Source organism: Camelina sativa, chromosome 15 (genome assembly GCF_030686135.1).
Source record: "Camelina sativa cultivar CO46 ecotype springtype chromosome 15, ASM3068613v1".
Taxonomy (NCBI): Eukaryota; Viridiplantae; Streptophyta; class Magnoliopsida; order Brassicales; family Brassicaceae; genus Camelina; species Camelina sativa.
This window is the reverse complement of record NC_141894.1, coordinates 13,972,687-14,044,775: the sequence shown is the minus strand read 5'-3', so window position 1 is coordinate 14,044,775 and position 72,089 is coordinate 13,972,687. Positions and strand designations below refer to the sequence as shown.

At 37.5% G+C, this 72,089-nt stretch overlaps 2 protein-coding genes, 4 long non-coding RNA genes, 1 other non-coding gene and 3 pseudogenes across 7 annotated transcripts; 8 read left to right on the top strand and 2 right to left on the bottom strand.

The window, feature by feature from the left end:
- Positions 1 to 19,229: 19,229 nt before the first annotated feature.
- Positions 19,230 to 21,671, top strand: LOC104748467 (uncharacterized; annotated as a pseudogene).
- Positions 21,672 to 25,793: 4,122 nt separating this feature from the next.
- Positions 25,794 to 26,565, top strand: LOC104746800 (uncharacterized protein At4g14450, chloroplastic). Its single transcript, XR_015582547.1, has one exon. It is a non-coding gene; the product is annotated as an uncharacterized protein At4g14450, chloroplastic (transcript).
- Positions 26,566 to 30,847: 4,282 nt separating this feature from the next.
- LOC147926620 (uncharacterized) lies at positions 30,848 to 31,486 on the bottom strand (the record flags this gene model as incomplete). The annotated part of the gene is made up of 1 exon (XM_087487120.1): positions 30,848 to 31,486. A coding segment is annotated over exon 1 (639 nt), but the record flags the coding sequence as incomplete, so codon positions are not given.
- A 1,505-nt stretch (positions 31,487 to 32,991) lies between these two features.
- LOC147926619 (uncharacterized) lies at positions 32,992 to 33,552 on the top strand. Its single transcript, XR_015581557.1, has 2 exons — positions 32,992 to 33,128; positions 33,328 to 33,552. It is a non-coding gene; the product is annotated as an uncharacterized LOC147926619 (long non-coding RNA).
- Positions 33,553 to 34,516: 964 nt separating this feature from the next.
- Positions 34,517 to 47,388, top strand: LOC147926618 (putative defensin-like protein 186 pseudogene; annotated as a pseudogene).
- Positions 47,389 to 52,276: 4,888 nt separating this feature from the next.
- Positions 52,277 to 59,026, bottom strand: LOC147926616 (uncharacterized). The gene is made up of 2 exons (XR_015581795.1): positions 58,786 to 59,026; positions 52,277 to 52,638 (listed from the first exon to the last, which is right to left on the bottom strand). It is a non-coding gene; the product is annotated as an uncharacterized LOC147926616 (long non-coding RNA).
- LOC147926617 (uncharacterized) lies at positions 57,442 to 57,977 on the top strand. Its single transcript, XR_015581796.1, has 3 exons — positions 57,442 to 57,577; positions 57,668 to 57,770; positions 57,842 to 57,977. It is a non-coding gene; the product is annotated as an uncharacterized LOC147926617 (long non-coding RNA).
- Positions 58,287 to 59,114, top strand: LOC147926615 (uncharacterized). The gene is made up of 2 exons (XR_015581797.1): positions 58,287 to 58,599; positions 58,674 to 59,114. It is a non-coding gene; the product is annotated as an uncharacterized LOC147926615 (long non-coding RNA).
- A 389-nt stretch (positions 59,115 to 59,503) lies between these two features.
- On the top strand, positions 59,504 to 59,925 carry LOC147926614 (putative defensin-like protein 186; annotated as a pseudogene).
- Positions 59,926 to 61,751: 1,826 nt separating this feature from the next.
- On the top strand, positions 61,752 to 64,011 carry LOC104746799 (protein PSK SIMULATOR 1). Its single transcript, XM_010468327.3, has one exon. The coding sequence runs from the start codon at positions 62,280 to 62,282 to the stop codon at positions 63,870 to 63,872; it is 1,593 nt and encodes a 530-aa protein (XP_010466629.2). The 5' UTR covers positions 61,752 to 62,279; the 3' UTR covers positions 63,873 to 64,011.
- Positions 64,012 to 72,089: the final 8,078 nt, after the last annotated feature.

The following is a 72,089-nucleotide window of genomic DNA, read 5'->3' as shown; positions in this document are numbered from 1 at the left end:
TCTGTACGTGGTTGGCAGCTCCACGCACGTCTGCAGGTGGGTGTCGATCGATGCCACCTGGTTGGTGTCGATCGACACCGAGGTTTGGATCATCAACAACACCAGCTTGTTGATTCACGACAGCCTGCTCGTTGACAACAGGCTCATCAATCACATTTCCTTCTGCATCAAGCTTTTGGCCCTGCTCATTGCGCAAGTGGCCCTCTTGATCCCTCAAAACACCAGCCTCGTCACGCATCAGAATGATCGTATTAACCATCTTCAGAGATTTGGCTGCTTTTCTGTTCTCACGCTCAAGTTTTCCCAACTCTTGGTTTGAAAGCTTCAGAATTGGACCAGTCTTGTTGCTCCTTGTGTTAGGCTTATTAGGCATACACCTGAAACACACAAGAGAGAAGAAAACAAAAGCATGTTAGTTTGAAAATAAAAAGAAAAATTTAGACAAAATCTAAAACTCAAATCTAATGGTAGATCAAAGAGTCCCCGGCAACGGCGCCAAAATTTGATATGCTCAAATTAAACCCTAGAGCTACTCTCTCAAATTAAGAGATCACTGTAATACTTAGAGGTCGAATTCCACAAGGACTCAAGTCTACACAATAAATTATAGAGTTTTATAATTATGCTAAACAAATTGATTTAAATTAAAATAGCAATGCAAAATATTAAATAAAGCTGTTGTAAATTCAGAAGATCAAAAAGCTAGACCTAGGGAATTTCTCAGGAAATTATGAAATATTAAATCAATCAATAAATTAGGATTCAAACAATTAAGAACAGATCTAGAACTCTAAACACTTTTGTAAATTAAATCAGTTCTCACTGCAAATAATATCTAAATTTAAAACCAAAAAATCCAAATCTCTTTCTAAAATTCTAGGTTAAAAATCAGCAATAAAATTAGGTTTAGATTGTTCACAAAATTATTAAATCAAATCTCTTTGCAAAAAATAATTTTGCTCATCAAAAGGTTTTATCAGGAAAACAATTATATTCTCATATCAATTTATTTTCCTAAAGTATTAATTCTAGATGGCCAATCAAGGATTAATATGAAGAACAACCTAAGATGAAGATCTAGATAGATAATGAATCCTAAATAACAGATCTAATAATTCATAAAATCCCTGTGAAAAACCCTGAACTTAACAAGCAAACTACTCAGACATATTCAATGAAGAACAAGACATGATTCTGAATAATAAGCAATAGAGATTAAAAAGAGTAAAAGGGAGTTCAAGAAATTCTTCTCTACAAAGTAGATCTCTCTCTCCAGAGCTCTCAAAATCTCACAGGGTTGCAGAAAAATAAAACTTGCTAGAATAAAACTTAAGGGTTTGGAAAACCTAATATATATATATATATATATATATATATATATATATGTCCTAAAACACGTCAGGGACTAGTTTTGCAAATATGGAAAACTTTGGGCAACTTTGTAAAACTTCCAAATTTGGCTCTCTCGTCGGTTTGGACTGGGTGTCGATCGATGCTAAGGCAGTGTCGATCGACACCATCTCCTCTGATCGATTCCAAGTTGATTTCTTGCGGATTATTGCTCCAAACTGATCCAAATTGCTCCACTTTGCTCCTTCCATGCTAAAAACCTGTAAAGACTCAAAAACAATCTAGAAACAAATGAAAAGACACTAAAAGACTCCTTATATCATGGTTAAAAACCATAAAAACCATGATATATCAGTAGGTTGAGCAAGGTTGAAGGTGCTCAGAAGCTTGAAGATAGTTGCTATGGATATCGCAGGATGGAAGTTGGTTTTGATCATAGCAACTCAGAAAGGTCATTTGGATTCAGGATCCATATGCCAACAAACTTCTCGCAAGAGGGTTCAAAAAACAATGCCAAAGGGGATACTAAGACCATGATTCGCAGGGAATTAATGTAAAGCCATAGCAACAGTGATGCATTACTTATCAAATGGGATCCATAGAATAAGTAATCGTGATCACACCATTGGCTAAAACATGGCTTCAACACATGGAACAAAGGATCATGTATGGACTTACATGGGTTTGGAGATAGATCAGCCATTGCGCGGAAGTTGTCCCCGATGTTACAATATTGGACATGAAGAGGTGCAGTGGTCACGGGGCCTGGAAGCAGGGGATTGAAGGAGTGTCGGTATCTGATATGCTCAAATTTACCCTAGAGCTACTCTCTCAAATTAAGAGATCAATTATAGTACTTAGGGATCGAATCCACAAGAACTCTAGATTCACACAATAGACTTAATAATCCTTTAATTATGCTAAACAGAAATATTGTAATTAAATTGCAGAAGAAAACAGAAAATAAAAGAATTATAAATTCAGGGATTAAAAATGCTAGGCTCAGGGAAATTCTCAGGAAATCATGGAAAATCAGATCAATTAATTAAACAAGCAGGATTCAACAATTAAGCACCGTTCTTGAACTCTAAACACAGTTATAAAATAAATCAGTTCTCACTGGAAATATTATCTAAGTTTTAAAACCAGAAAATTCAAATCTCTTTGCAAAATTCAAGTTAAAAACCAGCAATAAAATCAGGTTTAGATAAGTTCACAAAATCACTAATTCAAATCTCTTTGCAAAAAGTTATTTTGCTCACCAAAGGTTTTATCAGGAAAATCAATTATATTCTCATATCAATTAATAATCCTAAGATCTAAATCCATTTGACTAATCAAAGATCTAGCATTAAGAACAACCTATGGTGAAGAACCAGAAAGATAATGAATCCTAAATTAACAGATCTAACAATCCATGAAATCCCTAATGAGAAACCCTAAACCTAACAAGCAGATCTACTCAGACATAATTGTAAGAACACAAATCATGAATAAAATAAATAGCATTAAGAGATTAAAAAAAGAAGAAAAGGAGTTATGAATCTTCTCTGAAGGAGTCTTGATTCTTCTCTCCAAAAGCTCTCTAAAAATCTCTCAGGGTTTTGCTCTCAAAAGTTGTAGGGAAAAATAAAGCTTAGGTCTAAACAATGACCATAAAAATCCTATTTATATTCCTAAACACGTCCAGGGACTAATGATACAAATATGGAAAACTTTGGGGCAGCTTTGTAAATCTTCAAAACTTGTGGGAAAACTTCCAATTCTTCTTGTGGATACTGCATCGATCGACACATCACTTGCATCGACCGATGCAAGTCTCTGAACTTTGTCTCCCAACTTTGCAGCTCAGCCTCAATGCTTGATTATGCTCCAAATCCTCCTATTTAGCTCCATTAAGCTCCAATCCATGCTAAATCCTATAAAGACTCAAAAAGACTCTAAAAACACCAAAAATACTCTATAGATAAGACTTATATCATGGCAAAAGACACCTAAAAACCATGATATATAAACTCCCCCAGACTTAGCCTTTGCTTGCCCTCAAGCAAAACATAAACTTAGCTCTGTGGAAGAGGTTTGAAAACACAGGAACTCATTTTCTTTTTAAAGTAATGCCATGATCATCCAAACCTTAATCCACATGCTTAGCTGATAAATCCAAATCGAACCACCATGTACTTCTCCGTTGAATTTCATAGCATACTAAATTCAAACCAAATTTCACTACTTCCTCCATTAAGCCTTCATCGGTGGGTCTCATCAATTTGATCAATATCAAGAACCTTCTAGACTCATTCCCGTACAATACCATAACAAGCAAGACATATTTTTTACCGCATGTGGTACTTTTTCTCTCCCCCAGACTTATTCTATTTATTCTTCCTTTGAGCTTTGCTTTGTTTTTTTTTCTCAAAGTTGTAGGCGAATAATGGGGTCATCGGTAATTTACCTACCCCTCGCTTCCGAGCTTTGTATGATCATTTGACTCAAGAGTAGAATAATGAGGTCACAGGTAATTTACCTACCTCTCTAAACTGATCAAAATCGTCTCATCTTTTATTTTCTTCTTTCTTTTCTCTAAAACAAAGTTCTCAGGAAAAATCTTTTAAACTTAAATAAGGGAGAGGAGTACCAAAATTTTTCTTTTCTGAAGTCTTACTTGTCAGGTATGAACAAGGAGTCAAGCTCTATGAAAATCAATCTCCTTGATGAGGTAAAAAGAAAAGTACAGAAATTACCTCAAGCTTTTATGGATTCTGTTGGAAATTTGGATGTCTCTGGTTTACTGGTCAGCCATTGGATTTTTCATTTGTCGGATTTGTGGATTCAATCTGCAGCATTAATCTACCAAGGCAGTACACTAAAAAGAAAAATCATAGTTCCCAACAAAATTTTGACTCAATAAAACCATTTTTTTTTTCAAAAACAAAAACGTAGTTAGTACTTGCCTCCCCCAGACTTAAACAACACTGTCCCCAGTGCTATCAAGTAAGAGATTGGCGAAATAAAATAAAAAATAAAAATAATTCAAAAGAACAAGGAAAAAGAAAAACCTACCAGTGGGTTGCCTCCCACTAAGCGCTTGTTTTCAGTCATTAGCTTGACTGTGTCGGATCTCAGGCATCCGGTGGACCGGAACATGGCAGTGAATGCTTCTGAGAGGATGTCCTCTTCCTCCAAGGTGGTGTGTAGGCAGCAGATGAATGAGGTCTACAAGGGACATGAGGAACATGACCAGGGCGGGACTTAGGTATGGGTGGCTTTCTTTTATGTCCTGCAAAATCATCAACAAAAGAAACAAGTGCTCTACGATAATCTCGTGGCTTGGTTAACGGGACAACAGTTTTTGTACTTTTGAAATTTTTATTGATGATAGGAGAAGGTTTGGGAGAAGGAGATGCATACCTTGGCCTTACCTGTGGGTTCTTGGCTGTGGAATGATGAGATTTTAGCTTTATGACTGGTGTAGGACTTGCAGCTAAGGAACCAACTCGTGAATCATCGGTTTTGGACAAGTCTGAGCCGTCTCTGGAAGGAGTGTCGATCGATGCAACAGCTGCATCGATCGATGCTCGGCCTGCAACTCGTGTTTCTTCAACAATTCTACAGCTTTCCTCAGCAATCCGTGTTTTCATCACAAAAACATCATCTACCTGCGACTTGTCATGGATCAGAACCTCATCATGATCTCTAGTACTGATTAGATGATCTCCACTCCAATCTTCAACATTAACTGGTTGCTTGCTCACTTTCTCAACAGTCTCCAACTCTTTGACCTACCCAGCAGTAATGTCTTCATGAAGCTCTATGAGTGGATCATCATCAGAAGCAATCTCCACAGAAAATGTCTGACCATCAATAGTGGGCGCTCTTCTCAGCTTGTCCATCTCAAAATTCATGACCAAATCATCCACATTCAGAGATATGTGTCCCTTCTTCACATCTATGATGGCACCAGCTGTAGCCAAGAATGAGCGTCCTAAGATGAGAGGATCACTAGGCTCTTTGTCATATTCCAGCACCACAAAGTCAGTAGGAATCATGCATTCTCCAATCTTAATCGGAACATCTTCTAAGACACATTCAGGAATCCTTCTAGATCGATCAGCTAAGATAAGAGAGATCTTAGTTGGCTTGAAATCTGTCATCCCAAGTGTCACAACAACAGAATGTGGCATTAAATTGATACTAGAGCCAAGATCACAAAGTGAGTAAGGAAACCTTTCTGCAGATATAGAGCAATCAAGTACAAAATTTCTAGGATCTGGTAACTTCTCTGCAATCCTACTCTGAATTACTGCACTTACTTCCTTAGAGACAACCACCTCCTGCTTCTTATCCTTCTTCCTCTGTGGAGGCTGCTTCAACAGAATTGAGCTGACATCCTTTGTAAGCAGTGCTCCTTCCTCAGGACTCAAACCATTGGTGACCATTCTCTTGGCATACCGCTTAATCCCAGGAGAAAACTTGACAGCATCAACCAAAGGCATCTCTATCATCACCTTATCCATCATAGCTTTGCATCTAGCTTCTTCAATCTCCTGTTTGGGCCTCCTAAAAAGGAACCTTAGGCTTGTACACTCTCTCAGCAACTAGAATTGGAGCTTTCGTAACTTCCTTCTCGGTCTCGACGTTGCATCGGTCGATGCTGTCTCGCAAATTCAACCCTTCTACAACCACCGAGGGTTGCGTCGATCGATGCTTAGCAGCTGCATCGGTCGACGCTGGATCAAGTAACGTATCTTCGTCTCCTTCCTTCACCAAAATCGCATTACAAGCATGCTTGGGGTTCTCAGTTCTTCTAGAAAGAAGTTCCTCTTGTCTTTTAACAGACCCAGCAGTCCGAATCACTTGATTCTCCGGCTTCTTGACATGAGTATTCAATGCATCAAACTTCCCAATCAGCTCAGTGTATACAGAATCAATCTTCCCGTTAAAGTCTACTGTTAACTTCTGTTGACCTTCCAAAATATGTCCAATCATTGATTCCATCTTGCTCTCTTAATTGGGTGGAGGGAGGGGTTGGTAAGAAGAAGAACCATAGTTCCTAGTGAAGTTGTTGTTTATATTTCCTGTGAAGGAATTCTTATGACCAAATCTCTGATTTTGATATCCAGCTCAATACACATAGTTGACATTTTCTTCTGTAATTTCTGGCTTTGGCTCAAAAATCTCAACATCTTTAGCAAAATGGACAGACTTCTTTCCCACAAGAAGATTGTGCACTGTATCCAGCTTAGCATTAACTGCAGCAAACTGATTTGAATCATGGCCTTCATGTGCTCTCTTCCGCTCTAAGTCTGCATTCTTGGTACTGTTGCTTGATGCTAGCCTTTCTATCAACTTTTCAGCGTCATCTGGGTACCTTGTCTTGAAATTCCCATCACTAGCAGCATCCAAAGCCATCTGATACCTCCAATCAATACCACTAAAGAAGATACTAATCAACTGCACCTCTGAGAACCCATGATGCGGACAGTCCCTCTGGTATGCCTTAAATCTTACCCAAGCAGATTTGTAAGATTCAGTAGGTCCTTGTCTAAAGGTAGAGAGCTTGATCCTCAGCTCATCAGACATGGCATCATCATAGAAGTAGTTCAAGAATGCCACCTTGATGTCATGCCAGGTTGTCAGAGATCCTGGTTTCAGCTGCCTTAGCCAATGAGAGGCTTCCCCAGCAAGAGAGTATGGGAAAAGCTTGCAGTAGAGATAGTCCTCTGTGACTCCATTAGCCTTGATGCTTGTGACTATATCCTCAAAGTGCTCAATGTGGTCTAGAGACTTCTCATGTGGAAGGTTCTGGAATGGCCTTTGTCCAACAAGAGCGAAGTAGGCAGGCTTCAGCTCAAAATCATTCCTTGGGAATGGAGGAGGGACAATCTCGGAGCGGTTCTCATAGAACAAGTCTGGCCTGTTGAAGTCCACAAGAGTCTTGACAAGCTCTCCATTGTTGTCTCGTCGCCTCTGAACATTCTCCACATCGGCTCTGGCATTGCGTCGATCGACACCAACTATGCATCGATCGATGCCATCGTTGCGTCGATCGACGCCATCTGCATTCCCATCGGCCACAATGAGTTCTTCCTGAATGACTCGTCCATCAGCATCAAGTTTTTGGCCTAATTCGTTGCGCACATGACCCTCTTGATCCCTCAAAACTCCAGCCGCATCTGGTCTCAATATGATTGGGTTGACCATCTTTGCTAATCTGAATCTTCTCTGAAGGAGTCTTGATTCTTCTCTCCAAAAACTCTCTAAAAATCTCTCAGGGTTTTGCTCTCAAAAGTTGCAGGGAAAAATAAAGCTTAGGTCTAAACAATGACCATAAAAATCCTATTTATATTCCTAAACACGTCCAGGGACTAATGATGCAAATATGGAAAACTTTGGGGCAGCTTTGTAAATCTTCAAAACTTGTGGGAAAACTTCCAATTTTTTTGTGGATACTGCATCGATCGACACATCATTTGCATCGACCGATGCAAGTCTCTGAACTTCGTCTCCCAACTTTGCAGCTCAGCCTCAATGCTTGATTATGCTCCAAATCCTCCTATTTAGCTCCATTAAGCTCCAATCCATGCTAAATCCTATAAAGACTCAAAAAGACTCTAAAAACACCAAAAAGACTCTATAGATAAGACTTATATCATGGCTAAAAACACCTAAAAACCATGATATATCAGTATCCACCGTTCAAAGAAAGTGGGTTCAAGATGCCGTTCCTCAATAGTACCCTGGAGTGGCTGGGCTCAAGAATTGTGGGCTTTATAAATGATAAGCTTAACGGGCCAGTAGAAAGATCAAAGCCCACTCGAATAAACCCTAGTTTCACTATCGAAAACCAAAGAGAAGGAAGGTTATGGCGGCTGACCGGAAAAGGCAGAGAGCGTTGCAGAGCAGTGAGCAACTCCGTTGAGTGATAGGTCGGCTAGACTAGCCGGTGGTCGTGGATTGATTCGGGGCTGGAGACTAGGTCCACTGGGGAAAACCCTAGAGTCACAACCCTTTGCCTAATGAGGAATGAGGAAGATGTCTGTCCGATCTTGGTAGAGGGATTAGCGGAGCAAGAATCCTCTCCGGTGCGTGAAGGATCAGCGGAAGCAGACATTGGCCTGAATTGAATCAATTTTGGAAGCTAGGTCCACTGGGGAAAACCCTAGTTCCACCATAAAACGCCAAGTTGAAGGGGAGTTGTAGAAGCTACCTGAAATTAACAGAGAGTTTTGTCGAGCAAAGACCCTCTCCGGTTAAAGGAAGACCAGCGGGAGCATATAGGGATTGGATATCTGTTCGGAGGTGAGGGACAAAAGGGTTCTAGAAGGGTTAAATAAAGAGAAAAATTGGGGAAAAGAAAAGCAAAAACGAGTACTAAAAGAAACAGATCGACGATGAGTAGGTGGTGAGGCAGGTAGATCCCGACGCCGGCGAGCAGCAGCTCCGCCGGCGTCGGAAAACTTGGTTAAAGGAAGCTCTTTGGGAATCGTGCCTGAGAGAGTTTTAAAGAAAAAAAAACACAGCTAATTCCTATCTTTCATTATATCTTCAAACTCAAGACTTTTGACCACACATCTCTCTTTAACTCTCATTAACAATCAAATATAACTATATAAATACAATCTTAAACATCAAATAAAACAGATAATTAACTGTTCATCTTTTATATTGTAAATTGTAATCTCTCTTTTATAGATTTATATTAAAAAATTATATGAGTGATATTATTCCAGCATTTTATTTCAAAGATCAAAATACAGTAATTTACAATTCATAAATTGTAATATGTTGTAATTTAAATCCATATATTTTTCTACTTATATTTTAAAACATAATAAAAACCCAAAAAGTAAATCATTTAAAAATGCATGATATCATTATCAATGCAATATATTAGATTTATTGCTAAAACGGTAAGAAATCTAAAACGTTTAACAAATACATAAGCTCATGGCCCAATATGAAAAATTCACATTCTTACATATATTTTTAATATAAAAAGGTCAATTAGCAAAAGATAGTCAAATTAAAATCTACGTAAAATATAAACAGAACATTAAGTAAAATATTTTGATGTACAAAAAAAAAACTAAAATAGTGAAGTGACCTTAGTGCAGTGGCAGGAGGTAAGTCCATTTGTAGAAGGCACCATCACACCCGGGATCGAGTCCCGGCTCCTACAAATGTAAAAATTTAGCTAATGGGTCGGCCAATTGTGACCCAATGGTTGACAAAAAAAAAACAAACTAAAATAATAGTAACATATTAGTTTATATTATTTCTTCAAAATAGAATAGCCATTATGTATTTTTTTTTGGTCCTCTCTTCTTCTTCCTCATTAAAGTCCAAGCGGTATGTTTTTCTTTCTGATATATATGTCTCTCTATCTTTTGCTCCAGTGTTGTTATTTTGCCTCTTAATACACTTCACGGAATCGCCAAAAGAGTGACGTTTCGCTTTCCCGAAGCGTAAGCGTCAGGAATCGCTCGGAATCGTCTAGGAATCACAATTCCAGAAGTGAGGCGTTTAGAAGCGTGGTGGAATCGACAATTCGGAACTGGAAGCGTCGATGGAGTTGATCGGGATCGTTTGGTAGTGTGTCGGAGAAGATGAAGCCACCAGCTAATTGGGCTTGTATTTTCACAATTTTTTTGTGGCCTAAGTTCAACTTAACCCACTTATAAATTTCTATTAAACGTAAAAGTTAAAATTGATTACAAGGTTTATTATTTTTTCTATGTTAAAAGCTACTAGGATAAAAGTTAAAACCTAGATGAGAATTTGGAAATTGAAAAGTCTCTAAGTTCGTAACTCGTGTAACATCCGCGAACCAAAAATTGGTTTTTGGGGATGGGTGTCGATCGACACCAAGGGGGTGTTCGTCGACACCACTTATTTCCGGTTCGACCAGATTGAGTTTTTAATCGATTTTGTTCGGTTTGGTTTAAGGAAACCATTGAACCGAGGTTTAAAAGGGAGAAAACGACCTAGGGTCGTGTTTTTGTGGTCTTACGCCGTTTGAGAGAAAAAGAAAAGGAGAAAACAGTTCCTAAAGGTTCTTGAGAGAGTTTGTGAAATTTCAAGCTGTTTTTGGTGAGATCTTGCTGTGGGAGTGAAGATCCAAGGTTAGGAACGTGTTAGAAGGTTGCTGAGAGTGTTGGATTCGTTGCCTTTGGTCTAAATCTTCCTTCAAAGAGGTGAGTGCATAACCATGGCTTATCTAAGCTAAGATTTCTAGATTTCATGTGATTTGGTGCTTATGTGGTTGTTTCTGTGAGTTCTCTATGGTATTTTGTCGCTGCTTTGGCTGGGTTTGGCTTCTGGAAATGCATGGAGCGGATTGGAGAAGATTGGAGGCGAGATTCGGAGTTTTTGATCGAAGGTAATCACTGCTCGGCATCGGTGTCGGTCGACACCAGTTGGGGTGTCGGTCAACACCAACGCGAGGACGGCTCGAGACTTTGGCGAGTGTCGATCGATGCCATGTGGAGGTGTCGGTCGACACAAACTAGGGTTTTCGGGAGTGTCGGGCAGGGTGTCGGTCGACACCAGATTGTCAGTGTCGATCGACACCACCTGGTGTCGGTCGACACCAGATTGTCAGTGTCGATCGACACCCTTCTTTCAGCTACGATGGATTGTTGTATGCTTTGTATATTGCCTGGTTTGTTTTATTGATTGTTGTTTGTGGCATGTAGAGATCTTATTGCTTGTGTGTATAGCCCAGTAGATGGGAGGATTGCCTCACTGAGTGTTTATCAAATACTTATGCATCTCAATATGTGTTTGTGGTGCAGGTAAAGGTAAAGTGTGATCGTGGAATCAAGGCGATGAAGAGGAGGATGTTCTAGTGGTTCGCTTGGTTTTCTGGCTTCTGTTAGGTTGCTAGAGTTGAGTCCTAGAACATTGTTTAGGATTGCTGGTTATTTGGTTTATATTGTTTGGATCATTAGTTGTGACTGGAATTAATACTGGATATAATGTTATTGGTTATTGGTTTATTGGATATTATTGGTTTGTTTTCTACTGTTGATTGTGAATGTGGTTAGATGGCTAGTGGGTATGGGACCACTAGTTGTAGTTTATTATTTATATTTATTATATTATATTTATTATTTATTAGTAAAAAAAAAAAAGGGTCAGTTGTTTCATTTTGGTATCAGAGCCCTTACGGTTCTAGGTTTGGGTTCACTAGGTTTCTGTTGTAGATGTTTGGGATTTGCATGCTTGGATTGATTATGTGAGTTAGTCAATTGTGTGTGGCATGGAGTCCTAGAACATCCTCTTCGAGCCGACTGTGGATTCCACGGTGAGTTTATGTTTCTGTGTTGTATTGGAAATTGTTTGCTTAGCCTTCTGTTCATGGTAGTGCAGATGGTTAGAGAGGATGCTGTGGCTGGTCGAGGTCGTGGACGCAGACGTGGTTGTGGACGCTGACGTTGTCGTGGTAGGGGCAGAGTCCCAGTGGTTAGTGAGACCGAGGACCAGAGTGTGACAGCTGAGGGTGTTGGCGAGTCGCAGGATGTTCCGGGGGATTCCGTGAGTGTGGCAGGAGGGGGCGGTGTTGATGCTCCAGTGACCGGTGATGCTAGGGTCCCGGGTGTGGGAGTCCCAGCAGGTAGAGTCCCTGGTACTGACGTTGCGGCTATGCTAGCAGAGGTGTTAGCGCTGTTACCACCTGTGGTGCCGGCGCAGGCTCAGGTAGTGCCACCAGTGGTGGTGGAGGAGCGGCAGCCAGTGGCTGCGGATGTGGGAGTCCATTCTCGTTATCTCAGCATGCTGACAGAGTTGGGCCGTATTCGTACAGAGCAGTTTTCAGGAGGTGTAGATCCTACTGCGGCAGATGCATGGAGGGCGAGTGTGGAACGTAACTTCCATACTCTGAGATGCCCTGAGGAGTTTTGGGTGGACATAGGGGTCCATCATTTGGTTGGTGATGCTCAGATATGGTGGAGATTAGTGGCTGCTAGGAGGGAACAGAGGGAGATGACTTGGGCTGACTTCATCTTGGAGTTCAACCGCAAGTATTTTCCTAGAGAGGCATTGGACCGGTTGGAGGTGCAGTTCCTTCAGTTATCTCATGGGACGCGGTCAGTGCGTGAGCTGGACTTGGAGTTCAGTCGACTTCTTTGTTATGGGGGTCGGGCTATGGAGCCTGAGGAGGCTCAGATCATGAGGTTTTTGAGGCTTCTACGTGATGATTTGTGAGTTCACTGTAGAGGGTGGAGTTATGCTACGCGTGCAGAGCTGGTTGAGACTGCAGCAGAGATTGAGGAGGATATCCGGGCACAGTCAGTGGCGGTAGCTCCAGCAGTTCAGCCTGGTAAGGCTCAGCAGCAGGGTGGTTCCGGCAGGGGCGGTAGGTCTGCACAGGGAACCAAGAGGAAGTGGGAGGCTACGCAGATGCAGGGTGGTGCTAGTTGTTTCAAGTGTGGGAGCAAGGATCATAAGTTTGCTAGCTGTCCCAAGAGGAGTGCTCCGACGGCAGGGTCTCGAGTATGTTATCATTGCAGGGAGCCAGGGCACATCAGGCCTTTTTGTCCCAAGTTGCAGCCGGCAGCAGTGGCAGCGTTGCAGCAGGTGCAGCCTGGAGGTCAGCATGTGGCACGGATTGAGCAGGGGCCACGGGTTTACACGACAGCAGAGACTGGTGGAACTAGTGCCGGGGCGATCACAAGTATAAATTCCTAGTACTTAAACTTTGTGAATTTTTAGTAAGTTCAGATTTTATGTTTTTCCTGTGATAAAGTGGTAGGTTCTCAACACATAAGGTTTGTGTAGGGACCTTGTTGGTGGACGGGTTTAAGTCCCATGTTATGTTTGATTCTGGAGCTTCTCATAGCTTCATTACCCCGGAGTGTGCAGAGTGTGCGGGGATCAGCGGGGATCCTGGAGAGCGTGCAGGAGTTGTCTCCTGAGAGTGATAGGATGGGCCAGAGGAATTGATATTCAGATCGCAGGAGAGTCATGGCCAGCGGATTTGCTTATCAGTCCAGTGGACTTATATGATGTTATTCTCGAGATGGATTGGTTGCATCAGCATAGGGTGCATTTGGATTGCCATCGGGGTTAAGTGGAGTTTGAGCGTTCAGGAGGGAAATTGGTTTTTCAGGGTATTAGACCAACTTCGGGGAGTCTCGTGATCTCAGCCATTCAGGCTGGGAAGATGATCGAGAAGGGCCGTGAGGCTTATCTGGTTACTATATCTATGCTAGAATCAGTGGGGAAGTCTACGGTTAGCGGTATTCCAGTAGTGGAGGAGTTTTAGGATGTGTTTCAGTCTTTGCAGGGATTACCACCATCTCGGTCGGATCCTTTTACCATTGAACTGGAACCGGGGACAATGCCGTTATCCAAGGCTCCTTACAGGATGGCTCCAGCAGAGATGGCAGAGCTGAAGAAGCAGCTAGAGGATTTATTGAGTAAGGGATTCATCTGTCCTAGTGTATCACCGTGGGGAGCGCCGGTGTTGTTTTTGAAGAAGAAGGACAGGAGTTTCAGGTGTGCATTGATTATCGAGGTTTGAACCGGGTCACTATGAAGAACAAGTACCCTCTTCCTAGGATCGATGAGTTGTTGGATCAGTTGAGGGGTGCTACTTGGTTCTCTAAGGTAGATCTGGCGTCGGGTTATCATCAGATACCGATAGATGAGGCAAATGTGAGGAAGACTGCTTTCAGGACTAGGTATAGGCATTATGAGTTTGTGGTGATGCCTTTCGGGTTGACTAACGCGCCAGCAGCATTTATGAGATTGATGAACAGCGTGTTTCAGGAGTTTCTGGATGTGTCTGTCATCATTTTCATCCACGATATCCTTGTTTATTCTAAGAGTCCTGAGGAGCATGCAGTGCATTTGAGGGCAGTTATGGAGAAGCTGCGGGAGCAGAAGTTGTTTGCCAAGTTGAGCAAGTGTAGTTTTTGGCAGCGTGAGATGGGATTTCTGGGTCATATTGTATCTGCAGACGGGGTTTCTGTAGATCCAGAGAAGATTCAGGCTATCAAAGATTGGCCTAGACCGCAGAATGCCACAGAGATCAGGAGTTTTCTTGGGTTGGCAGGATACTACAGGAGATTTGTGCAGGGGTTTGCAAGCAGAGCACGTCCTATGACTAAGTTGACAGGAAAGGATGTTCCTTTTGTTTGGTCAGAAGAGTGTGAGGAAGGCTTTGCAAGCCTGAAGGAGATGTTGACTACTGCTCCAGTGTTGACTTTGCCTGAGCAGGGAGAACCCTATGTGGTTTATACATATGCATCTAGATTTGGTTTGGGGTGTGTTCTGATGCAGCATGTGAAGGTGATAACCTATTCTTCGCGGCAGTTGCGGGTGCATGAAGGCAACTATCCTACTCATGATTTGGAGATGGGTGCTGTAGTTTTTGCCCCGAAGATTTGGAGATCTTATCTTTATTGTGCAAAGGTACATGTGTTTACAGATCATAAGAGCTTGAAGTATATATTCACTCAGCCTGAGCTGAACTTGAGACAGAGGCGATGGATGGAGCTTGTGGTGGATTATGATTTGGAGATAGCCTATCATCCTGGTAAGGCTAATACGGTTGCAGATGCTCTGAGTCGGAAGAGGGTAGCTTCTGCTCAGGAGCAGGAGATGGAGTCTCTGGTAGGAGAGATCAGTGCTTTGAGCTTGTGTGCTGTTTCACAGGAACTGTTGGGTTTGGAAGCAGTAGATAGAGCAGATCTTCTGAGTAGGGTGCGGTTGGCTCAGGAGAAGGATTTGGGGCTGGTGAATGCCTCCAAGGATGTGGATTCAGAGTATCAGGTCTCAGATAATGGTACTATCTTGGTGCATGGTCGGGTTTGTGTGCCCAAGGATGAGGAGTTGAGACAGGAGATTCTGAGAGAGGCTCATGCGAGCAAGTTGTCCATTCATCAAGGAGCGACTAAGATGTACCGTAATCTCAAGAGGTACTATCGGTTGGTCGGGATGAAGAAGGATGTAGCTAGTTGGGTTTCGAGGTGCGATGTGTGTCAGCTAGTGAAGGCTGGGCATCAGGTTCCTGGCGGTTTACTGAAGAGTTTCCCCTTTCCTGAGTGGAAGTGGGATATGATCACTATGGATTTTGTGGTAGGATTGCCAGTGTCACGGACCTTTGATGCTATTTGGGTCATTGTGGACCGGTTGACTAAGTCAGCACATTTTCTGGCCATTAAGAAGACTGATGGAGCAGCGGTCTTGGCTAAGAAGTATGTGAGAGAGATAGTCAGATTGCATGGGGTGCCAGCGAGCATTGTGTCTGATAGGGATTTTAAGTTCACTTCGGTGTTCTGAAAGGCATTTCAGGCAGAGATGGGCACTAAGGTGCATATGAGTACAGCTTATCATCCCCATACAGATGGGCAGTCTGAGAAAATGATCCAGACGTTGGAGGATTTGCTGAGGATGTGTGTATTGGATTGGGGTGGCCATTGGGCAGATCACCTGAACCTGGTAGAGTTTGCTTATAACAACAGTTATCAGGCGAGTATTAAGATGGCTCCTTATGAGGCCTTGTATGGGAGACCATGTCGTACACCATTATGTTGGACTCAGGTGGGGGAGAGGAGCATGTTTGGTGCTAGTTTTTTTCAGGAGACCTCATAGAAGATTCGGGGTTCTCAAGCTGAACATGAAGGGGGCTCAAGATAGACAGAGGAGTTATGCTGATAGGAGGAGGAGAGATCTTGAGTTTCAGGTAGGAGACAGAGTGTACCTCAAGATGGCCATGTTGCAGGGTCCGAACAGGTCATTATCAGAGATTAAGTTGAGTCCGAGGTATATGGGTCCATTCAGAGTGATTGAGCGGGTTGGACCTGTGGCATATAGACTAGAGTTACCCGAGGTTATGCGTGCATTCCATAAGTTTTTCCATGTGTCTATGTTGCGGAAGTGTCTCCGTGAGGGTGAGCAGGTGTTGGCTAAGATTCCTGAGGATCTTCAGCCTAACATGACATTGGAGGCGAGACCAGTGAGGGTTCTCGAGAGGAGGATCAAGGAACTTCGGAAGAAGAAGATTCCTTTGATGAGAGTCCTGTGGGACTGTGATGGTGTTGAGGAGCAGACTAGGGAGCTTGAGGCAAAGATGAAGGCAAGGTTCGAGAAGTGGTATGAGAAGCAAGCCACGACTTGAGCTTGTTTAGCATGGTCCCATCTGTAATCCGTGGCTGGAGCGGGAATGGAGTATTCCAGCCCATCTCTCTTGCTACTCAGTCGCTTAGGGTGGTTGGTTGTGCGACTCAGTAAGAAGATGAGGTGGTGCTCGGGGTACAAAGTTTCCGTGAGGCGGGGTTTCTGGAGGAAGTTTCCTGGATTAGGAGTTTCCAAAAGTGGAAAGTTTCCAAAAATGGAGAGTGCTAAATATGGAAAGTTTTACGGGAGTTAGAATTTGTCCATTTTAGTGGTAGAGAGCCTTGGAGGGGCTTGTGTGGCCTTAGTGGCGGACTTTCGAGTCAGTGTGCCGTGTGTGGCAGTATTCTTTTATTATTGTGTGGCCTTTGTGGCAGGCTGTTTAGCCAGAGTGCCTGTTCAGGCGGTCCTTCGAGACAGATGGTCCTTCGGGACTGATGGTCCTTCGGGACAGACGGTCCTTCGGGACTGATGGTCCTTCGGGACAGACGGTCCTTCGGGACAGACGGTTCTTCGGGACAGATGGTCCTTCGAGACATACGGTCCTTCGGGACAGATGGTCCTTTGGGACAGATGGCCTTTGTGGCGGGCTGTTTAGCCAGAGTGCATGTTTAGGCGGTCCTCTTTAGGACACTTGTTTGGCCTTAGTGGCGGTCCTCTTTAGGACATTTGTTTGGCCCTTGTGGCATGTATATGATCCTTGTGTGGTCATGAGGTATTTCAGTGAGGGGATATGTGGTTGGTAGGACATTGAGATGTTTTACGCGAGCCACGGGAAGGAAACCTGGATAGGGATAGGACTCAGATGTGTTTAGAATCATTTGCTCGCGGCTCTTGGAGGACTTAGGTTCTCCTAGTACTGCCATATTCAGAGACTTTGTGGCTTGGGAGTATAGATGGTATATCGACTTCGGACGATGGTCCGGAGGCGCGCTGTAGGGTGACGACCCGAGAGACAAGTTTGGATTTTTCCTTATATATTATGGCATGCGGGTTTAGGCCCGATGAGGAGCCAATAAGAACTCAAGGTCCAGGCCTATGAGTAAAGGAAAGTCCAAAAGTCGAGAGTAAATGACGCCTGGAGCGTGAGTCTGTCGCCTAGAGGTGACCTTCTGTTGATCGGTCGGAGGAGTGCGGGCTGTGGAGACGGTTGCACGGGAGTCCTTGGCTGATGGTTGTTCGAGATTCGAGGACGAATCTAGATTGGTGGGGGAGAATTGTAACATCCGCGAACCAAAAATTGGTTTTTGGGGATGGGTGTCGATCGACACCACTTATTTCCGGTTCGACCAGATTGAGTTTTTAATCGATTTTGTTCGGTTTGGTTTAAGGAAATCATTGAACCGAGGTTTAAAAGGGAGAAAACGACCTAGGGTCGTGTTTTTGTGGTCTTACGCCGTTTGAGAGAAAAAGAAAAGGAGAAAACAGTTCCTAAAGGTTCTTGAGAGAGTTTGTGAGATTTCAAGGCGTTTTTGGTGAGATCTTGCTGTGGGAGTGAAGATCCAAGGCTAGGAACGTGTTAGAAGGTTGCTGAGAGTGTTGGATTCGTTGCCTTTGGTCTAAATCTTCCTTCAAAGAGGTGAGTGCATGACCATGGCTTATCTAAGCTAAGATTTCTAGATTTCATGTGATTTGGTGCTTATGTGGTTGTTTCTGTGAGTTCTCTATGGTATTTCTTCGCTACTTTGGCTGGGTTTGGCTTCTGGGAATGCATGGAGCGGATTGGAGAAGATTGGAGGCGAGATTCGGAGTTTTTGATCGAAGAAAATCGCTGCTCGGCATCAGTGTCGGTCGACACCAGTTGGGGTGTCGGTCGACACCAACGCGAGGACGGCTCAAGACTTTGGCGAGTGTCGATCGATGCCATGTGGAGGTGTCGGTCGACACAAACTAGGGTTTTCGGGAGTGTCGGGCAGGGTGTCGGTCGACACCAGATTGTCAGTGTCGATCGACACCACCTGGTGTCGGTCAACACCCTTCTTTCAGCTACGATGGATTGTTGTATGCTTTGTATATTGCCTGGTTTGTTTATTGATTGTTGTTTGTGGCATGTAGAGATCTTATTGCTTGTGTGTATAGCCCAGTAGATGGGAGGATTGCCTCACTGAGTGTTTATCAAATACTCATGCATCTCAATATGTGTTTGTGGTGCAGGTAAAGACAAAGTGTGATCGTGGAATCAAGGCGATGAAGAGGAGGATGTTCTAGTGGTTCACTTGGTTGTCTGGCTTCTGTTAGGTTGCTAGAGTTGAGTCCTAGAACATTGTTTAGGATTGTTGGTTATTTGATTTATGTTGTTTGGATCATTAGTTGTGACTGGAATTAATACTGGATATCATGGTATTGGTTATTGGTTTATTGGATATTATTGGTTTGTTTTCCGCTGTTGATTGTGAATGTGGTTTGGTGGCTAGTGGGTATGGGACCACTAGTTGTAGTTTATTATTTATTAGTAAAAAAAAAAGGGTCGGTTGTTTCAACTCGTAACTCTTAATCTAAGCCTCTGAATTTTTTTTCTCAAATCACCAACTAGAAGAGACAAAGGTAAATTCAAAGCTATTTTTTTAAATATTAATCTAATCATACTTTGTTTTTGTTTGTTTTGTTTGTATTAACGGTGTATTATTCAAGATGATGGTTGTGCTCTGTTTTTTTTATGTTTTCAGTTATTCACTTTCAGTTATAGATTAATTTTGATGTACTTGTTGTTAAAATTTAGTAGCTGACAAAGTTTTTTTCTCCAGAAATATAACGACACCATGTCTCAAAATTCTCCAAATATTGGTGAGTCATCTATTGTAGTAGATGACAAAGCACCTTTGTGGATTTATGTGAAAAAATTGAGAAGCTGGCTGGAGGAGGGTCGTGGAGGTTTCAATGCAATTTTTGCAATATTTTGTATGTCGGATCTCATAGTAGAGTTCTGAGTCATTTGTTACAAGAAGGAATTAAGGGAATTAAAGGATGCTTGAAGGTTACTCCTCAACAAAGAGCTCACATGAAAAAACTAATTGATGAATGCAAGGAGAGGATAAAACATGCAGCTCCTAAATCAGTCTCATTACCTTCATCATCCAAGAACCCGTCTAGTTCTTCTCTTGATTATTCCTGATACAAGGGAGTCTGATCCTAAGAGGATAAAGGGAATGGGTCTTTTAGATAAAGCATTTCAGAATGAAGCTAGGGAACAATGTGATGGTGAGGTAGCTAGAATGTTCTACAAAGCTGGTTTGTCTTTCAACGTTGCAAGAAATCCTCACTACCGCAACTCATATGTGCATGCATCACAAATTTCGGGATATGTTCTACCTGGGTATAATACAATAAGAACGACACTTCTTCAAAAAGAAAAAAATAACATAGATATGCATTTGCAGCCTTTAAAGAACACATGGAAACAGAAAGGAGTTAGTATATGTAGTGATGGTTGGTCAGATCCACAACGAAGGCCAATATTTAATTTGATTGCTGCAAATGAGAGTAGTCCAATGATGTTAAGGGCGATCAATAGTGAAGGTGAAACAAAAACTGGTGAGATGATTGCATAACTGATCATAGAATGCATAAAAGAGGTGGGACATGAGAATGTGGTTCAGGTTGTCACCGACAACACTTCAAACTGTGTAAAAGCTGGTTCACTTATTTCAGCCAATTTTCCTACTATCTTTTGGACACCATGTGTGGTACATACATTGAACCTTGCTTTGAAAAACATCTGTTCACCATCAATGGCCACAAGAAACAATGAAGATGTGTATGAAGCTTGTTCTTGGATAAAGTCTATAAGTGAAGATGTGACTTGGATCAAGAATTTCATTATGAATCATGGAATGAGGCTTGTACTTGTCACTGAACAATGTGACCTTAAGCTCCTCACGATAGCTTCTAACAGGTTTGTAATCTATTTTATAAGTTAAATCTTATTTTTATTCTTTAATATGAAGTCTAATTAGATCATTAATTTTATTTTTACAGGTTTGCCTCCACAGTTGTAATGTTGAAACGATTCAAAAAAATAAAAACTGGTTTACAACAAATTGTAATCAGTCCTAAATGGGATGATTATAAAGAAGATGGTGTGGGTAGAGCATCTGCAGTGAAGCAAAAGATATTAAATGAGATATTTTGGGATGGTATTGAGTATGCTTTATCTTTTACTCTGCCTATCTATAGTGTTATTAGAGCTGCTGATACTGATAAACCTTCCCTTCATCTAGTCTATGAATGGTGGGATAGTATGATTCAAGATGTGAAGAAGGCTATTTTAAAAAAAGAAAGAAAACAATTTGATGGTGATTCTGTTTTTTGGAATGCTATTCGTTCTATTTTGACATCTCGATGGAGCAAAAGCAACACTCCTCTTCATTGTATGGCACACTCTCTAAACCCCAGGTACGTAAATTTTAATTATACTAATCCTTGTGTTCATGCATGCACTAACGTGATCAAAATCTATTATATATATATATATATATATATATATATATATATATATACGTACGTGTACTACTTTATGGATCATTGTTTTCTTTGTGGTTTATTGTATATTTAAATAGTCTATTTAGCGTAAATCTTTTGTTGGCTGCAGGTATTATAGATCAGAGTGTGCTTGGAGATGAGAAAAATAAAAAAGCTCCACATCAAGATTTGGAGATTACTAGAGAAAGAAAGAATTGTATCATGAAGTATTTTCCAAATCAAGATGAAAGAAGAGAGGTTAATGTTGAATATTCTAATTTCTCTTTATGTTTGGAAGATTTTGGTAGTGTCATGCTATTCATGATAGGTTTATTTTAGAACCTTTGAGATGGTGGGCAGTTCATGGTTCTTCAGCACCAACACTCCAAGCCTTAGCGTTTAAGTTGCTTGGACAACCCTCTTCATCCTCATGTTGCGAAAGGAATTCGAGTACTTACAAATTTATACACTCTGCAACAAGAAACAAAATTGTTCCACAAAGAGCTGAAGATTTGGTATTTGTGCACACTAACCTTCGTCTTTTATCAAGAAAGAAGTCTGCTTATAAAGAAGGTCCTAATCATATGTGGGATGTAGGAGGTGATCAATTTGATTCTTTGGATGAGATTAATCTAGAGAGACTTGAGTTTGCAGATCTTTCTCTTGATGAACCAGAGTTAGAGGAAGTTGTGTTTGGTAGAGTTGATGAAGACAAGAATGATGAAGACGGTCTCGACCAGTGACTTGTTGTATTATTTATATTCAAATGAGTTGTAATTTTTGTAATATTTATATGATTATGTATTGAAATGTTGTTTACAATGTAATATGATTCTACTTTTAGTATTTTCTTTTTTATATATATATATATATATATATATATATATATATACGCTTCCAACAAGTATCTGCTTCCTATTTTTTCAAAAAATTTCGCTTCACCGCTTCCAAATGCTTATGTTTCTGCGTACCCGCTCCCGATTCCATGCAGCTTCTTAACCACTTTTTTTTACCATGTCTGTTTTATTAATGCAGCGAAACAAATGCATTACGACTGATCGGCCGATGACTATAGCATTTGTAGCTGTTAGAAGTGTAACAAATATTATATTCACTTTAAACATTCTACTACATGTGTTTTTCATTTGCTTATACCTCATCTCTTTTGAAACAAAATCTGCTGGCTTTAGTGTTCACTTCTTCCATATTTGTTGCAGTTCTGATTAGCTTATGCTTACAATTTAGTTAGTCATCCGAAGAAAATTGCTCTCCATTACGCCCAAGGAAAGATTTTCCTTAACTTGTTCATAATGATGCCACTTATATAGGTATTGTAAATCTGTAATGTTAGAGTTACTATTTCAAGTAATGGTCATCATAAAAGTGTTCATTTACAAAGCCAGATTTCTCCTTTCATGTTTTCTTTTGTTTACAGACATTGTTGTTGGCAATACCAGAACTCTTGGGCACAAACATCCTTTTAGGATTTGCAGTTCTTTTCCAGTATGTTCCAAAGTTATATAGAATTCTACCCTATGTTGATGGACAAACACCCACCAGATTCATTTAGTCAGCTTCTACTTATTTTGTTATCAATCTTCTTATCTTCGTGCTTGTTGGACATGCTGTTGGCTCTTTCTGGTATATTTTTGGTTTGCAAGTATGAAAAAGTCTCAAAATGTTCATATTGTCCTGAGCAACAGAAAATTAAAATAATAATTTGTATTGATCCTTCTCATTGTTTGTTCCCCTATTTCTTTTGTCTCTTACTAGAGAGTTAATCAATGCCTTCGAAATGCTTGCAGTAATCTTGACCATGGATGTCGAGATCTTATATACTGTGGTAATGGAAATAGCAGTGATGTACTAGTATGAGCTGCCTGGAGAAATAATGCGAGTGCCAATGCTTATTTCCAAGAAAGTGGTTTTCCTTATGGAATCTATTCAAAAGCAGTCAATTTTCTTGAAGTTTCATGTAATAGAACGGAGCGGTGAATTAAGAGTTGTGCTTGATTTACGCGTTTGCGAATACGTTGTATTTGCTTTCTTGTTCTAATGGAATCGAAATCTGGCCGTGGTCCCAGAGAGTAGGATAAACCGAACCTTATTAAAAAAATGTCTTGTGTTTTTTACTTTCTGCACTTTATTATTGACTCTTTTGCATTAACACTTTCTAGGGGAGGTGTTCTTTACTATGAGTATCATCGGACTGGGGCTTTTGCTTTTCGCTCTTCTTATTGGTAATGTGCAAGTTTTCCTTCAATCTCTCATGAAGAGGTATGTATAAATTCGATCATTACATCATTGTAAACTGATAGTACAAATGGTTGGTATTTTTAAGTACTCTGGTCATGTTGCTTTGTCAATCTTATGAATTTTGAAATGACGCGAAGATGGTGTAAGTTGGATAAATGGATGACCCATAAACAGTTGCCAAATGATATAAGAAATTATGTGGACTATCCATCCCTGTTATACTTTGCTTCTCAATTTAAGATGCTTGTTTTGAAGAATTCACATTGGTCTCAGTATATGTCAGTAGTGTCACTATAGCACTAAGTGAATAGTTGTTCAACGTCTTCAGGAGGGTGTGACAGGCTGAGTGGTGTAACTGGGAGGCTTTAACGAAGAATTGTTCCTTGAGAGTATGCCTGATGACATTCAAAGAGATATAAGACGACACATTATTGGAGTTTGAGCCTTTGATCTATGTGTTTTTGTCTTATGAGTAATTGGATTGTTCAAGAGTCAATAAGGAAGAAGAAAAATGGTGTGGAGATACTGTAGGAGACGGTTTCATAGATTATATACTCCTAGTTACAGCCTTTAGTTTGTATTCTTTATTCTTGATGATTATATCTAAGTTTAGTGGTTTTACATAGAAGGTGTTCTGGTATTATATATATGATATATATCGTTCAGTGGATAGTTGGAATTTAGTAATATACTCCCTTTGTTCCTGATAAATTAATGTTTTAGAGAATTTTTCTTGTCTTTAAAATATTAATGTTCTAAATATTTTTAATACTAAAAAAGTGGAAAAGTAGAAAAGTGGAGAAAATATCAGAAAAATAAATCATCATATATGCATGAGATGACCAAAAATAAAAAATAAAAATTATAAATAAAAAAGTAAATAATAAACTAATTATATACATCAATTGTTTTAATATGTGTGAAAAATCTTAAATATCAAACTACTAGGGACAGAGAAAGAAAATATGTGATTGGATTTCTATCGTAATCAGACATATTTGACTAAAACACGTTTCGCAAACCAGATTATGATAATTTGACTAAAACACGTTTTCTAAACAAGATAAACCAAATAAGCTGCCACTAAATTCAAAGAGGAATTGACATAAAGGGTTTGATAAAATGAATACATAATGTTGCCAAACAAAATTTGAACACACAATTACTTGCTTTTTCTAGTTTTGTTATAAATATGTCTTTTAAACTAAAATTGTGGTATGGAATTACTTTATTTGTTTTTTATTTTCTGAAAAGTAGCATTAAAATTGTAGGCCAGAAAAACGTACAGCAATCGATTGCCACATCCAAGTTCCAACCTACCGACGTTATCACGTTTGACGTCGAAGGTAATAGACAATTTTAATTTCAGTGATAAAATGTAGCCATATTAGTCAATAGATTTGACTTAATATGAATGTTAGCTAAAATTTTGAAATAAAGGAATGAAAAAAACAACAAAAATAACTCAGTTGAATACTTGAAATTTTACTTCTAAATAATACTATCTGTCAATAAAATAAATAATATTTTAGAAAAGAAGAAATAATAGTATCTATATTTGCATGTGGGTTGGTACTTGTTTTATTGTTTGTAAGTTCTTGTAATTCGTCCAAACTCGGGGTGTATATACAGTAGTATAGTAACACAAACCTCTAAAAATGATTAAAATTTTGAGGTGAGTCATGACTAATCTATGGGGTTGATTGGGACATAGTTTCAAAGGTCGTAGGAGCACTTAAAAGTCCCCACAGTTTTCTATTTGCCAATTAAGTTTTTGTTTTTGTTCTTTTAAGTTTTAAGACATGGATGTAACTCAATTTTAACACATGGTAACTCATAAAATTATATATATAGCGTTAAAAAATTAATACAAATCACTATATTTTATGTTTTGGTCATATAAAAGCAACGTAATATAAATTAACATTAACTAATAACTCATGTTTTATTATCTTTTCTTTTACCAAAAAAGAATAATAACAATGACTCCTGAGAAGAAGTAGTCAAAAGATATATATATAAAAAAAAACTGGCGGTGGCATGAAGTATCAGTTAAACCAAGTCCATTGGATACTACTTCCATTGGTCCCATCTCTCAACGTCGGTTCTTCTGTTGCTTTCTCATTATTATTTCATTGTAATCATCGCTTTTCTTTTTTGTTTATTGGAAGCAACCAGAAAAAATATATATATATATGAAACTGGTGGTTTTAGACTTTGAGTAAACAACAAATGAAATAAATTCTTAGGTGCGATTTTGTAATGGTAGTATAAGGAATTAATATATTCTGAACCAAAACATAGTCAAGATCATGAACCTATAGTAAAATTGAAATTATATTTTCAGATTCTTGATTTTATACAACTTTTTTTTTTTTGGTGAAAAAAAAAAAAAGCATCTGAGCACACTGACCCAAAACATGCTTAATAATCTATAAAATAAATTAAACATAAACAAAAATATGTGAAAACACACAGAGAATATTCCTCTCTTTGAAGGAAAATAAAAATAAATAAAAACAAAGAAACAGAAAAATTGGGAAATCCAGCAAAGCCACAGATAACAAAAAAAACAGCTAATTCCTATCTTTCATTATATCTTCAAACTCAAGACTTTTGACCACACATCTCTCTCTAACATGCTCAACACACGCACACGTCTACGCCTTTATATAAATACACAAACACATGCACACGAATCTTTAAGCTTCTTCACAGATTCAAGAAACCCTCTTAAAGAAATCTAAAACTTTACCCTTTTTATCGCAAAACCACAAATCTTTTTTTTTTCTTTAGCTTTCTTGATTTCCAAATCTTGATTATTTAGTCGTTGCTTCAAGAACTCGTTTACGTTCGCGTGCGTACGTTTATGTCGACGACGATGAAGAGACCGGGCTGCAGCTCAGATTCCGACGATCGACGGCGGCAGCCCAGTCGTCTACAAAAACGTCCTCCGGCGTTAAACATCGTTCCGGCGACTCCGGCCGCTAATAGCTGGAAAACGGCTATACCTCTCCTCTCGCCGTTAGCTCTTTCACCTGAATCATCACTCGTCGACCAACCACCGGTTGAGATTCAGAAGACGGCGGCGGCGGTTGAGAAAACGCCGGTTTTCAAGAAATGGCAGCATCCGGCGGCGCCGTTCTATTACGAGTCATCGACGTTTGTTCCACCGTTTGTTCCGGTTTAGTTTTTGGTTTAGAGATCCAACGGCTCAAAAGTACAGTTTTTTTTTCTTCTATGTTTGGGTTTTGTGTAGATCTAACGGCCCAGAAAACGCGTTTTGTTTTAACAACTCGCGTTTTTATTTTACTATTTTGTGGTTGGAACAAACGCGATTTTCGTTTAGAATTTAATAAATGAGTACGATTGTTATATTAATTAGCATGTTTATTATGTTACTACTGGTCTTGTGGTCCGAACGTATAAGCAAAAGTCCAATTTAGTTATTGTAGATGTCTCTGCACATAAGTGGAGCGTTGTCGAAATATGTGGACAAAACTAATATGGTCATTCATTTATCCAAAAAATAAAAATAAATTGATGTGATCACAATTATTTAGGTTCCTCTTGGTAAACGTTGGTGGAAACGTCCAAAAAAATTCTAGAGATTTTTTTTTTTTTTTTTGAGAACCTGGCGGTTAAAATAACAAAGTAATTTTAGAGATCTTTTCAAATATTATGGAAAAGAAAAAAACTGGTCGTATGGAAACAGGAATGAATACAGGAAGCTAAACGTTTGAAAAAGGAAATTTTGCACCCACACCTATTTTCTACAAAAGTATTCACCATTACACATACTTTTTTATTATTGGTATACTTTTCTTAAGTTTAATTACATTTTACCTCTCACTCCTTCTAACCCTTCTTTTCAACTAGATGGTTTTCATTTTTTTAGAAACTAACTTCCTATTCAATTCATCTTTACTTTTTCTATTTCTTTCTCATTTTTCTCTCTCTCTTTCTTTCTTTTATTTTTCTTGGTAATTATTTCTTCAACATTTTTTTTTCATTTTGATTAATATCTATATTAAGTATAATTTGGAAATAAACATTGTTTGCATATTTCAATTTTTATCCCCATTTTTGTTTTCACAAAAATTAAAGTAATTTATCAGATAAATCTAAAGCAAATATAATTAAATGGTATTTATAGCCAAATCAACAATTTATAAAGTCCAAACTAAATTAAATAAATATTTTTGGAATTGAAAATTTTATTTAACTAATTTTTCTATCTAAAAAATTGTATTCTAACATACTTTTCAATCTAAAAAATTGTACTATAACCCTGATCAATAAATATGTTTCCATATAGACATCCTTTGAAACTCTTGTTTGATACTATAAGATGTGTCTATGCTTGATGTGGATACTATTACAATTTGTAGATACAAGTTACACATGGTCATGTGGATACTATTACAATTCGTGGATACAAGTTACAACGACATCATCAAATCCATACAACCATGGTCATGTGGATACTATTACAATTCGTGGATACAAGTTACACATGTGGATAGTACCTTGAAATCCATGTAGAGTTAGCGCATTAATGTTCACTTTTTAAGATACATGGTTAGGCTTTTACATTTTGTGTCTAGTATTTAGTGTGTTAGGCTTAAAGATTTAGGTTTTTGTGGATTCAATGTCTGTGAATCCACAAAACCACATCCAACCAACCACATTACATACTCAAATTATGAATTTAATAGACTAAATAACTATCCAAAAATAAGTATCCACAAACGCTTTTACAAACTTGTGACAGCCAACTCCAATAGTTGAGAGAAGCTCTGCAACCTACAATGTCTTCTTACAAACTTTGTATTTATGTTGAGTTCATGTAAAATATATTCTTAAAGTCTTATACTATAATATAGTAATTTATATAAAAAATTAGTTATACATGACTAATTTACCAAACCAAAAACTTTTTAATTAATTAGGTTTTATATTATTTTAAAATGTTCAAGCATAAGTAAGTATCCACAGTTTACCATCCATTTATAGTCAAACAAATGTTCAGATGAAATTGGATAGTATACAATTTATTCACCTAAAATATAGCAAAATGCATCTTAAAATGTAGACAAAATATAATTATAATCTTTTGTGTAAATAAATATATAAATTTTTTTGATAATAACTAAATAAATGATAATTAAGATAAAAGAAAGAGAGAAAAAAAAAAGAGAAAGGAAGCTTCTACCACAATTAGTCACAGCCATCAGATCAAAAATAAAAGTTACAATCGGACGGTCTACATTCAATCTTTACTCATCCTTGCTTCCTATTAGTTACTTGTTATATCCATTTAGTTGGAGGGCACTGTTGGAAAAAATTAAAGACACCTAAGCTAAAAACTTGCAAAAAGTATACCAATAGCAAGAAGTAGGTCATAATGTAAGAAACATGTGAGAAAGTAGGTCAGAGTGCTATTCTCCCTTTCAAAAATGTAAAACGATATTTTTCTCAAATTAGAAAATGGAAATTTTAAAAATGTATGTGTATATATATAACAAAACACCATTCATAAAATTATTTTAAAAAGAATATTTGAAACAACGAAAATTCATAACATAAATATCAAAGAGTAGAATTAAAATAGTAATAATATTATAAATTTATATGTATAATGAATTTTTATATTTTAAAATTATTTATTTATTAAGTTTCTATGCTGTTGATTGGTAATGTTTGAGTTGCCTCTCTCTATTCATTATCGAGATAATATATACACATATACAAGCATGTTCTCCGAGTAAACCTTATACACATAAGGGAAGTGAATATTACATATTCTCTTGGCTATCACTCCCCCCACAGTCTTAGCGTCGTCTCTGATGATGCTGAGGCTGGACCGAAACTCTGTGAAGAGATTTGTTGGTAGCCCTTTGGTGAAGATATCAGCGTATTGATGAGAAGAGGGGACATGGAGAACACGAACGGTGCCGAGGGCAACACGTTCACGGACGAAGTGGAGGTCGATCTCGACATGTTTAGTACGTTGGTGTTGAACTGGATTGGTGGAGAGGTAGACTGCGCTGACGTTGTCACAGTAGACTAATGTTGCTGTGGAGACAGGGTAATGAAGTTCAAGAAGAAGATTACGGATCCATGTAGTCTCGGCGACGACGTTGGCGACCCCACGGTATTCGGCTTTGGCGCTTGAGCGGGACACGGTGTGTTGACGTTTGGACGACCACGAAATAAGATTGTCACCATGGAAGATACAGTAACCTGAGGTTGATCGGCGTGTAGAGGGGCATCCCGCCCAATCGGCGTCGGTGTATGCGATCAGACCGGAGGGTTGTGTCGGATATAGCTGGAGACCATAGTCAAGTGTGCCTTTGAGATAGCGCAGGATGCGTTTTAGTGCATGCAGGTGAGGTTCGCGTGGGTCGTGCATGAAGAGACAAATTTGTTGAACAGCGTACGAGATATCCGGTCGTGTGAACGTTAAGTATTGGAGTGCTCCGGCGAGGCTGCGGTAAAGTGTCGGGTCTTGAACGGCAGGTCCGGTGTCAGCGGCCAGCTTAGCCCGTGAGTCTGCTGGAGTGGTGCATGAGTTACAGTTGGTCATATTGGCACGGTGAAGTATATCAGCTGCATAGTTCTGTTGCGAGAGAAAAAGGCCGGAGGAGTTGCGTTTAATGGAAATACCGAGGAAGTAGTGAAGGTCTCCGGAGTCCGTCATTTCAAATTCATTGCGGAGAGAGGAGATGAGGGCTTGTAGTAGTGTATCGGACGAGGCAGTGAGTCCAATGTCATCTACGTAGAGTAAGAGATAGGCGGTACCGTGTTTGTTGTGGTAGGTAAACAAGGAAGGGTCTGACTTGCTCTGTACGAAACCAACCCGACATGCATATTGAGCAAACCTTTGATTCCATGCGTGGGGGGATTGCTTGAGACCGTATATTGAACGTTTAAGGAGGCAGACATGATCTGGTTTGTTGGGATCCTAAAACCCTGGCAGTTGATGCATGTAGACAGTTTCGTCGAGGGTGCCATTGAGGAAGGCGTTTTTGACGTCGAGTTGATGAATAGGCCAATTGCGGGTGAGAAAGAGTTCCAACACAAGACGAATTGTTTCTGGCTTCACGACGGGGCTGAAAGTTTCATCGCAATCAATGCCTACTTCTTGAGATTTGCCATTCGCAACTAGTCGCGCCTTGTATCGTGATAGTTTACCATCTGCATCAAACTTATGCCTAAATAACCACATGGAACGCACAATGTTAGTGTCTTTTGGGCGTGGTACTAAATCCCACGTTTCCTTTTTAATTTGAGCTGCATGCTCCTCATGCATGGCGCCAGTCCAGTTAGGATCTTCTAAAGCTTTTAGGTAGGAGGAAGGAAGAGGAGAAAGAATATCAGTATGGAGTGAGAGAGGTTGCCTTGGTTTAGTGATGCCGCTCCGGCTACGAGTCTTCATGGAGTGACCGACCGGAGGTTGAGGCGGTGGAGCAACGGGTGGAAGCTGTGGTGGTAGAGGTTTCGGAACTGGTGGTGGTGTAGGTTCCGGAATTTGTGGCGGTAGTGGTGTTTGTGGTGGAGATGTGTGGCGAAGAAGTGGAGATAAGGGTATTGGAGGATGTGTTTCTGGTGGTGGTGTGGAGATGTCGTGGGGAAGAGATGATACGTAAAGCACATTGGGAGCAGACGAGTTGATCTGTGATGATGAACCTGTCTTGACTTGGCGAGCAAGGCGACGTTCTTCCTCGATGAGCATGGATCTGGCAGTGGAGAAAGAGGGAAACGGTTGACGATGCTTGATGATATTGACAATGTTATCGAATTTCTCCGATAAGCCATTCAACATGTGCATCACGACCACACGATCAGAAACAGGGGAGTCGACGTTGGTGAGCAAGTCGGATAAGGTTTTGAGTTTCTGGCAGTAGTCATGAACGGACATGTCGCCGATGGTCAGCGAGCGAAGATCGTTGTCGAGCTGGATTGCCCGTGCTTCCTTGTTATCGCGGAACAGATTTTCGATGGAGATCCAGATTTCACGAGCACTGCTCCGAGTCTTCAGGATGGTGTCGAGGAGAGAAGAAGAGATGGTGCCATAGATCCACATCTTAACGATGCCGTCACGTTCTTTCCATGTAATGTCGGCCTCGTTAGCTGGGGTAGAGGTGCCGTCGAGATGGCCATAAACACCAAAACTGTAGCAATGAGTTTCAAACAACTCACGCCATGCATTATAGTTCATCTTCTGCATGTCGAGAACAAGAGGGATGTGAGACTTGATGTGGGTGACTGTGAAAACTTTGTCGATTGGTTGAGCCATAGTGAAGCAACTTTGTCTATTGGAGAGAAAGAATAAAGAGAAGAATGATCAAAGGAAGAAACAACGAGAGATGGTTTGTGAGGAAGAAGAAAGAGACGAAGAGAGATTGAAAAAGAAAAGGGAGGCGGCTCTGTTTTTTTTCTTTAAATTAGGTTTAGAGAGGCTCTGATACCATGTTGATTGGTAATATTTGAGTTGGCTCTCTCTATTCATTATCGAGATAATATATACACATATACAAGCATGTTCTCCAAGTAAACCTTATACACATAAGGGAAGTGAATATTACATATTCTCTTGGCTATCATATGCAACATAGCGCTTTTAGAAAGGATTTTTTTTTTTATAGAACATCTATAAACTCGGTGAAAAAAATATTATGTGCTAATAAATTTTGTATATTTTAATGTGATTGTATTAGTTCAGTTAATTTCTATAGCACCTTTATTTTATGAAAGTAAATACTTTCTTCCAATTTTTAATATCATTAGATCTTTCAACGTATTATTTGATTTGATCAGTTACAAAATAGGATTTGAACTAAAAATAATTTACCTAATCCTAGACCGCATACACAAGACTACTAATAAATAATGATCCTTGTAAGTATTGCGATCACAGCAAAACATTATGTTAACTAAATTGACTATAACAACCATCATATATCATATGGTTTCTTTTACTAGTGTGTTTCTTTTACTAGTGTGTTTTTGCTCCCTAAATTGTCTAAATTTCATGGAATAGCTGCAAGTTGTTGTATTGTATTTAAAGTTAAGCTAGACATAAAGATTGCAAATGGTTTGCTTAAACTTTTTTTTGGGGTGATAATAAGATCTTGAATACTTTGGGAATAACATATGGTGCAGTAAGGATGACATTGTAGCCACAAGATCGTGTGCAACATTTGCTCAATATATCGAATATCAACATATGGGAATATTTATACTATATGTGTCTAGATGTCTTGCAAGTAATATAGTCATGTAACATATATATGAGAAACATAATGTCTGGCATTGACCAAGAAAAAAAAAACTAAAACCACATATTTATTTCAGTTTCGATTTAGTTTAAATGCTAAAAGTTTTTAAAAGTAATGAAGTACAAATATAAAAATATATATATATATATATATATATACATATATATAATTGAAAAAGCTATAAAATACAAATGTACATATCAAAAATTTTAAAATCGATACACTACAAATATAAGTAGCGACCCTACAAATATAAAAAGAGATTAAGTATAAATATAATGTAAAAATCTAAAGAGATTATGACCAAATTTTAATGCTAAAAACTAAAGGTGGTTATATTTTGTTTTTTTGTCAAATGCTAAAAAAGAAAGCAAAAACATTAAAATATAAATTTTGAAGGTAGACTTAACGTAAAAACCTTTATTAAAGTAAAAAAAAAAAGAGAAGAAGATAAAGAGCTGTTAAATATAAGTATATATTAAGAGATATAATACACATATTATAAACAAACATATATAAGATAGTTAAAAGTACAAAACTTAAATTTCCTCTAAATATTATATAAAGCCTACTTTCAATCTTTACAAGCCCGGAAAACAAAAATGAAGAAGTCATCTATTCTATGCATACTAATTGTTGTTTTTGTCATATCTTCTTTGGGTAATTGTTTTTTTCTTCAATTGGTATATTAATGCTAATAATTTTATATGTGAAAGGGGGATGACAATTGTATTGTTGTGCTCATGTTTGGAACTAAAAAGAAACTAAACTATAATATAGAAAACAGGAAAAAAAATAAAATATTGAAATAATTTTTTAATATTTTGATCTTGATATATTGAGAATGGGAAAATGATAGGAGAAGCAAAACAGTGTGAAGTTGTGGTGAGTTGTGTAGATCAAGGTAAATGCGAAAAAAAGTGCATGGATTTGTACAAAGGAGATGTAACCTGTCGTGTTATTGGTACCACTCCGGAAGTTGTAACTGTTTTATGTATTTGCCAGTATAATTGCTAATCTCTCTATCCAAACTAAGCGTATGATCCGTTATTTAATTAAATAATAAATTTATCTTAAGAACCTATCTATCACTCTTGATCGCCAATTTCATTTATCCTTTGTTTCTTTTATATATTAAGATTGTATATATATCTGACGAACGGTCATTATTTGCAAAAAATTATTGACGATAGTATATGACTGGAAATTTCCGTTGGCCACATTTTACATCGGAGGAAGAAGCATTAGACTTTATTAGAGATGCATGTTTGCCATCCATAGTGATATTCCATCTACTTTTGATCAGATTTATTAGTTCTTTCTAAGACTATTGATGATAGATAGAGAAGTTATAGTCATTGGATTATTTAACCATTGAGCCAATTCGAAGTATAAATACCACATAATCACATATCCTTTAGTACTTGGAGAGCCATATCTATAAAAATAAATGATAAAAGATTGTGTTTCTATTTAATTTTAATAAACTAAATTAAAATAAGATATACAAAGAAGAGTTGTATGAAATTTTGTTTTTTTTTTATTATAAATGTCTAGAAACCAAAAAGTCATAAAGTAAATTTAAAAATTTTCATTTAATATTAGCTACCTTACAAACTTATAAAAGTGATAAAATATTACGACAAAGTCAATATTATTTTTTCCTATATTTTATATATATTTCGGCAATTGCAAACAATGTATAATTAACAAATTAGAAGAAAAGCAATTTGATATATACACATATGTTAAAACAGCCAAAAATAAATTAATGAAGAGATCTTCTATATTATTCGTACTACACTACTAATTGTCATTTTCATCATTTTTCTTTAGGTGATTTTATTCTTTTATTTTAAAGTGATAAAGTGATATATATTAAAAATTACAAATTAAACATTACGTCTTAATATTTGTCAAAAAAGAACATTACGTCTTAATATAAAGTAAATTGGAAAATGAAAAGAAAACTACAAAGAAGAAGGAAAAAAAATAGATACTTAAAGCCTACTTTCAATCTTCATAAACCAGGAAAACAAAAAAAAAACATGAAGAACTCTTCTATAATATTCGTATTAATTGTGGTTTTCTTTATTTCCTCTTCAGGTAACTATTCTTTTCATTTGTTATATTAATTTCATAATTTGACTTAATATCGGGTTGCGAAATATATTGTTGTGTTCTTGATTGGAACTTAGAAAAGACTAAACTTAAATATAAAAGTAAGGAAAAGATACATTCTGTAAAATAGCTACCCTAATATATTTTGGTTTAAATAGATAGAGAATGGGAAAATTTGTAGGAGACGCAAAAAAATGTTATGGTCGATGGACTTGTTCTCGTGAAGACAAATGCACACTACAAAAAAGTTGTATTACATCACTTTTTTAATATATTTGTATCATGTATAATTGATGCAAATAAGTTTTACATCATTTGTATAAGTGATTTATGATTTGGTGATACAAATATTTTGCATCAGTTTTAAAAATATTTGCATCAATTATTGTTATAGATGTTAATATGTATCACTAAAAAAATGATCTTAAGTTTTGAATCATTTATTATAAATGTTGTTAAATTTGTATCAATTAATATAAGTGAGATTATAATTTGTAACAATTATTATAATTGATGTTGAATTTTTGTATCAATTGTAAGTAGTGATGTTATAATTAATGCCAATATTACTTTTTATAATTGACTTTCAATAATTATATTATTTACAATATATTTATTTATAATTTTTGTATTACTAATTTATTTGATTATAAAAAAATATTATTTTTATAGCAAAAACTGTTTAAAATATCAATTAAAATCTCAATAAAAATATATTAAAACTAGGAGAGTTACCCACACTCTTGTGTGGGAAAACACTGATTATAAACAATAATTTTAAAATTTGATTTTTTATTTTGTTACTTTTTTAGATTTAGTAGTAATTTTATATATTTTAAAAAGTAAACTCTTCCTAAACCTGCTTAATCTTCTTTCTTTCTTGATAAACATATGAGAGATTAAAAGTCGTGAATCCAGTTAAAATTTGTTCTTTCTACTTTCTATCAATTTAAGAGGAAGAAAAAATATTAGTCACAAATGTTATATTATTATTATAAAAATTAACATAATTATAATTAAAATTCTTTCTTCTTTCTATTTATTTAAAAGAAAAAAAAATTCTTAGACACAAACATTTTATTATTATTCAAAAAGGAAACAAAATTATAATTTAAACTATTTGTAAACAGAAGTAAATCGTGGAGCCCCCTTGGCCTAGTGATTAGCCTAGGGTTCATTAATGGTTCTACACTAGGAGGTCAGGGTTCGAGCCCCAGATAATGCGATTTATTAATTGTGCAGATTAAAGAAGGTAAATTTACAGACCACTACAAAAAAATTGTTAGCATCAATAGTATTTTTAAAAAATAAGTATTCGGATTAGCAAAGATTAATATGTGAATGTGAATTTTGTTAAAAAGACACAAACAAATATAATTCTAATTTAAATCTATTTGTAAACAGAAATAAATCTAAATTTTTAAGAAATTACCATAATTTTTTAATCAATAGTTTTATCAGTAGTATTCATTATAGTTTCTCTGCAGCTATAATCATTACAAAAAACATTAGCAACAATATTATTTTAAAAAGTCAAAGATTTAGGTTAACAAAAATTAATACCTGAATTTCATTATATTCAATTTAATAGATCTACGATTATGATCAACATCATCCATGAATTCAAGAAATATAAGATCATCCATGTATTTACACATACAAAGTATATCAGCCCATGACCGGTAATCGTTGGCTTGTATAATCCTTAACCTTTTCCAAAAAGATAAAAAAAAATATGATTGCACCTGGCCTTTTTAACATCCATCAGCCACCAGGATCTCCTGCAGCCATGAAGGACCACCAAGTGCCAAATATGATTGCAGGCGGCCATCCCTTGTTACACTTTTGGCAATACTCCGAGCCACCTTATTAGCTGTATCTGCTATCTGTATACAATCCCAGGAGACTAATCCGCGCAAGTAACTATGTATATCTCGTAGCAGAAAACAATATCGAGGCCAATCATTTGGATGATTGATAGCCTGAACCACCATCGCACAATCCAGTTCTATAATCACCTTATCAATATGCATTATTTGCAAGGCTTCAATCATTCATTTAAAAACCTGCTGACCCGCTAGAATATTGGAATCCGAGCTTCTTAGGGCCTCTCTAGCATGATAAACTACCCAGCCAAACTAATCTTTGAGGATCCAACTTCCCCCAACCATCGAATATTTGTTTCGCCAGGAGACACCTACATTACACTTGAGAAACCCTGGTGGTGGTTTGCTCCATCTGGGCTCCAAAATCGTAATATTTTTATCCCATGCCATGTCCCTCCGTTCTGTAGGCTATTGAGCTTCTTTCCATAGACGAGATTCGTTAAAAGCTTTGAGGACCAAGTCTCGAATATCGCCTTGTCTCCCTTGAAAGATCATAGTGTTTCGATATTTCCAGATTTCCCACAGTAACCATGTGACTACCTCTCTCGTTTCCCCAGGGACATTATCATTCACCATAATGGCAGCTAAGTGTTCCCAGTTCCTGGCTACATTCCTGTCAGAGAAACCGCCATAAGGCATAGGAATACATGCTAGCGCAAAAGCTTGGCGAGCCACATGATAGGTGAAGAGTGTATGCCCTATAGATTCCTCAGCTGAACCGCAAATGAGACACCATGGATCCACATTCATACCCCTTGAGACCAGTCTACCAGCCACCGCAAGGGCTCCAGATAACATTCGCCAGAGGAAAGACTTGATCTTTGATGCAGTACTTAGCTTCCACACATTTTCCTTCAGCTCATTTTAGTGTTTTTTCCTCTGATAACACATCATAACGAGTGATGAGTGTGTTCGCTACCCAGTATCCACTCTTTACCGAATACGCACCGGATTTAGTGTAAGGCCAGATACACCGGTCGGATTGATCCTCCCTCAGCTTCATCTTTAGAATTGTCGCTGCATCAGCTGGAGGAAAGATCTCATTCACTAGTCTTTCGTTCCAGTTACCACTCGTTTGATCTTTTAGCTGTGCCACCTTCATGTTGACCTTGAAAAAAGTTTGAAGACGGTAAGGTGCTCGAGGGTGTTGATCATGAATCCATTTATCATGCCAAACCAGGGTACCGTGGCCATTCCCTATGACTTTTAGTAGTCCTTTCCTTAGTAGTTCTCTGCCATGAAGGATGCTCCGCCAGGCATAAGAAGGTCTCGTGCCCGAACCACAAGATAGGTATTACGAAAGTACCTACTTTTGAAAAACCTGGCAATTACAGACTCTGGGTTGTTAAGCATGCGCCACGACTGCTTCGCGAGTAGAGCCTGATTAAAGTTCTCAATATCTTTAAACCCCAGACCTCCATCTGCTTTCGACTTGCACATCTTTTTCCAAGCCACCCATGCAATCTTTCTTTGCCCCTCACAATGACTCCACCAAAACTCTGTCATGGTGCTTGTCAGTTTTCGACATAGATTCTTGTTAAGTCTAAAGCACGACATTGCATACACTGGGGGCACCATTGCTACAGATTTGAGAAGCACCTCCTTCCCGCCAAGAGATAAAGATTTGGCGTACCAACCATGAAGCCTCTTTTTCAGCTTGTCCCCAATGAAGGCAAGCAAGGCCTGTTTCGATCCACTAAAGCACTCAGGTAGTCCCAGGTAAGAGCCTGCTCCCCCCTCCGCCGCAATGCCTAGGGTTTGCTTAACCATATCCTTGACTTGAACATTCGTCTTAGCTCCAAAAGTTATTGCAGACTTAGAGAAATTAATCCTCTGACCCGAAGCCCTTCCATACAGGTTTAGGCATGCTAGAAGCTCTTTACACTCTTCCGGATTAGCTCTACTGATAAACAAGCTGTCATCCACAAATAACAGGTGTTGGACAGTTGGACAAGAACTGTTGAAACTGAAATCCGTGAGTTGTCCTTGTAATTGTCGTCGATGCATGACATGTACCAGAGCCTCCGCACACAGAATAAACAAGAAAGGTGATAAGGGGTCACCTTGGCGAATACCACGACCTGGAGAGATGAAACCAAGGGCACTACCATTGACGAGCACTGAGTATGTGACTGACCGAACACAAGACATCACCCACTGAATCCACTGAGTATGGAATCCCATTTTCGTTAAGAGCCGCTCCAAAAAACCCCACTCCACTCAATCGTACACCTTGGACATGTCTGTCTTGATAGCAATGAGCTCTGTGTTGAACTTTGCATTCGTCCTTAACGCGTGTACTATCTTATGTGCAGTGAGAATGTTCTCAGAGATTAACCGACCTGAAACAAAGGCTCCTTGTGCTTCAGAGATTAGTTGAGGCAGACAAACTTTCAATCTCGAGCATAACACGTTCGAGACAATCTTGTAAAGCACTGAGCATAGACTTATTGGTCTCATGTTTGTCACATTGTTGGCATTTGGCGTCTTTGGAATTAAGCAGATCTGAGTATGGTTCCAATCCGCCGGTAACACACCAGAGGAGAAGAATTGTTTCACCTCCGAGATGATGTCTTTGCCTATAACATTCCAGTGACGCTTAAAAAAGACACCAGTCCAACCGTCTGCACCAGGAGCACTATCCCCTTTGACTTTAAAAGCTGCTTGTTTTATCTCAGATGCGGATACTGGTGCGGTCAATGTCCTGTTCATACTTTCTGTTACTCTGGCATCCATTCCTTCCAATAAATCTTCAGCATCATCCGGGTTCGAGGAAGAGAACATCTCAGTGAAAAACTTGACTGCTACATTGCCTTTTGACCCTTCCTCAAAAACCTCATTGCCATTCTTATCAATCAATGAAACCAAACGATTCTTCAGCCTCTTAAAATTCACACAGCCATGGAAGTACGCCGTGTTCTGATCTCCTGCTTTTAACCATTTTTGCCGACTTTTCTGCTTCCAGTACATTTCCTCCTCTCGACAAGCAACAGAAAAATCCCATTTTATTTGGTGCAACTTCTGAAAGCTAGGGAATCGCTTTGTGGACTCCTTTTCCAGCTCCTATTTAATCCGTTGGATCAGGGTATGAGAGTTTGTGTGTGCAGTTAGTTTCCACTTCGACAAAGCTCTTCTACATTTTATCAGCCTGTCTGTCATAGAACTCCTTGTCCCTGAACCTCCCAGCCCCCACTGAGTTTTTATGATCTCCACAGTTTCTGGTCTCTCAGCCCATTGTTTATCGTAACAGAACTGACCCCTGTATAAGCCGGATTCTCCCACAAACCTTGTGATGATAGGTCTATGATCAGACCCCATGACCTCCAGGTATTCTGTTCTAGCTCGTGGAAACATATCAAACCCTGCACTGTTGCCAAAGCTTCTGTCCAGACGACACTGGACCCAAACATTCTCTCTTCTCCCTCCCCATGAAAGCTTGTTCCCTAGACTTGGAACCTCTTTTATCCGACAGTTCCTTGCCATGTTCCGAAACGGGTAAAAACACCATTCAGGTCTCGCAGGGCCTCCCAGCTTTTTTGAATTATCCATAATCTCGTTGAAATCACCCGTGAGAAACCACGCCTCAGTCCTTTGAATACCGATTCTTGTCAAGCATTCCCACACTTGCTCTCGTTTATGCCTAACAGGGTCACCATAAACAAAAGTAACATAAAAGGTGAGGGATCCTTTAGTGATTCGGGTATCTATCAGCCGAGAATCTGATTGTAACACCTCCACCGTGTACATATCCTTCCAAAACAAGGCCAAACCTCCACTCAATCCCACTGGATCAACCACATGCACCTTGTCGTACCCTAACCAATCCATCACTCCGACTACGTGATCACTGGAGTTTTTAGTCTACAGGAGGAACAAAAAGTCCGGGAAATGTTCACGATGCATTTCCTGTAGACGTCGAACTGCCGAGGTGCTCTCCATACCCTGACAGTTCCAACTGGTTATACTCATTGGGAATTGGGTGGTTTCTGGTGAACCACCAAACCATTTTGTACCGCATTGTCATTGGACACACTCATATTTGACTGATGTTGCGGAGGAAAGGTCTCGCTAGCCAGTCTACCTTCTTCACCACTTCGATTCTGTTGCACCGCCTTCGTCATGGCACGCTTGTAACTCTTCGAGGAAACTTCCATCTCTTCCCCAGACTTCCGTTTGGGGTTTATCCGTTCAGAAGAAGACTCACACGTCTCTCCTAAACCGTCAGCAGCCACCTTATTGGGCACTTTAGCACCAATGATACTCCTTCTCTTCCACGAAGAGGAAGAAGATTGTGGACGTGGCTTCCTGGTGTCCTTACCACCCCCCAGTAGTCTCAGTTACACCCATACAAAAACCTCCAGAGAGACCATGACCCAAGGAGTCCTTTGATGGGACTTGCGTAGACTAGATGAAACTGCTACCATTCTCTGCACAGTGAGTCATTAGTGCCTGACCTGCTTGTCGTATTTCAGGTCTGGTCAGAGACCCCAGTAAACCGCTTCCCTATCCCTCCAGGGCGATATGACTCGAGACCTTTGCCTGTGCCTGATATCCAAAGACCAACCCCATATCTTTCGCCGTATCTTGTGTCAATTTAGGTGGTGCTTCCAAATGCAGGAGCGAGTTCTGAGCCCGAGTGTCATGCGAGATAGACTCTAGGGTAGACTTGAGCATTTGCTCTCTCTGTTCCAGCAATATTGGATCCCCGAATCGTAGGAATATTTTCATTTCCTCTAGAACCTCTGGAACAACCACATTATATCTGGATTGGAACCCCGGTGGAGCTGAAGGTTGGAGAAGAGGGAAGATCGCTTGCACTAGATCCTTGGGAAACCTATTATCTCGAGTAGAGTTTCCTACAGTTTGCACTGTACCAGCATTCTGCGAAGACACGCCCGCCATATGCTTTTCCTGACGTAGGAAAGGGCATCGTTGCTTGTCATGTGTAAGTCTCTGGCAATGAAAACATTGTTTGCGTACCCTTTCATACTCCACATCCACAAGGGCAGTGAGTCCCTTAGGCAGCATTAGTGACTTTGTTTTAAACAAAGGATTGGAGACATCAATCTTGACCTTAGCACGGACAAAGGAATTGTATTGCGATTTCTCTGGGTCAAAAGGAATCTCCTCGACACATCCAATCCTCACGGCGATAGTCTGAATTGTCTTTAAGGTAAGAAACTGAACCGGGATGTTACTCAGACGGATCCAGACCGAGGCAGTAGATAAGAAACTCTGTGGCGACACCTCTGTCCATCTCTCCAAAAGCAAACCCCAGTCATCAAAGGTCCAGAAACATGTCTTCAAGACCCTTTCCATGTCGCTTTCCAGCTGGAAGATGAATTGAAAACGCTCCTTAGATAGCGCAATACCTCTCACGCGTTCATAAACCCCCCAGATCCGTGGCATCTTCATAATCATCTTGGCCATGCTTTGATAGTCAGGGTTAAGCAATCGACCCAGAACGCTACTTCGACTCTCCACTAGAACACTGCACTTGCTCTCATCCGTTATTATCACTGGGCTGTCCTCCGATAAAGCCATCGTCTCCATGAGCAGTAAGAAAATCCCCAAACGCAAGGAAGGTTCAAATTTGCCCACTAGAAAGCTAAAAAACAGCGGCGACGCTTCGAAAACCCTAAAGGGTTCCAGTTGATATCGAGGAATATTAGGAAAATATTCATCAAATCTCTCAAGAAAGGAAAGAAAATCTTGTTTTCTATGCAATCCCGGATAAAACTCAATTGATTGCAAAAGAATCCCAGCAGAAAAAGGAAATCGCCGGCTAGATATCCCATGGAGGCAGGGACAATGAGACCCTCTAAACCCAAAAGAGAGTCCTAAGCAAAAAACTATATCCACACTAGCTATCAAGAGATATTTTATTTTCACATATAAATAGAATTATAATTTAAATATTTTGAGTTAAAAAAAAAAGAATTTTAATTTTAATTTATTTGTAACCTAAATAGGCGAGAAAAGCTTGTCCGTAAATATTTTAAGGCCAATTTTCATTAAGAGCAATAGAGGTTAATTATTGTGAGATTGAATATGAGCTCTTTCGACTACTCCTTTAATATATTAGATATTTAATAAAATCCCCATTAGTAAATCAAATCTTATTCAAACCCTTGTGATCTTATACATGATCATCAGCCCTTTACACAAAAAAAAAAAAAATACTGATACAATGGTCCTTCAGCGTTTATGAGACACATCTTGATTTTGTTCCATGTTACTTCATTTCCAATGTCTTGCGGACATTAATCCTTTAACTTGAAATTTTTTTTTTTCTGTACTCTGCCACTTCTATATGTAGACTAATGAAGTTTGGTTCTGGTTAATTGGATCATTCAAACTATCATGGTGATTGAAAATATCTTTATTCTACAAAAAATTAAATAAAATTAGAAAGGATTATATCTATTGAAAAACTTTTAGATCTATAACAATAATTATTTGAAAGTATAAGAATAACTTTACATTACCTTTCCCCAAACGATATGTAGAACTTCATACATATTGATTTAAACAAACAAAAATTCATAACAAAGCAAAATATGAGAATGAGTGTAATCACAATTTTTGTGATAAACGGGATCAAAGCTGCAACATATGTAGATTTGTAATATCCGCGAACCAAAATTGTGGATTTTGGAGATGGGTGTCGATCGACACCAGGGTAGTGTCGATCGACACCATCAATTTTGGTTCGACCATGTTGATTTGAATTGTCGTTTTGGCTTGGTTTGGTTCAATTGAAGTTCCTAACCGAAGTATATAAGAGAGAACTCGACCTAGGTCGTGGAAAAAGAGGTTGTTGGCCGTTCTAATGAGAAAAGAGAGAAGAGAGAGTGTTCTTGAGGGGATTTGAAGATTCTAAGTTTTTTTGGTGAGATTTGTTCCTCTGGAGTGGAGATATGGTGCTAGGAACGAAGGGGAAGCCTTCTAAGGTGTTGGATTTGTCAGTTTGGGTCAGAAACTTCCTGCAAAAGAGGTGAGTGCATGACCATGGCCGATCTAAGCCTGAGAATCCTTTGTTTTGTTTGATTTTTTTTGTGTTTTGTGGTGTTGCCTTGTGTTTTTGTGGCTGGATGTTGGTTTCTGTGACAACCCGTCCTGTTGACCCCACTAGCCCACTGCTAGCTTGCCCCCATAGGTCCAAAACTGGTCCTGCAGGGCATCGATCCTAACCCCTCACTGGGCAAATGGAACTATTCATCCAAATCCACAGTAGGTTATTGGTGCACCAGGCGTTCCTCAAACCCTGGTCCCCACCCTTTAACAACCTTCCCACAGGACAAGCTGTCACCAATTGATCTGCAGCTCAATTGGTGACAGCTTGTCCTGTGGGAAGGTTGTTAAAGGGTGGGGACCAGGGTTCGAGGAACGCCTGGCGCACCAATAACCTACTGGTGGATTGGGATATCCACAGTGATGGGTTAGGATCGATGCCCTGCAGGACCAGCTTACGGTTCGTTGGGACGGCTAGCGGAGGGCTAGCAGGGTCCACGGAGAGTCCGTTGGGGCAGCTAGCGGGGGACTAGTGGAGTCCACCGGACGGGTTGTCACATAAAAATTGATTTTTATGTTACAACCCGTCCCGTGGACCCTGCTAGCCCACCGCTAGCCGTCCAACGGACTCCAAGCTGGCCCTGCAGGGTCAATTAGTGGTAACTTGTCCTGTGGGAAGGTTGTTAAAGGGTGAGGACCAGGGTTCGAGGAACGCATGGCGCACCAATAACCTACCTGCAGGGCCAGCTTGGGGTCCGTTGGGGCGGCTAGCAGTGAGGCTAGTTGGCTAGCAGTGAGGCTAGTGGGCTAGCAGTGAGGCTAGTGGGATCCACGGTACGGGTTGTCACAGTTTCCATGAGTTTCCAGAAGTTTCGGATGAGTTTCGGATGATTTGGAGGATTTAGGAAGGGGATCTTCGACTTTCGTTTTTGTGCAGAACGAGTTGCAGAGAAGGTATCGATCGATACCAGGTAGGTGAAACAACCCTTCCCACTTTTTTTTTAAAAAAAATATTAATTCTCTAGTGGTCCCATACCCAATAACAACCTAGCAACAATCAACAAGAGCGGATAACCAAACAATTCCATTAAACTAATAAGAATTCCAACAATAATAATCCATTAACCAACAATTCAATAATCCAAAACCAACAATGAAATAATCAAGTTCCAACTTCCTACTATGTTCTATCAACTCAATTCCAGCAAGCTAACAATAGCTAGACCACAATCAATCAAGCCTCTAGAACATCCTTCTCCTTATCGCCTTGATTCCACGATCACACTTTGCCTTTACCTGCACATTACACACAACAATTGAGATGCGTAAGTATTATCATAAATACTTAGTTAGGCAATCCTCCCATCTACTGGGATATACACACAAGCATTTGAGAATCCAATTTCAAGCAATCATCAAACAATAACAATCAAACTAGGAAACAAGCAATCATCAACCAACGAAGGTTGGTGTCGACCGACATTATACTAGTGTTGATCAACACTGACAACCTGGTGTCGACCGACACCTGTTCGACACCTCCCCAAAACCCTAGTTGTGTCGACCGACACCTCCACATGGTATCGATCGACACTCCATAGAATTCCCAAGCCGTCCTCGCTTTGGTGTTGACCGACACACCAACGACGATCGACACTGACGTCGAACATCGTCTTCCCCGAAGTTCCATTGCAGATCTTCGCCTCCAAACGATTCCCAAGCGTCCCAAACTCTTCCACACGCCCCATAAGGCCATATAAACCCCAAATCGACCACAATCAAGCAAGAAATCAATCAAACAACTCAAGAAAACACAAACATAGAATTCTCAAGCTTAGATAAGCCATGATCATGCACTCACCTCTCTTGTAGGAGATTCTGACTCAAAACTGACGCCCACACACTCCTAGCAAGCTTCTAATGCAATCCCATCAACCGATTCCTCCAAAAACCACCAATAATTTCCCAAAAGCTCAAGAACACTCAACAAAGCTTCTTTTCTCTTTTTCTCTCTTGGAAACGGCGACAAAACTCTCTCTCAAACAATTACGTCGACTTTTCCTTAAATATGTTGGTTTTAGGAATTTCTAATTGAACCAAACCAATCCAAACAGCAATCAAAACAAACCGGTCAAATCCGGAATAGTTGGTGTTGATCGACACACCCATGGTGTTGATCGACACCCAGACCAAAATGCCATATCTGGTTCTCGGATGTTACAGTAGGTGTCGGTTGACATCAAAGGAGTAGTGTCGATCGACACTGAGGTAGTGTCGGTCGACACCAATCTGTTTCAGCAGTGGCTGATGTTTGTTTTCCTGGTTTGTTTGTGTTTGGTTGTTATTTGTTAAACATTGGTATCTTAGTTGCTTGTGTGTATAGACTTGTAGATGAGAGGATAGTCTCACTAAGTATTTATGAATACTTACACATATCAATTGTTGTTTGTGGTGTGTAGGTATGTGACGTGGAATCATGACGATGAGGAGGAGGATGATCTAGGTTCTCGTTTGTGTGTTGTTGGTTATATTGTTTATGTTGGAACCTTGGAAAGAGTTATGTTAGGTTGTTGGATAGAATAGTTAGGAATGTTATTGTATTGATGATATAATGGTTTTGTATTATTGGTTTGTTTCCGCTGTGCATACTGGTTGTTATTGGTTTAATGTGGAGTTGTAGTTGGGTTAGTTTAATTAAGTAGTATGAAATGCTTAATTATATATTATATTTATTATCATTAAAAAAAAGGGTCGGGTTGTTTCAAAATATATTGAAGAAATTAAGAAAGTAAAAAACTATCCAAAAAAATAAATGGAGCATGGAAAAGAAAGAAATAACAGTTATGAAATAAGTGAACGTGAGGTTGAAGAAGAAAATATTGAAGATCCCTGAAAAAGGGAAATGATTTAAGTTACTTTTTTGTATAAAATGAATATGCCATTATTATATTCTGTGGTAAAATATTTTTTAAAATTGTTACTTGTTAAAAGAATATTTTTTCATCTTTTCCAAAATGGAAATTAAGGATATACTCATATACATGAGATTTAAAATATTCTATGTAAAATTGAGTTTTTTTAGAAATCTTAAACAATTTATAACAAGAATTATAAGGATTTACAGTTGTAATTAATTGTTTATTCTTATTTATTATTTCTTTTCAATTTAAACAATGAACTTACGGTTGAAAGAGAGTATTATATATATATATATATATTATATTATGTTTTGTAATTTTTTTTTTAAATAACTAGATATATCAATAGAGTTTAAAAAATCTGAAAATAATTAAAAACTAATAAATCAATATATATATATATATATATATATATATATATGTTTTATTTGTTAATGATGACACATGTTGGTTTTATTAGTGTCAAATTTCTTAAATGATAAAAATTAAAATTAAATAACATCAGTTTCTTTTAATAATATAAGACAAGTAAATATTGATATCGGTTTTAACAATTGATGCAAAATCATATAATTAGCATCACTTTTTATTGATGTAAATTTGTATCAATTTTTTTAAGTAATGTTAATATAAATTAAAAATTATATCGATTGCTTAAGTGATGTAATATTATATTTTGTATCAATATTTTAAAAGTGATGCAAATTAATACAAATTTATATCAATTATACTGAATTGATGTAAATCAGATTACTATGGTATCAGTTATTTGAATTAATGCTAAATTAAATTATTTGTATCATTCATAAAAAAGTAATTCAAATTAAAATCATTTATTTATTTGATACAAATTAACTGATGCAACATTCACATTTTTTTGTAGTGACATACAAAGGAGATGGAACCTGTCATGTGTATTATTTTCCTACTTTGCCTACTCCGGTAGTTTTTTATATGTGCGATTGCAAGTTTGATTTCTAATCAGACCATCTATATACACATTTTTGAAGTACATTTTGGGTTCTACCCTTTTATTTGTACTTATTTACAAAGTTAATCCCTAAAAAAATTCCAAAAATAGCATTACTTCAGATTTTGTTTCCTAAATATTTTACATTCTATTCCAACTAAAAAAATTACAGCAAAATAAATATGAAAACAGAAACTATGATATATTTAACCACATCTTCTATTGTGTTTTGAAAATATTCTATCTCTTAATCCTTTGCAAACAAACACATCTTCTATTGTGTTTTGAAAATATTCTATCTCTTAATCCTTTGCAAACAAAGAAAACAACAAATTAATTGCCATTTGCTGGGTCACCACTCAGACCGAAAACCCCACTAGAATCCATACCAAATTTATCATCTTTTGGTAAGGATATTCCACCGTTGACGACAATCCTATTGTCAAAGCAGTCATTCGTGGTACGCATAATTTCTACAGGATTTGCACGACCAAAATGATCTCCCACAAAGTTTCCCCAAAATTTTCTATCATAACCTTTAGGAGTAAGAATCTCCAGAGGTGGTCCTTCTTCTTCTTCTGCGTCTTCTTCTTCTTCAGAACTATGACCCCAGTCTTCAACATTACCCTCCTGGTGAACAACATTACAACCTCGTTCCCAATACTTTGACTCTATTTCAGCCACCTCAGCCAATAGCGATGGATCAACCTGGGTGGTAGGTATTATGGCGGATTGTTGATTTGGAACCAACAGTTCCTTTCATTTCAACATCAACATCAATTAAAGGGTTATTGGTAACAAAACTACACTTCCCACGCTTCCCACTCTTACCGAAACTACAACCAGCTGAACTTCCGGCAGACACACGCTTCCCACTCTTACCATTAGTAACTCCAATCTTAATTTTTTTCTCCATTTCAGAAAGACCAGCGACGACGACATCATCCAGTTGGCTTCCAAGAGCGGCATTAAGTAATGGTGCCAACTCATCATTGCTTGTTCTAAAACTACATCCAGGCGAATTACCGGAGAGAGGAATGCCACGAAGAGAAACATCAGAATCTATATCCCCTGTATTTAACTTATCTGTGTTTGTACCTCTGTTTCTAGACTCTTGGAAATTGACAAACATATTTAAATGACGGTTCTCCCGAAACAATTGCTTGAAGTAGTCTAAGCCAACATCGATAGTAACTAGTACAGGAGGAGTTCTCTCACCCGTGGTGAAAAGCATGCTGTTAGGAGGACAAAAGCTGAAACAGGCCTTCTTCTTCACAACGCCGAATTCGAGTATTACAGCATCCTTAAGTTCAGCTAACGTAACAGTCTCGGAGAGGGGAACGACCCTCGAAACAAGAAACTTATCCTCCTCAAACCTCAAAAAGCCATCCATAGAAGAAGTCCACACACCGCATAGGAAAATACAATGTCCAACCTGCAACCAAAAACATTTGTAGTTTATAAATCACATAATTGCAATCCACAGAAAAGAAACAAATTCAATAATGTAATCCACGGAAAACAACCAAAAAACGTAAAAGACGAATTATTACCATGGCCGCCATGTTCGGCTGACCAAAACCCTATTCCTTCCTTTCTCCCTTATCCACACAAAAGGAATTTATATATGGCTGCAAACATCAAATTGGAGGAACTAGACACGTGTAAGTCATACAGCCGCAAGATCAATTATTTTTAGTTACAATTGGAAGGAGGAGATTCTTTTGCTCTAACAATTGTAGTTAGAAAGTATAATTTGGTTTGAAGCAGCTGAAGGGTAAAATTATTTATAAATGAAGTGAACAGTGTAAAAGTAAGGCAAAAAGTGCAAAAAGTGTCTTGTGGACAAAAAGTGTGCTATTGGGCAATTAAATGTATGAAAAGTGTGTTAGGATGCAATATTTCCTATAATTAATATATATAAACTTAATAAAACTTTAAAATATTACAAAGATGTAAAATTAAAAAAGTTTAGAATACTATCTGAAATGGTTATATAGTAAATGGGCTATAAAAAAGACATGTTGAAATTAATAAAATATCATTAAATTTATGCTAACACGGATTAAATCTTCATTTTATTATTTGTCAACTATTAAATATTATTTGACATATAAATTTAAGCTAATTTAACTAAGATTGTGTAGAATAGTTAAATCATTAAGAAAAATGTGACTTAATCATAGCGTATAAATGACTTGTTATGTATTTAGATCCCTTATTTTTTTGTTATAATTAAAAATCAAAATAGAATCTCAAACACTAAACAAAACAAACTATATATAACAAACAAATAGTCATGAAGTATATTACGGATTAAAAAATTAATATAAATATTTAGCCGCACAAACGGCCGAGAAATTTAGTTATATCTCTATTTGCAAAACATCCAATATTTAAATAACAACTACAATATAAAATATAAATAATAACAAAATATTATCTGCACGCGGTGTACCGCGGGTTAAAATCTAGTGTTATTATATAAAACTAAAAAAAATATAATTTTATATTTTATCCAACATAATTTTTTTGGTAGTTATAAAAAACCTAGAAAAAACATAATATTGGGTTAAAATCTATATAAAAGATTGAAGTAATTACTCAAAAGTTTAATGGGCCTTGACCTATACATTCTAATATTATACACTCTATCAATATTAAAATACTGGACATATCTAATTAAGTCGATTAAATTATGATTATGTAAGAAAACAAGTTATGATACGGTATACCGCGTGTTAAATACTAAAATTAAAAATCAAAATACAATTATAAAATTTTTATTCTAATCGTAATAAACAAATGCAACTTATATTTTTTGTTTTTTAATTACAAAAAAATTTGTCCCGCGTTGTACCGCAGATTAAAATCTAGTTTTTCTTTAATCCGTTAAATCTTATGATAAAGCAATACATTAATTCTCTTTTTTTTTGAGATTTTATAATCATATTTGTATTGTTTATTATTTACAGATTATCATTTCATTTTATAAACTTTGATGTTTTCGATAAGTAATAATTTGACATGAGTTAAAATCAAGGGCGGATCCACATACAAGGGTGTGGGGTCAATTGACTCCTCATTAATTTTTTTAAAAAATTTAGTAATACGTATATTAGTTTAGTAAAAATTTTGTAATACATATATTTAGTTTTAAAAAAATAGATGTCACATCCTTTGGTGTTTGGACTGTTGAAGTTAGTTTTGATTTTGCTTGCTGATATTGTAGCCGTTGAGAAATGTTTTTAAGCGATGAAGATTGTGAAAATTCATCGATGCAATCGGATTGTAAATCAATTTCGGAATGATTGTTTAGTTTGTTTTATTGAAAAAAATGTATCTTTACTATTAATCTCTCCGTTTTTATTACTTGTCATTCTAGAGTTAAATTTTTGTTTTATAATACTTGTCGTTTTAGATTTCTAATGCAAATGTTTGGTAAAAATTTAAATTTTATCCAACTGTTTTAATGTTTTGACCAACAAAAAAATTAGAAAATATATTAGAAAAAGATAAAATATAAAACTTAATGGTTTTCTTAATTTGCATGAAACAACCTTAAACGACAAATAAAAAAAACGTAGGGAGTACAAATGAAACTGTGATGAAAAAATTTTAGGATATAAAAACTCTTAGAATGGTTTTGTAAGATGTTTTTATATTTATATATAAAAAAGTTTTAGTTATGTTTTGACCCCGGTAAAAATAATTCCTAGATCCGCCGCTGGTTAAAATTATACTAGACGAATACATGATTTACTTGAGTTGCATCATCCTTGATCGAGCACGGGACCTCCTCCATGCATGTTAATATGACCAAATTTAATGCTAAAAAGTAAAGGTGGTTATTTTTTTCTTGTCAAATGCTATTAAAAAAGCAATAACATTAAAATATAAAATTTGAAGTTAGATTTGATGTAAAAACCTTTATTAAAGTAAAAAAGATAAAGAGCTATTAAATATAAGTATATATTAAGAGACATAATACACATATTATAAACAAACATATAGAAGATAGTTAAAAGTACAAAACTTAAATTTCCTCTAAATATTAGATAAAGCCTACTTTCAATCTGTACAAGCCCGGAAAACAAAAATGAAGAAGTCATCTACTCTATGCATACTAATTGTTGTCTTTGTCATATCTTCTTTGGGTAATTGTTTTTTTACTTCAAATATTATTGTTTGGTATATTAATGCTAATAATTTTATATGTGAAAGTGGGATGACAATTGTATTGTGGTGCTCATGGTTGGAACTAAAAAGAAACTAAACTATAATATAGAAAAACAGGAAAAAGATAAAGTATGGAAATAATTTTTTATATTTTGTTTTTGATATATAGAGAATGGGAAAATGATAGGAGAAGCAAAACAGTGTGAAGTTTTGTTGGCTTGTGTAGATCAAGATAAATGCGTAAAACAGTGCATGGCTTTGTACAAAGGAGATGTAACCTGTCGTGATTTAGGTAAACCTCCGGAAGTTGGACCTGATTTATGTATTTGCAAGTATAATTGCTAATCTCTCTATCCAAACTAATCTTATGATCCGTTATTTCTTATAATTAAATAATAAATTTGTTTTATAACCTCTCTATTACTCTTGATCGCCAATTTCATTTATCCTTTGTTTCCTTTATATATTAAGATTGTATAGATATCAACATTAAAACATCACTTGTCTATTCTTCTATCTGACGAACGGTCATTATTTCCAAAAAATTATTGACGATTGTATATGACTGAAAATTTCCGTTGGCCACATTTTACATCGGAGGAAGAAGCATTAGACTTTACTAGAGATGCATGTTTGCCATGCCATCCATAGTGATATTCCATCTACTTTTGATTAGATTTATTAGTTCTTTCTAAGACCTTTTTTTTTGTCAACAAAAGATTAGCTCAGACGAACCAATTGGGTGGAAAATTGTTTACAAACAAAACATGATGCGGAGTAATACGCGTTTTGCGTGCCAGAGAATCCGCACTTACATTTACATTTCTAGGGATAAAAGATAAAAGAAAGATGAAAATTCTTCCTTGTCAATCTTGATGTCGTCAAGGTACGCTGAGAAAGCTGGCCAGTCCGCAGGAGAAGACACCATCTTCACCAAGTCTGAACAGTCTATAAAGAACGCCACGTCTCTGAAATCATGTCCGATCATTGCACTGCATCGCCCAGATGAAAGATTCTACTTCTGCATGTAAGGGGGAGAGACTCCGCCGGAAATTTGTGGCTCCTCGAAGTGGCTGCGTATCCTGAAATGATAGATAGATAGAGAAGTTATAGTCATTGGATTATTTAACCATTAATGAGTCAATTCAAAGTACAAATACCACAAATCATTTAGTACTTGGAGAGCCATATCGTTTATCGAATTAGTAAAAACCATGAAAAAAAAATAGGAAATTAGTTAAAAATAACTCTAGCCATGAGAGAGTCAAGGAGAAAAAAAAATGTTGACAACAAAAATAAATGATAAAAGATTGAGTTTCTATTTAAATTTAATAAACTAAATTAAAGTAAGGTATAAAAATAAGAGTTGTATGAAATTTTGGATTTTATTTTAAATGTCTAGAAGCCAAAAAGTCATAAAGTACATTTAAAATTTTCATTTTTTTTTGTGGGTCAAACATGCGATATTTCATTTATCAATTAGGGTTCATTACAAACAAAGTCTCCTTCACCAGAGCATGAGCTCGTTGATTGAAGTTTGAAGCAAATATGGTGTTGGTGAAACCCGATTCAATTGGAACTCTCACTGTTGCCAGAGTTGCTAGAGCTTCAGCCATCAACGGTGAGGAGACCTGTGAAGCTGACGATGCGCCTTCCAAGATTGGATTTTTGCTTTGATCCCTGAAAACCCAACCAAAACCCGCATGTCCTTCTATTCTCCATGCGGCATCAGAACAATCCAGAATGGCCAAACTGCGATTTGGATCCCTGTGGGCAATTCGAGGTTTGGTAGGTTCTTTCGTCACTCTGCATTCTGCCTCTTGCCATTCTCGACATCAAAGGATAGTCATGGATAACACATCAATCACTGAGATTCGTTCTTTATTGAACAGCAGCCGGTTTCGCGTCGTCCACAAGGACCATAAGATCCACGGTGCCAACGGTCCCAGACTTATTCCTGTGGGGGGAAGGCAAAACAACTTGTTAACTAAAGTTATACCAGCTTTTGTCGAAAAAACTTCCTCTGTCACAACGGAGGTGGACAAAGGGCTAGATTTCACAGGCGAACCGCAAAAGGGCAATGGAAGAATAGGTGCAATGTTGTCTCCTCCGCTCCACAATGAGGACATTCAGGGTTCAAATTGATGTGCTTTTGCAAGAGTTTGGTCCCCACAGGTAAAGCCTCCTGTGCGAGTTTCCAGAGAAACATCTTAATCTTGGGGGAACATTTAAGTTCCCAAATTGTTGAGGTCCAACTGAAGTCAGTAGCAGGGGGTGGCAAGAGAGGAAGGTCGCCTCGTTCTCTATAGATTAGAGTCTCGTAGTAACCGGATTTTGTCGTGTAAACTCCCGATACTGTTGGTAACCAGGCCCATGTATCAGGTGCTCCTGTTGTGCTTGGTTTGATTTTCAGGATATCATCCTCATAAGCTGGTAGTATTTCTCTGATTAAAGGCACATTCCATTCGCTAGAGCTCGGTATGAGGAGGTCCGCAACCTTTAGTTGACTTGAGGCTTCAGTAGGTGGTCCTACAGGGAATTGAGGAGTGGATAAGGAGAGCCATGGGCTATACCAGATTGGTGTAGTCTCACCATTAGCAATTAGACAATCCAGTTTCCATTTTTATAGGTCTCTCCCAAGGCAAATCCCTCTCCAACCGTGAGATGCAGAAGATGATAGAGGGAAATCCAAAAATGAGGTCTCTTTACAATACTTTCCCATCATAACTCGGGACAATAAGCAATCCTGGTTTGTAAGTATCCGCCAACTGAGTTTAGCAAGTAGAGCGTCGTTAAATGTCTTTATGTCTCTGAACCCCAGTCCACCTTGTTTGAACGATCTAGTCATTCTTCTCCATGAGATCTAACACATCTTCTTCATACCCGAGTTGGATTCCCACCAGAATCTGGTAAGAACTGACTGTATTCTTTTGCATAGAGCATTAGGTAACTTGAAGCATGACATGGTATATGTAGGCATTGAGGCGAGCACCGATTTGAGTAGTGTAAGTTTTCCTGCTGACGAGAGGAATCTTGAGGACCAGCTAATGGCTCTTTGCTGGATACGGTCCACAATTTGAGAGAAAATATCTTTTTTCTTTCGACCAAATAGTTCAGGGAGGCCCAGGTATTTCCCCTGACCACCTTCTTTTGTAATAGCTAGATCTCTTTTGACTCTTGCTTTTTTTTCTACACTCGTGTTCTTTGCAAAAGTAATTGCTGATTTATCAGTATTAATTTTCTGACCCGAAAATTCCTCATATTTTTGTAGAATTGATTTTAGCTTGAGGCAGCTCTTATGATCCGCTCTGCAGAAGAACATAGTATCATCAGCAAAGAGTAAGTTATTGACACGTGGACTCTCTTTTGCCACTCTGATGCCAGGTAGGCTGCCTTGATCCTGAGCTTTCTTGCATAACCCCGAGAGAACTTCACTGCAGAGAATGAGACGTAGGGAAAGAGTGGGTCTCCCTGTCTAATGCCTCTTGTTGGTACTACCGAGCCTAAAATCTGCCCATTGATCAGGTATGAGTAGGATACCGAAGTAATGCAATGCATGATCCATTGGATCCAGTGTCTATGAAAGCCCATTCTGTCTAGTACCGCCTCAATGAAGTCCCATTCTAACATGTCGTATGCTTTGCTCATATCAGTTTTAACCGCCATGGAGACTCTCACTTTTGCATTTGATGTTTTCAGGTAGTGGAGAGTTTTATGGGTGATTAGCATATTGTCCGAAATAAATCTGTGAGGAACAAAAGCCGACTGGTTTTCTGAGATAAAGGTATGTAGGATTGGTTGTTGTCTCTTTGTCAAAAATTTTGAGATAATCTTGTAATACACTGAGCATAAAGCTATCGTCCTGTAGTCCGAAACCTTTTGTGGACTTGATATTTTGGGTATGAGTATGACATGCGTATGGTTTATATGCTTAGGTAGCGTACCATAGACAAAGAAAGCTTGGATTTCTGCAGTTATCTCTGTTCCCACTGAGCTCCAGTTGGATTGGAAGAAGCTGGCTGAGAATTCATCAGGACACGGGGCTTTATCCGGGTGGATGGAAAAACATGCGTTTTGAATCTCCTCTGCAGTTGGTATACTGATTAGCGCTTCATTGTCTTGTGTGGATATGCAAGGTTTGAGAGCTTCCAAGACAACACTCTTCCTGTCTCATGTCTGAGAGGTAAATATTTGTTGGAAGTAGTCAGTGATAGCTTTTACAATTTCTTTCTCCTCAAAAACTGGTGCTCCCATCACTGATTCCATAACAGAAATGTTATTGATTGCTCTTCTTCTTTTTGTTGCAGCGTGGAAGTAACCTGTATTTTTATCCCCCAGAGTTAGCTAGAGTTGTCTGCTCCGTTGTTGCCAGAACGCTTCCTCTTGTTTATATGCAGCTAAGAGTTTTTGCTTATGAGGGAAATTTCCTCTTGATTATCCGTACTGGCACTCATGCTTTCTTCCAGTTTTTCTCGCAGTTCATTACTCTCCTTCTGGTTGTTCTCGTGTTGTTCTTTGCTCCAGGTAATTATTGCATGGTGACACGCACTAATACGCTCGTTGACTGTTCCCGCAGGTAGTGATGCCCATGTATCAAGAACCATGTTACGCACTTCCTCATTATCTTTTAAACGCCTATCGTATCTGAATAAACTCTTCATTCGATTTTTGATAGGGTCAAACGAGGTAACTAGGGGGCGATGATCAGAACCTTCAAACCTCAGGTATTCACTGCGACCAGATGGGAACTCTACCACCCATTCACTGTTGGACATTGCTCTATCCAGTCGACAGCAGACCGTATGGGTATGTCTTTTCCCTCTCCAAGACAGATAACACCCAGAATGCTTTAAATCATAAAGATCGCAAGTTGACATAAATGACCTTAGTGCAGTAAAGGATCCTTCTGTTCTTGGTGGACCACCTACCTTTTCAGATTCATTTATGATATCATTAAAGTCCCCAGTGATAAACCAAGGACCACTTCTACATGAAGCAAAATCCTGGATCTGATTCCAAATAAGAGAGCGTTTGGAGTAGTCCGGTTCTCCATATACAAAGGTAGAGTGGAATATTTTGCCTTTTGATGTAATCCTTGTATCAATAAAGTTTTAGCATGATTGGAGGATCTCTATTTCCACACTTGGTTTCCAAAACAGGGCAAGTCTACTAGCAGAAGGGGGAACTATGAAGGACGATGAGTAGTTCATCCAGTCCAAGTGTTGGAGCACAAATTCTGACGAGTTACGTGTCTCCATGAGGAATAAAATATCCGCGGAAATATTTCTCTTGATCTCCCTAAGTCGCTGGCCTGTTATGGGATTCCTCAACCCACAACAGTTCCAGCTTAGAACTATTAAGGAAGAGGTGTTGGCGGATTTTGAAAATCCACCACTTTCTTTTTACTCGCCGGGATCAAGATAATTTTGGGATTTGGCGTCTTTAGGTTTCTCTGCTTTTAGGATCTTTGGCTTTGTTAGCTCCTCCCATGGTATCATCTTTTCCAGTATGGGCTTTTCCTGCTTTCTTTGGAGATCCAAAGGTAAGGTTTCGTTTTTGTGATTTTGCTCCCATCAATGTCGTGTTAGCTTTTATTGTACCATTTGCTAACGGTGGTCGACCTCTTCCTCTCTTGTGGTTTTTCACTTCTTGTGGGGGTTGTCAAGGTAGGTTCTCGGTCGGGGAGTCCCTTGGAGATACACTGACCTGTACTGGTGAGAATACCGGTTGTAAAAGGCAAGAATCTGGGTTTGCAGACGCTGAAAGGATGCTGTCAGAGTTAGCCATAAGTTTTCTACTCTCACCCTGAATAACTCGTATTTTCCTAGCAGAACTTTCAGTTTGGTCCACACAGGAGGTGTACTGAATTGTAACTTCCCTGAGATCATTCAGAATTTGTTCTCATGATAGCGCTTGTACTGGTGGAGGCGTGGTCGGATCTGGGCTAGTAGCTGATCTTTCCAGTGAAGGGCGTCGAGACCTGGAGGAGAGTGATACCTCTTACTGGACAGCACAGAGGAGGTAGGTTTTGCTCGCCACTCCAAGTTATGGCGTCTAAGATAGTTATCATTTCCTCGATGAGACCAGTTTTGTCTTTTATCTCGTTGATAGGATCTGACTTGCCGGTCTGGAGATCTTACAGGGGATCGGCGATGGGAGATGTGAGGATGGTTGTTAGACTAGTCTCCACATGGGAGTAGGATCTATCCTCCAGGTTCGTCGCTTTCCTCTTCCTGTGATTATATTCCTGGTCGGGTAAAGTTATCGGTTCACTTGCTCCCACAGCTGATCTTGGTGCTGTAAAGTTGTCTTTGGGAGTGTAGTAGTTCCTTGAAACGGGGTTTGACGCTGTTGGTTCAGAGTGGACCGTGGAGGTTTGTCTCCTCTCAGTTGTTAGAGCTAGTCCCGGACAATCTTTTTTCTCGTGAGTAAGTCGGTGGCAGTGTAGACAGTGATTTTTGAGGTTCTTGCAATCCAGGTACACCAGTGCCTCATTACCATTAGCAAATTCCACCACAGTTTCTTTTGTTAGAGGTTGCAGAACGTTGATGAGAACTTTTACTTTGACAGATGCCGGGGTAATTTCCAAGTCTAAAAGTTCTCCAAATTCCTCCGCCACTGTTTTCAACATAGCTGGTTGCCAGAAATGTTTTGGGAGTCCTTGTAATTCGATCCAGAAGGGGATCATAGCCGGGAAAGATTCAGAAATAATAGGTTCCCATTTTTGCAGGATTACCATCCACTGGTCGAAGAAATATGGTCTACTATCGAGAACCTTTTGCATATCATCCTCATACTCAAAGGTGAGCTGGAAGCATCCTTTGCCAAGATCCACTCCTGTGCTGTTCCTCGTAAGTTCCAGCGGTTGGAGAGGAAGGGGAAAAGCGACCAGAGGCGTTGAGCAGCCGGATTACTGAGCCTTCCCATTAGCTTGAGAGCATTTGCTTCGATGAGTTCTGAAGTATCAAGATCTGGGGCTCGGCTACGTTTCCGTGGTGGTGGAGAGAAGCCCTGGTCTATACCTTTCCCTTTTAAACGATAAGGTATGTTTCTGCTCATTTTGTTAGGGGTTTGTGGTTTGAGTAAACGCAGGAGTGGTTAAGGGTTTACTTCTCAGGGTTATCAACTATCACTAGTGTTTAAGTTGGCAATAGACGGTTTCAAAACGGTTGCAAGGTTTTCAAAGATTTCAAGGGTTAGAAAAACAAAGTAAGAGAGCTAGAGATTACCAATCTTGGTGCTCCGAGCCAAAGGTAGGCCAGTATTGAGGAGATTTGTCGAGGAGCTTGCCGTAGATATCAATCATTACACCAGAATTCAAATTCTTCATGCTTCGGACTGGCAGGTAATAGATTGTTTTTAATATTTTTTGGTGGTTGAGATCGGGTTAATAGAAAGTATCATATTTCTACTAACTCTCTCGGGGACCGGGTCTGGGAGCGTTTTTGCCTCTTCATTTTATAAGTTTATGAGATTCATACTGCATTAAAATTTTCATTTAATATACATATATAAGCTAACTTACAAACTTATGAAAGTGATAAAGTATTACGACAAAGTCAATATTACTTTTTTCCTATATTTTATATAATTTTTGGCAATTGCAAACAATGTATAATTAACAAATTAGAAGAAAAGCAATATGATATATATACACATACGTTAAAACAGCCAAAAATAAATTAATGAAGAGATCTTTTATATTATTCGTACTAAACTACTAATTGTCATTTTCATCATTTTTCTTTAGGTGATTTTATTCTTTTATTTTAAAGTGATAAAGTGATATATAGATTAAAAATTACAAATCAAACATTACCTCTTAATATTTGTCCAAAAAAAATTTCAAAAAAGAAGAAATGAAAAGAAAACTACAAAGAAGAAGGAAAAATAAATAGATACTTAAAGCCTACTTTCAATCTTCATAAACCAGGAAAACAAAAAAACATGATGAACTCTTCTATAATATTTGTAGTAATTGTGGTTTTCTTCATCTCCTCTTCAGGTAACTATTCTTTTCATTTGTTATATTAATTTCATAATTTGACTTAATATCGGGTTGCAACCCGATATATTGTTGTGTTCTTGATTGGAACTTAGAAAAAAAGACTAAACTTAAATATAAAAGTAAGGAAAAGATTCATTCTGTAAAATAGTTAATATATTTTGGTTTTGATAGATAGAGAATGGGAAAATTTGTAGGAGACGCAAAAAAATGCTATGGTCGATGGACTTGTTCTCGTGAAGGCAAATGCAAATAACAGTGCATGGCTACATACAAAGGAGATGGAACCTGTCATGTTTATTATTTTCCTTCTTTGCCTACTCCGGTAGTTTCTTATATGTGCGATTGCAAGTTTGATTGCTAAATCTTATGATAAAACAATACATTAATTCTCTCTTTTTTTGTTTGAGATTTTATAATCATTTTTGTATTGTTTATTATTCACAGATTATCATTTCATTTTATAAACTTTGATGTTTTCGATAAGTAAGAATTTGACATGAGTTATAATTATACTTGACGAATACATGATTTACTTGAGTTGCATCATCCTTGATCGAGCACTGGACCTCCTCCATGCGTGCTAATGGTCTTTAAACTTCCAACAAAACAAAAATTTCCAAAAATATCACAAAGAAAATTAAAAGATTTAAGACACAATTTTGCGAGTATTTGCCAAAAATTCCAGATGTGCATGGTCATTTATAGTTGACTATTTCACATATTATTCGTGTTTCAAATAGAAACCACCAAAATCTTAATCTGAAATTGACAAATAATAATAAAAATAATAATGGGACTAAAGTTGTTGGCTCACCACGCTCTAGTTGTATACTTGTATTCTATAACTGAGATAACACAAGCACATATATTCTATGACTAATGTATGTGCATGTGAATTGTAGTCGTCTAAGACTTATATGCAATATCACACCATTTATATTTTACAACGACAACTATAATAGCAATATAATAAACTTGTATGGTCATTACTTTTTATGTTTATTTTAGTGGATATATCTGAGATTATTTGTTTGTAGTGTTAAAATATAGATTTAAGAGAAACTTGTGAATTTTATTGCGAAATAATAATAAAAATATTTGATGATTAGGAAATCCCACTGAGATGAGAATCATCAACATGTAGTATTCTTATATGCTGTCTCTATATGCTTTGTCTCGTCTTCACATGAAAAATTTTTTTTAAGTCACCAACAACTCCTCACCTCAACTAATTTATCCTATAGAATAGAGTTTTATATAATATTTCTTCTCTAATAAAAACATTTCAAACACGACACAACGAATTTGAATATATAACAATTATAATTACGTGTTGAAATAATATGGCACTTTACTTTAATCTTTAGATTTTTCTTTCAAATTAGGTCAACGAAACAAAATTGGTTTTGAAAAGATGGAGAAAAGTTGAGATTTTCTTATGTTTTTGTGAGTGCAAATTAGGTAATCTTTACCGGACAAAAAATCCAAAGAGAATGGAGACAACAAGAAGAACATCATCGGTCAAACAAATTCTTTTTTTTATGTGCTTATTGTTTTCCTATGTATTGGTCTCAAGTTATGATGATGTCAATACACACACAAAATAGTTTATTAATTATTTTACTGTTTGGATTTCTATACATTTTCTAAAGTTTCATCTAATTGGAAAAATGATGTAAACAAGAAACTACACATTTTTTTGTTGTTGAAAATTTACAACATTTCCAAAAATTACTGATAAATTTTTTTAACGAAATACAGAAATACTTTATATTATTATATGTTTGAACCTTTTAGAACATATAATTTTTAAATTAAACAATACAATTTATTCGATTAAACATTAATCACAATATTTTTGAATCATCTTCTAATATAACCATAAATTTACAAAACAAAAAAAAATATTTCAAAGTCAGTAAACAATTAACCAATATTTAAAAATAAATTAGTAAACCAAATTTAAATTATTCTAGTTAAAGATATGGTTATTACTTTTATATTATATATATATAATCTCACAAGAGATTTAACAAAATTGTGGATACAGGAAAACATTAACAAGAGATATATAAAAATGAATGATTTGATATTGAAATAGGTTGGAAATTCCCAAGATAATAAAAATGATTGTAGGTTGAAATTTTAAAATATATAAAATGCTAAAAAAAAATGAAGAACATTTAGTGGAGCAAGTACGAGCTCGAGCTGCACATCACTCCCTTTCAAAAAAATTTAATAACAACAACTCTCTCTTCTCTCTCTACTCCACTTTTCTCAAAATCAAACCCAAATTTCACAACTTTCAAAATCCTCTCTCTCTTTCTACATCTCTCTGTCTTTCTTACAAGAAGCTTGCGAGTTTGGGTCCAAAGTTGAAAGTTTCTCTCTATCAAACCCCTTCTCCTTCTACTACTTCTTCTTCCTCTTCACCACTTTTACTTTGTCACAGTTCCTCAAAAAGCTCACGCCAATTCCAACATCATATCACATGAGTACCGCCCATGATACCCAATGATTAATCCCTTTTCATGCGCGAATCCCACTTCATTCCTTCGTTTCTCGATAAAGCTATATGTCTTAGTCCAAACACCCTTTTCTTTTGTCCCCCCTGGATCTGTTCTTTAACCTTCAATAAAGATTCAAACTTTATTTGAAATTGTACTATTTCCTCTGTCAAAGTTTCGATTTTTATTTGTGGGGTTTTTGAACACCATGGTTACAGAAGCTTGGATTGTGAAAATGAGAAACCAAGTAAGTGCTAATCTCAAACACGCTCTTCTCCTTGAATCTTCAGCAACTAAGAAAACCCCTAAAAGCTCTTCTCTTCCTAAACAAACCATTGGAATCTTATCTTTCGAAGTAGCTAACGTTATGTCCAAAACCATTCACCTTCACCGTTCTCTCTCCGATACAGAGATCTCTAAGCTCAAGGCCGAGGTCTTTCGTTCTGAAGGAGTTAGGAATCTTGTGTCTTCAGATGAGAATCACCTTCTTGACCTCGCTGTCTCTGAGAAGCTTGATGATTTGAGCCGTGTAGCTAGCGTTGTGTCTAGGTTAGGTAAGAAATGTAACGAACCGGCTTTACAAGGATTTGAGCATGTTTATGAAGATATAGTGAATGGGGTGATTGATTTTAGGAAGTTAGGGTTCTTGGTTAAGGATATGGAGAGTATGGTTAAGAAGATGGAGAGGTTTGTGAATGCTACTTGTAGTTTGTATTGTGAGATGGAAGTGGTGAATGAGCTTGAACAAGCTGTAGTGAAGCTTCAACGAAGTCAGCAGCATCAAGAGAGTGTTAAAGCTTTTGAACAGAAGCTTATGTGGCAGAGACAGGATGTGAGGAGTCTTAGAGATGCTTCTTTGTGGAACCAAACTTATGATAAGGTTGTTGAGATGTTGGCTAGAACGGTTTGTACTATCTATGGTAGGATTGAAACTGTTTTTGGTGGTTTGGGTTTGGGTTTGAGAATGAAAAAGGATGTGACTTTGAAGAGAGATCGTAGCAAGAATGAAGCTAGTAAGGTTACTAACTCAAGATCTGTTGCGGGTTTTAAGGATTCGAGGAGAAGTGAAGCAGAGGAGTTTACACGTGCAGGGGATTTCAATTTCCCTTGTGGGACTAATCCTGGGAGGATGTTCATGGAATGTCTTGCTATGAATAGCTCCACTATTGGTGATGATGATGATGATAATGCTCGTATCAGGATTCCTCTGAACACAGCTCAGGTGATTCGGACTAGTAAGTTTGGTTTCAAAAGCAGGTTAACTCAACATGCTTCAGCTTCAACGATTGGAGGTTCTGCTTTATCTTTGCACTATGCCAATGTTGTGATTGTGGTTGAGAAGCTTCTCAAGTATCCTCACCTAATAGGCGAAGAAGCAAGAGATGATCTTTACCAAATGTTACCAACGAGTTTGAAAACAACGCTCAAGGCTAATCTCAGATCATACTTGAAGAACATTTCCATCTACGATGCTCCACTTGCTCATGATTGGAAAGAAACTATAGATGGGATACTTTCTTGGCTTGCACCTTTAGCTCACAACATGATCAGGTGGCAGAGTGAACGCAACTTCGAGCAGCATAATCAGATTGTGAAGCGAACGAACGTTCTTCTACTTCAGACGCTTTACTTTGCTGATAGAGAGAAGACTGAAGCTGCGATTTGTAAGCTTCTTGTAGGGTTAAACTACATTTGCCATTACGAACAGCAGCAAAACGCATTGCTGGATTGCGCGAGTAGTTTTGATTATGAAGATTGTTTCGAGTGGCAGAGCCAGTGCCGTGCAGCTTACTTGGACTAACAGTTTGGGAGTTTTTAGTGTTGTTTTATAGATACATTTGTTTATGATTCAACACAATGTGAATATCTAAATCTCTAAGTTTCGTTTGCATACATAAAAAATTATTGTGGAATTGAAATTAAGTTGTTGATTACTTTAATCTTTGAGATGGTTTAAATTATAGTTATAAAGAGTGTGTTGAAGAATCTGAGGTTTTATGAAGACATGTAATTAAAGCCAACCCAACAAGAGAGAAATATGTTAGGTGATGAAGGCATTTAATCAAGAGGGAGATTTGGTGGAGAAAAGTGCTGTGCATTGATGTTTTATTGAACCAAACCAAACCAAAGCTTCACATTTTTGTGGTTGAGATTTTTATTTTGTCAATGCTGAGAATTTCATTTATTATTCACAATCTTCTTACTAGTATAAGATAAGTACAAATTAAGAAATGTGTTAAATGTTGTTATTTTATCACGTAAATTGTCACTGAATTAGTTGTATTAGAAACACTTGATTAAGATTAGAGATGGTTTAATTGTATTGTTGAAATGAAATTAAAAGATCAAATTGAAAAAGAAACATGTTTCTCGCCACATATTATTAGACATTAATATGATAACTAGGTATTATCCAGTCGCCACATATTATTAGACATTAATATGATAACTAGGTATTATCCAGCGAAAAACGTGAGCTAAATTTCTTTTTCTATGAAAATTTGTAATAATTTTTTTTGCTATTATGTTATTTATAATGGTTTATGATTAAAAATTTGTTGCTTATCTTATAATTTTTGTATTTTAAAAATGTTTATTGAAAATCTGTCAATAAAACATTTGCATGTAATTAAATAAAATTATTTAAACCTTTGTGACATATTTGCTATAGTTGTGAAGTAAGTAAAAATATATAATTAACATATAGAAAAACTCTTATTTGTTAGTTTTTTAAGTACAAATTAGTTTTGATTCTAACAGAATTTTTTTTTACTTTTCTATAATTTATTTTATTTGATGTTTCCCCTATTTTTGTTATTTAATTAGAAATATTTATTTAATTAATTATTTAATCTTAATTAAGTTTTTCTAATGACAACTGAATGTAAATTTTTATACATTTTAAGGTTAGTTTTATATTTGTACTTCCCAATTAATATAATAGGATATGTGATTGTTATAATTGTGAGTTACCCACACTCTATTATTATAAATTATTATAATTGTGAGTTTCAAGGACAGGGACATATTGAGAAGATTTTAAAAATTGATTTGGTCACCTATGTTATCAAAGTGCATTTATTTTTTTTGGTCAACAGATTTAAGAGAACTCTAGAATTAAATGTGCTAGAGCTAGAGTAGTTTCAACATAGGTGACTTTCCGGGAATTGATTATCCGAACTGTGCGACTGAGAACAAAACACATGGTAGAAAAATATTTAGGTTTATCCTTAGGGGTGAACCCTTTTGTTCATCTCCTCTTTTTTCAACCAATCAGAATCTTCTATATAATATTTTATTTAAAAAATAAATCCAAATTAAATTGAAAAACGAAACAAATTAAGTAAACAAATTATGTATACTTTTAATTAAAGAAAGTTAAATATTGACTTGGTTTAGATTTTACAATTAAACAGGGTTATATATTGGTTTGAGTTTATAAATATGAATTACGGTTTATATTTTATAATTAAAATGAATTTATGTGTCGGTTTGGGTTAACAATAAGGTGATTAGGTTTAGATTTTACAATTAAAACAATTATATGTCAATTTAGGTTTACAAATGAGGTGGTTAGGGTTTAGATTTTACAATTATACTAAAATTATATGTCTATTTGGGTTTGCAAATGAGGTGGTCAGGGTTTAAATTTTACAATTAGAACAAAAATTATATACCGGTTTGTACAAATGATGTGGTTAGGGTTTAGAAATTATAGTTAAAATGAAATTATCTGTCGGTTTGGTTTTATAAAAGAATGGTTTGAATTTTTTATTTTACAATAATATATACCAATTTTTGTTTCCTTATTTTATAAGGAGGTGAATAAAGCGGGGTGAACCCAAATATTGTCCCACAGAGAAAAATCATTTGGTGATTTGTAGAGACGGTAAACAAGTATTTAAAGCATCCCAAACGTAACAAACCAAACGTCGGATATGAATGGGCTCACAGACCTAGTGAGAGTACGTGAGACCCATTAAAAAAGGTAGGGCCATAGAGCTGAAATGGACATGGACCCACTAAAAGGTAGCGGTCGTTACACATAGAACGGCACTATTAGCACTCCTCTGCATATTAAGAAGATTATTCTCATTTTCTCGGCAGACTAAAAATTGTTTCATAGTCAGATAATTGTTTCCAAAATTACACCAAAAAGGTAGATAATCTATATTTATAAAGTTGGTTTTTCTCTCTTCTCCTTCCTCCACTTTATCACTTCTTAATTTCAATTTTAACAAATTAATTCACATCATCAAAAGAACAAAATTCTAAAGTTAACACATCAATCAATTCACTTATTTTGGTAGTTTTTTTATTATTAAAAATAATAATTTACAATAATTTTTCATCAAATATAAACCAAAAACAAAATGAAAAAAATATAACCAAAAAAAATATCAAAGTAAAATATGAATTGTGATTACGTAAATATAAAATTAGATATTTTCTATCATAACATATAATTATGTAGCTTGTGTCATAGCATATGGTGATTTAACTCCGTATGATGGTGTCCAAACTCTTAATCGTCTTAGAGGTAATATCCCTGAAGACCAATTCAAATTTGTGGACTTGCCTGAAAGACCTCCTGTTTCTATTGATAAAGTTTGCAAAGACCAAAACCCTGGTAATTTTTTTTTTATATTGATATAAATTTTAAAACCAATATTTTCATCAATAAGATCATTAATGAGATTTTTCTTTTCTTTTGCCAGCAAAACTGGATCTACCACACAATTGTCTCTACAATACACATCATGAACATCCTCCGTAACATATAGTAATGGTAACTTCTGATCAGCAGTTTGTTACTTTGATCACGATGTTGAAGCGTATGGGGTATTTCGTTCATGTGGCCTGGTTGGATGATGCTGCAACCGACCTTAAAGGTATCGGACATGTCAGATGGAATTGGCATCACATGGTAATGGGGACGAATTATACATTCAGCGTCTTGTATTAATGTTGATGTCCTCTACGCTGATGAATAAGAGTAAGAGAAATCATGATATAGAGACGTATGGTGTGAAAACAGTAGTACGTGATTTCATTAACACAACGGGATGCACTTTTATTGGGATCTTAATACCACTCCTTAATTATCATCTCGATTCCTCGTATGCTAATATCACAAAATCATTGCATGCTTATGATAATAAAAAAATATGTAGCTTGTGTCATAGCATATGGTGATTTAACTCTGTATGGTGGTGTCCAAGCTCTTAATCGTCTTAGAGGTAATATCCCTGACGACAAATTCAAATTTGTGGACTTGCCTAAAAGACCTCCTATTTGTATTGATAAAGTTTGCAAAGACCAAAAACCTGGTAATATAATTTTTATATTGATATCAATTTTTAAAACCAATATTTTCATCAATAAGATCATTACGGAGATTTTTCGTTTCTTTTGCCAGCAAAACTGGATCTACTGCACAATTGTCTCAAGCAGGATCTTCTCTACAACACACATCATGAACATCCTCCGTACCATATAGTAATGGTAACTTCTGATCAGTAGTTTGTTACTTTGTTCGCGATGTTGAAGCGTATGGGGTATTTCGCTCATGTGGCCTGCTTGGATGATGCTGCAACCGACCTTAAAGGTATCGAACATGTCAGATGGAATTGGCATTATATGGTAATGGGAACGACTTATACATTCAGCGTCTTGTATTAATGTTGTTGTCATCTACTCTGATGAATAAAGTAAGAGAAATCATAATAGCTGTAACTATAAATACATAATTAAATAACATTTGAGTTTAAAATACATGGAGCTCTTTAGAAACACAATACTTAATAATAAGACCACCTATGTCCTCACAGCTGGCAAATGATTTATTCTTCAATTCCTGCGCAGGGTTGGTAATGACTAAATTATCGAGAGGTTTATTTGGGTGTGGGTATATCTAACAGATCCAACGGCTGAGAACTGATCTTCACCCTTAAATAAAAAACCATTGTGACCCTATCGCTGCGTCTCACTGTTAGTTTAAGCGGAATTGATAGATGTAATGGAGTTGAGAGTTTGTGATGAACAAAGAGAAGAATGAGAGAAAAGTGAGATCCTATTAGAATGAATATTACAATGTAGGCTAGAGCCTTTAAATAGCAAAATAAACTAGGGCTACTTCCTTAATCGTAATACAACTTGGTGATGATAGAGACATAAAGAGGGAGATAGGGTCGAACCCAATGATGATAGCGACGTATCAAGGTTTCCTTAAGTGAAATCAGCATGTGATCTCTTCGAACCTTATCTTCTAACGGCTATATGATGCCTTTGAGATCCTTCTCTTGGGCTTCCTTAAGCTGCCAGGCCTCATCTCTTCCCATAAGGTATATCAAGACTCGGCCTTAGTGATTTACTTGTACGGACACATCCAAGACTGACCAGATCACAATCAATACTCCCCCTCAAGCTTAGCCGAATGAAATGGCTAAGCTTGGATCCCATGAAGCATCACCTTGTTAAAAACCTTAACATAGAAAACCACATGGGACAAAACTATGTTAAAGGAAAAAAAGTGTGATGTCCATGAGTTAGAGGAGCTGATCATGGACGTGTAAGGTCCACGAGTCCAAGCTTGCTGTGAATATGTTTGCATACCTTTAGACTAGCGGCCTTAGTAAAGATATCCGCCAATTGGTCTTCACTCCATGTGTAGCATGGAAGAGTTACCCCTTCTTCAATCTTCTCTCGCACTTTATGACAATCGACTTCTATGTGCTTGGTTATCTCGTGAAAAACTGGACTGGTAGCAATGTGAATTGCGGCTTCATTATCACAATGCATAGTGATAGGCTTCTTTGACTCAGTTCCAAGATCTTTGAGGAGTGCTTTCAGTCATGTTAGTTCATTGGTTAACTTCCTCATGGCCCGATACTCGGCTTCAGCGCTTGAACATGAGACTACCTTTTGCTTCTTAGACTTCCAAGTGACCAAGTTGCCTCCAACGAATGTACAATAACTAGTGGTTGACCTCCTGTCTGATGTATCACCCGCATAGTCAGCATCAAAATATCCTACTATCTCAGTGTTTGAGTTCCGGCCCATCGAAATGCCTTGACCCGGGCTGGTTTTGAGATAACTCAAGATCCGTTCCACCATGCTCTAATGATACTTGGTTGGAGCCTTCATGTGTTGACTTACTTGATTCACCACATAGCACAAGTCCGGTCTGGTGATGGTAAGATAGATTAATTTCCCAACAAGGCGCCGGTACCGAGTAACATCTTCATAGGGCCCATCCAAAGGATCAACTAGAGCATGTGTTGTCGTGGTCTTCTTCTTCTTCCCCTTTAGCTTGGCCTGATAGCCTTCTTCGAGTGGAGTCAGCACCGGTTTCACACCAAGTCTCGCTGAGGAGGTCTAAAGCATACTTTCGTTGAGAAAGAAACAAACCTTCCGAGGATCGGTAGATTTCAATTCCAAGAAAGTATTTCAACTCACCAAGGTCTTTAATATCGAATGTGGAGTGAAGGAAGGCCTTGGTGGTGCGGATGCCCTCTTGATCATCACCAGATATGATGAGGTCATCAACGTAGATGAGGACAACAACAAGACCACTGGTGGTGCGGCGTGTAAAGAGAGTATGATCGGCTTCCGAACGTTTGAATCCATGAGTTTTAACTGTTGAGCTCAGCTTGTGGTACCAGGCCTGAGGGTATTGCTTCAAACCATAAATGGCCTTGCGGAGACGGAGAACTTTGCCCGGTGTGACCATGTCTTCCAATCCTAGTGGAGGATGCATGTAGACTTCTTCCTCAAGCTCCCCCTGGAGAAAGGCGTTCTTGACATCCATATGCCAAAGATCCCAAGAAAGATTTGTGGCGATGGAGAGAACGACCCGGAGAGTGTAGCTTCGCGACCGGAGAAAAGGTATCCGTGTAGTCGGTTCCGTATGTTTGAGTAAAGCCACAGGTCACAAGACGAGCCTTGTAACGCTCAATCTCACCAGTGCTTAGATACTTAATGGTAAACACCCATTTGGAGCTGACTGCCTTCTTCCCTTGCGGTAAATCTCACCAGTTCTACTTCTTTCTTTTGAAGGTGTTGTAAATCTTCTTACTACATACCTAGCACCAATATGTACTGCCTACTTACCTCTCATTTGTAGACTCTTTTGAATTATTATTTTACACGTACGGTTTGCTTGACAAAAATTACTCAGGTTGATCAAGAAGTAGATAATATGACATTAAAACAAATAAACTACTCAATCTAAATAAAGCATACAAATTTAAAGGTATCCTTAATTTCTTCGTTTTGGCTCTTGATTTTTACATTACCAACTTAGTCATATGTTGGGTTTTTTTTTTTTCTTTTTTTTTTTTTGATGAAAGGCAAGTAGAGTCATGAAAATACACTACTCTGCTTGGATGTTAGAGTTGTCAATCTTCACAAGTAATACTTCCACAAAGTCTTCAAGCCTATATGAAAATATGGAATCATGAGCAAGTGTACAAGTCAAAGCTGGTAAAGTACGGTTCGAAACGATGGGAAATCAACTAAATTAATCAATGGCCATAGAAGCCTACTTCAGAGGTTCAGCCAGTAAATGACCACATGCAAGTCTCGATTCTTTCTGGAATCTTAATTGTTCTCTAAAAAGTGGTACAAAGGAGGCTTTTTCAGGAAGCGAAAAAGATATTTGATTGAAGGATTTGTATTTAAGCTTAGAATTTTGTTTGACTGATAAGACTTTGAACCTTCTTCTTGTGTTCTCCAAATTCATACCTTCTAACAAGGTACGACTTCTGACTTAGAATCTATAAATGAGTTTGAATGGCTAATTATTCAGTCATGTAATCAGGTCTTCCAAGAGAGATTGCACATGTTAAGAGTTTTGTTCAATTTTGTTGTTTTTTTCCTAGATTCAGTCTAAATTTGTAAATTTTGGAATGCAATTAAGATACAATAATTTTTTTGGTGCATAGCACCGGGTGTAAATGTAGGAATGTTATAAATCTACAGCCGCCACCTCATCGAGAGAGAAATTAAGATCACTCTAATTTTCTCCTTGTTCATCATCTCTGTCTGAATGATGGCTTAAGATTTTTCCGGTAAGAACTTTATATCTTTTGCTCAAAAATTATTTGTTCAATATCTGATCGATCTGTTATACTAAAAGAAACTAGCAGATCTCTAATCAGTTACGTACGTTTCATGTGTTGTTTTCTTGGTGAAACCCTGGCAGATGCAAACCCAAGCGTGTTCTGGGACGTGGAGGATTACCCACTCCCTGCTGATAGCGATTTGCGTTGGTTTCGGCAGCTTTTCAAAGAACGTCTCAAAAAAATGGGTATGCGTCGTGGTGATGTGTCAATTAGAGCTTACGGTGAGGAGGACAAAACGGAAGAAGTGATCACCTACGTACACAAAGGTGATAAATATCAGAGACTTTCTCTCATGTTTGTCAAAATTGCATTGTAGGCATGTAGAAATCGCGACGCCTCTTATTATAATCCGATTGTTTTGATGGTAATCGCCAACGACAACGACATCCCTTATGAAGACACTCCCGATGAAGACACTGTGTATTATCATATTCTTGACAGCTTGTCTGGTTATTTATGAAGTTAACTGTTTTCTTAGTATTGGCTCAAAAACATCGGCCACTTCCTATCGTACATGAAGCATGGTTTTGGGATAGGCTATTACAGGGAGAATAACCTATGGCCCGCAAAGATTTATGCAAGCTAAAAAATATTTCCCTATTCCTCGCCGCATTCTCCCATGATGAAATATTTCCGTAAACATAACAGAGTGGATTGCGCACCGCCATGATGAAACACAAGCACAAGAGTGATTCTGGTTTTTCGAAATCAAACCCTTCACGCCACATATATTTTTGAGGTATCAAATTTGTAATATTTCAAGATTTATTTATCTTTTCGTTTTGCATATACTGTTTGGGGTATTAATTTCAATATCATTTTGATTTATAAATTGTGAATTTTCCAATTTTGTAGTATTGATCATGTTGTAATACATTATACATGGTTTGGTG

Excerpts from the sequence above, each read along its gene's own strand:
- LOC104746799 (XM_010468327.3), top strand. The coding sequence starts at position 62,280 with ATGGTTACAGAAGCTTGGATTGTGAAAATGAGAAACCAAGTAAGTGCT.